Source organism: Neolamprologus brichardi, chromosome 7 (assembly GCF_056152115.1).
Source record: "Neolamprologus brichardi isolate AB-2024 chromosome 7, ASM5615211v1, whole genome shotgun sequence".
NCBI lineage: Eukaryota > Metazoa > Chordata > Actinopteri > Cichliformes > Cichlidae > Neolamprologus > Neolamprologus brichardi.
In genome coordinates this window covers 64,854,836-64,909,541 of record NC_142110.1, presented here as the reverse complement: position 1 = coordinate 64,909,541, position 54,706 = coordinate 64,854,836, and the positions used below count along the sequence as shown (strand labels likewise).

The 54,706-nt window shown below is 40.4% G+C and overlaps 3 protein-coding genes across 3 annotated transcripts; all 3 read right to left on the bottom strand.

Annotated features, from left to right (window-relative positions):
• Window positions 1–23,241: 23,241 nt before the first annotated feature.
• LOC148102307 (C-C motif chemokine 5-like) lies at window positions 23,242–26,731 on the bottom strand. The gene is made up of 3 exons (XM_087842732.1): window positions 26,568–26,731; window positions 23,632–23,749; window positions 23,242–23,383 (listed from the first exon to the last, which is right to left on the bottom strand). The coding sequence occupies exons 1-3, from the start codon at window positions 26,632–26,634 to the stop codon at window positions 23,242–23,244; spliced, it is 327 nt and encodes a 108-aa protein (XP_087698858.1). The 5' UTR covers window positions 26,635–26,731.
• Window positions 26,732–39,055: 12,324 nt separating this feature from the next.
• On the bottom strand, window positions 39,056–41,064 carry LOC148102306 (C-C motif chemokine 4-like). The gene is made up of 3 exons (XM_087842731.1): window positions 40,983–41,064; window positions 39,344–39,461; window positions 39,056–39,182 (listed from the first exon to the last, which is right to left on the bottom strand). The coding sequence occupies exons 1-3, from the start codon at window positions 41,062–41,064 to the stop codon at window positions 39,056–39,058; spliced, it is 327 nt and encodes a 108-aa protein (XP_087698857.1).
• Window positions 41,065–44,974: 3,910 nt separating this feature from the next.
• LOC148102305 (C-C motif chemokine 4-like) lies at window positions 44,975–49,787 on the bottom strand. The gene is made up of 4 exons (XM_087844549.1): window positions 49,714–49,787; window positions 48,466–48,645; window positions 45,731–45,851; window positions 44,975–45,319 (listed from the first exon to the last, which is right to left on the bottom strand). Exons 2-4 carry the CDS (start codon window positions 48,533–48,535, stop codon window positions 45,241–45,243), a joined length of 270 nt encoding a protein of 89 aa, XP_087700675.1. The 5' UTR covers window positions 48,536–48,645; window positions 49,714–49,787; the 3' UTR covers window positions 44,975–45,240.
• Window positions 49,788–54,706: the final 4,919 nt, after the last annotated feature.

Genomic DNA, 54,706 nt, shown 5'->3' with positions numbered 1-54,706 from the left:
GTCGTTGTGTGCCTGCATGTGTTTGTGTGTTACAAAAGGCCACAATCATACCAACCTTTAACCAAGGAACTGCAATAAAAGGTTTAAAATGCTGAGGTTGTGGCCAGCTGGACGCCCACCTTGAGTCTGATTCTGCCTGCTGAAGAACCTCCTGTCTTCAGTCTTCATCCCCATACAAGCAAGCTGCTTCATCCATCAACTGAACCTGGATTACCTTCCTCAACTGCTCACACTCCAGTGTTAACACTTACTTGGATTTCAAACGCTGTTTTCCTTTGGACAAGGATTTAACAGTCTCCTCTCTCTGGTGGATCTTTTCCTCCCTGACCTGTGGATCCATTACAGTTATTTAACTAGTGACTTCCCTCTGGATTAGAACAGCTGGGAAGGCCAGTTGAGTGCATCCTACATGAATAGGATGAGGGACCTATGGAATCTTCAATACCCAACATCTGCACTGATGGCGAAACAGCTAGTAGCTCAGTTTTTCAACATTCGGAAGAAGGGACTGCTCTCAAAGCTAGGGATTGACGAGGCGCAACACACATGCTACAGCAAGGGGGAGCCAGGACGACAGGTCAGAGGGGAGATATCATCACCCCCACACACGGAGCAATACTGGAAGAGCATATGTAGGAGAAGGACGCAACCCATAACGGCAATGCTCATTGTCTAGTGGATCTACGAGACTACAGCAACCTCCTTAAAAGGGGCCAGTAGTCATCACAGTGGCAGATATCCAAGAAAGCAGGACCCTAAGAGCCTTCATCAGGGTCATGGGGATGTGGCGTACCCCCCCACCCCCACCCCCCCCCCCAGGTGGGATCATTAACAAGATTGTCTACGGATACTGACTACGACTACCATCAATCGTCAATCGACAGCACACATCCACGAAGACATCAGGAAGATGGCCTCAACTTACTGCGTGGTCATTGAATACCTCAGCAGAAACCCAAGAAAATGGGGGAAGAGGAGGAACCATCATGGAAGGACAGGCCCCTGCACGGTATGTACCACCGACAGATAGCTGAGGTGGCTGATATTCAGAAATCCTCCCAGTGGCTGGACAAAGCTGGACTGAAAGACAGCACAGAGGTACTAGTCATGGCAGATAGTGGCTGGGGTCTATCACACCAGATAAGACCCCAGGTGCAGGCTGTGTAAAGATGCCCCAGAGACAATCCAGCACATCAGCAGGGTGCAAGATGCTAGCAAGCAAGACATACATGGAACGCCATAACCAAGTGGCCGGCATAGTGTATAGGAACATCCGAATGGCCTCAGGAGAATGACAGATGTAGTGACGTAGGGACAGATGTAGCGATACCGAATGACAGCAACATCAGGAAAAAGGAACACAAGAAGCTGGAGAAGTGCCAAGGGCTCAGAGAAGAGCTCGAGAAGATGTGGAAGGTGAAGGTAACGGTGGTCCCAGTGGTAATCGGGGCACTAGGTGTGGTGACTCCCAAGCTAGGTGAGTGGCTCCAGCAGATCCCGGGAACAACATCAGAGATCTCTGTCCAGAAGAGAGCAGTCCTGGGAACAGCTAAGATACTGCGGAGGATCTGCAGCTCCCAGGCCTCTGGTAGAGGAACCGAGCATGAAGAATGGGGGAGTTTTAAATATATATGTATATAGCACACTTTTTTTTGTTTCTGATCAATATAATATTGAAGTTGGTAAAATTATTATTTAACACAACTGAAGATTATTTCTGTGTTATCTACCTAACAAGCTTACTAATATTGCTGTGATGTTATTTGGATGGTAGCGATCATATTTATAATATATTTATCATAAACGTGGTAATAAACACAGACACACATTTATCCAGTTTAATGAAGATATTGGTTATATAGACAGTATATCTGAAGCCATTTGCAATTTGAATTATGAAATAATTAAAAAAAAAATAGTGTCATTTTCCTCGTGTCTGGAGCAGGAAGCAGGCTAACAGACTTACAATCAGCACTGCAGGAGTAAACACTGAGCAGCAGTCCCACTGTGAAGCTGAGACTCGTCATGTTTACTTCACTGTAGATCTGATTATGTCTGAGGTGATCTATCCTCATCACCCACAGCTTAAAGCTCTGTATGTTCTTATCTGCAGGGTTAACTGTGAGAAAACTGCAGCACAGACCAAACTTTGCTTGTAAGCTTCGATAACAGGAAGATTCAGGGACTCACCACAGCTCTGATCCTCTGATAAAACAAGCTGAAACAAACCGCTCAGTGTTCGGTGACGTCTTTGCTCTGCAGACGTTGAGATCAAGTCAAGCTGCAAATATCCAGATTTACTAATGTTTTAATACATATTATTCAGTCCTCATGTTTCCCCTGTTAAATCTCTCCTCTCATTACATATTTGTCACCGGTGCTCCTCCTTAATCATCAATTACATTCCTATATACACTCACTGGCCTCTTTATTAGGTACACCTGTTCAAAATCTCGTTATCTCAAATATTTAATCAGCCAGTCACATGGCAACATGTCAACACTGCAATGCATTCAAGCACAAATGTGCAGCAGATACAGCTGCAGCAAGTGTGTGATGCTGTCATGTCAACATGGACCAAAATCTGAGGAAAGTTTTCAGCACTTTGTTTAATCTATGACACCAAGAATTAGGGCAGCTCTCAAGGAACAAGGGTGTTCCAAGCGGTACCTAATAAAGTGGCCCATATGATTCAGTTTTCATGTAAAATATTCAAACACCTCCCCAGTTTAAAACAGAGTACCATTATAAGTGAAAAAACTAAACAAACTCTCTTTTACACGTTTTTGTCCCGACAGACAGCGTTGCACCATCAAGGTTTAGTAAATAGGAATTAACACATTAAAGAGCAAACTTCAAGTTTCACATCAAAAACACATCAAAGTAATATTCAGCTCACGTCAGTTTTATTTATGCAACACAAATTCACAGCAACCACAAGTTTTTGCACATGTGACTCTGATCAGCAGTTATTCTGGGAGCGTTTGGCTTTAAATACAAAGGCTGCTGGCTCTCCGATGTGCTTGACCTACATCAAAACTGTAAAAATGCATAACAAAGGTACCGCGCCACACATGCATTACACCTGCATGACCTGCTCAGTCATGGAAACTCGACCCCACTCTCATTGCCCACTCCTCAGTCTGTCTGTCTGTGTTGATCCTGCAGAAAAGATTAAGATTTAAAGGATCATTTAAAGAAGAAAAACCATCTCAGTCAGAGATGTCAGATCAGCTCACATAAGGCTCCAACTCTTTTCTTTTTTTTAATAATAATCACAGCTGTTGCTAAAAATTGTGAGTGCCTAAAAATAATCCACAGGCAGCTGGTAGTGGAAGCGAATCAGAGCAGCTCAGCCACAAAACGGTGTGACCACGTAATATCACGGAGTCAGCACTGAGCTGCGTAATCCAGAGAGGTCGCCAACGTTCAGTCGCTACAGACTTCCGAACTTCTTGTGACCTTAAGATTATTTCAAGAACAGTGTGTAGAGAGCTTGATTGATGAGTTTCCATGTTGACCGTGCAATTTCAATGCAGAGCATCAGATGCAGTGGTGTAAAGCATGACAGCACTGGACTCTAGAGCATTATGATGTGGGGTTGTTTTTCATCCACTGTGCTCGGCCTCTTAGTTCCAGTGAAAGGAACTCGCAATGCTTCAGCACACCAAATATTGTGAATGGGATGTCACTCAAGTTCATATGTGGTGGCAGAAAAGTAAATACTTTTAGCAATATAGTGTATTTTCTGTAAAGCAGTGGTTCTCAAACTGTGGTACGCATACTACTGGTGATACACGGGCTCCCTCTAGTGGTACGCGGGAAGTCTCCCCCCAAAATTTTTAAGATTAAATAATATACCATGTTCTGATTGAGAGATTTCTAAACAATTAAACAGTTCTGCTATCACTTCTGACATGAATGTCAATAATGATGTTTTTAGGGTTACTGAAGTTGGGCTACCTGGTATATAATGATGTGCTACATGGCTATGTATGGTTAGCATAATATAAACACATTAGCACAGTGAAGCTGGAGGATGAACACTCCTTTTCGCATGTCGGGATGATATAAACAGACTAAACTTCAGTCAGAACAACTGAGATAATCAAGGTTAGTCATTAATACACTGCTGCATGGGCTGGGCTGTACATCATATGGTTTTAAAAACTGAGCTTTAAAATGAATAATGGTAATAAACCCCAAGAGATACCGACGGTGATCACTGCCTTGTTTCAGGGGCTTGTTCAGATTAAATAAAACAAGATACAGAAGCATTAAAACATGTTAAAAACACAACAGCCTTAATATACACAGATTAGTTTGGACCCCGGAAGCAGGATTCATCAGGTCATCATTCAAAGATTGGATATCCCACCTGCTGTGAATGTTTTAATGCAGTACATTTGTTACACTTAAATCTGATTTTATTGTCACTTGTCACATCCTGTTTATGACAGTTAAAATAAATAACATTCATATAAGAAATAAGATTGTCTTGTGTAAACTGTATATGGTGTTAAATACGCCCATACTACTGCACTTTAATGTCGGTCATAATGGTGGTACTTTAAGAGCCATATATTTTATGAGGTGGTACTAACTGTGAAAAGTTTGAGAACTGTAAAGGTACTTAACCATAACATCATATCCTCCTACCACTCCTCAGAGGAGAGCGTGCTCTGCTACTGCCTGTGTGTTTGATACGCAGAAGCCAAAACCTTTATATATTACTCTTGTCTGTTGTTTATTCTTTCTTTCTTTCTTTCTTTCTTTCAAAAGTCTTTTTTATTAGACAAAGGTTCCAATACAATGTATACAATAACACAAAATGCTTGAGAATATTCCAAAATTTCAATCGTGTTCCCACCCTAACCCTTAAAACAACAAATAATTGGCAGCCTGCTGCCCAACTAAACCAAAAGAAAAAAGAAAAAAAAAACCTGAAAAAAAACCCCCAAAAAACAAACAAAAGCATGGACTACTCAGTAACAGTAGTCGTGGGCCTTTCAAAGAAGTCCAGAAAGGGGGACCACAGTTTATAATATCTATAGTATATCTAATTTTTTCTAAATCCATACAAGACATTATATCTTTTAGCCATTGTGTGTGTGAGTTTAATGTTCTGAGTCTGGAGTTGGACAGATTCAGATTCTGGACCGCACCAAACATAGCACAGAGTGGCTCTGGTTCAATTTGATGCTGCAGGACTTCAGACATGGTATGGAAAACAGATTTCCAAAAGGTGGACAAAGAAGGGCAGGACCAGTACATATGAAACAGGAGCACCCCCACACCTTATACAGGCTGGGTCCACCCCTGGGTATATGTGTGCCAGTCTATCCCTGGACCAATGCCCCTGATGAACTATCTTAAATTGGATAAGTGTATGTCGAGCACACATTGATATATTGTGAACCTGGCCAAGGATAGAGTCCCACAGTTCATCCGTAATATGAAAGGTAAGGTCCTTTTCACATTTAGATTTGATAGCAGCTACTGAAGAGCCTTGTAAATTGTAAATTGAGCTGTACAAGGCTGATATTATGCCCCTTGAGGTTGGGTTGACCATTAAAAAATCATCTACTGGATTGTGTGGAGGCATTTGGGGGAATTCTGCTGTCACACTCTGCACGTGGTGTCTGGCCTGTAAGAACCGAAAAAACTGAGCTGCAGCTATGCCAAATTTGGTGGATATTTGAGAGAAACTTACAAATTGTCCATTTTCATATAAGTCTGCAAAGGATTTTAGGCCCTTTCTATGTCAGATATGAAAAGCATTATCTGCCATTGGGGGAACAAATAGGTGGTTTGCTGCAACTGGGCTTTGAAGTGAGAAAGCCCGGAGACCCAGACTCTTCCTAAACTGAGACCAGATTCTAAGAGATTGCTGGACAACTCTATTGTTACTGGGTAGAGGCAATGCCAAAGGGAGTGGTGAACCTAAAGTCGCAGGTAGAGAAATTTTCCCACTTGAATATGACTCCATGGCAACCAAAACTGGTGGTGACGGTTCGAGATGGTAGTGTCTCCAATACAACAAACACCTGATATTGGCGGCCCAATAATAGTACTGGAAATTAGGGAGGCTTAAACCTCCAACCGGCTTGGGCCTTTGAAGAATAGATTTCTTCAATTTGGGAGGTTTACCATTCCAAATAAATGAAGTGATTAGTGAGTCTAGAGATTTAAAAAGTGATTTTGGAATCAGGATAGGGAGGCATTGAAAAACATAAGAATTTTGGAAGTAGCATCATTTTCACTGAGTTAATCCTACCTATTAAAGATAAGGATAATGGGGACCATCTGGACAGCATGTGCTTACACTGTTCCAGCGGGGGGAGGAGATTCTTCTTAAACACACTATTATAAACCGTCCGTTTTTGTCTGACACAACATTAGATGGAACAAATGGGATGTTCTGATCGATAAGAATAGCTGTACCCCTGGCCTTTGCTTTAAAATTAGAGTGAAACATCTGTCCTGACCAACATTTCGCCAAGTGTGAGTGATCCGAATCCTGCAAGTGAGTCTCTTGCAAAAAAACTACCCCGGGCTTAAATTGCTTCAGGCGTGATAAGACTCTCTTTTGCTTTATTGGGTGGTTCAACCCCCTCACATTCCAGCTAACAAAGGTAAGATTACCGCTCATCAAGGAAGTCCCACATTTTTATGTGCAGAGTTGCCCAAGGAGGGAAGGGAGGGGACAAAAAAACAACAACAAAAAAACATGACAACCAACCCCACCCCAGAAAAAAAAAGCAATACAATAACATATCACTGTGTAAAATAAAATCTAAAACAATACCACCCACCAATATCACCCAGCAGGTTGCATTAAAAAGCAACCACGTAAGCCCCTGCTTTCTTCCCATATTAGTCAAGAACTCCCCGTACCACTAGCATCATACCTGCACCCTTGAACAGTAGCCCCTAAACTCGAGCCAGGGTCTCAGTTTTCAGGCCACGAAGAAGAGAAAGAAGAAAGAACAAAAAACAAATCAACCAAACAACAAACCAGTTTTACCTTAAAATGAACAGCAAAGAATATATTGCTACGCCAACAGCGCGGCTGTATAATGTCAGTCACAACGACAGTTTATTCTTGCTGTCCTACTATTTATATTGTACTTGTGCACAATTTTGTTGTACGTGTACAATGACAATAAAAGGCTGTTCTATTCTATTTTCTAGGCCTAAGATATAGAAACTACTGCTATTCTGTTTGGCAAACTAAGCTAGTTATATATGAGCTACCTGAGTGTCTGCCTCTCTGAGAGGACTGTCAGTGGGATCTGTGTTACGTGTCTGGGTGTTTCTGTCAGAAAGAAAGGGGAGAAACAAGTTTGTTTGAATTATCATTAAAGTTTATGATAGTTGGTAAGTAGCTTGCTTGCTATCAGCTTGTATGAGTAAGTTTGTCTGATTTCAATTCACTTCAATTTTATCTATACAGCGCCAAATCACAGCACCAGTCGCCTCAAGGTGCTTTTTTTTTTCTGCTGTGTTATTTGGATGGTCGGCTCACAAGGTGGTGTAAACTGCTGGACATTTTCTTGACACACTTTGGGCCTCTTAGCACCAACTGAGCATCATCTAAACACCACAGCCTATCGTGCCCATCCCTTTATGACCTTGACTGCTTTCAGCAGGATAAAGCTCAAATGATCTTAAACTGGTTTCTGGGACATGAAAGTTTGTTCACTGCACTCAAATGGCCTCCACAGTCATCACATCTCAGTTCAATAGAGCATCTTTGAGATGTGGTGGAGCAGGAAATATATATCATGGATGTGCAGCTGATAAATCTGCAGCGATGTATGTGATGCTGCCGCATCAACATGGACCGAAGAATAAGAGGAATGCTTAAAGCACCGTGTTGAATCTGAGGCACAGACAGTCAGCAGTGAGTGTATATTTCAGTATTCATGGAAAATATTTAGAAACCTCACCAGTTTAGAACAAAGGGACATTTGACATTTGAAAAACAAAATAAAGTCTCATCAGGTATGTAGCCCTAATTCACAGCAACGGTTACCTCAAGGAAGAAACACATGTGGCTCTTTCAACCAAATAAATATAGATGCACATGAATATTTAAGTGAACAATAGTTATTTCAACAGCAAGGCTGCTAGCTCTGCTGTGTGTTTGATCTTCTAAAACCTTTTTTTTTAAATTTTACTTCATTTTGTTTTACCTTTTTTTTTACTCTTTCTAAATCTGTTAGGCTTTATGTTTTCAAACTTTATCAAAGTTCTCTTGTTTTAATTTGATTCATTTGCATAAATACAGGTTGGACTCAAGTTTGTCTTTAAAGTAGCCCTGTTACTATATTAAATGCTATAAAAGATTTTAATTTACAGCTGTTAGCAAAGTCAACACCTGTACATAGTTCTACATTCACCATAGACTAGTCTGTACCTACCAGCCTGTCGCACCTTCACTATGAGCTATGTGCAGATCTGGTGGGGACAAGAAACTGCTCAAACTTGCAAACTCTTAACATTAAAGGGAAAACACAACAATCAGATGATAGCTTGTGAGGAATACTTGGCAACAGTGAAGGAAGAGAGCTCCAGCAGCATGAGCTCAGAGGCAACATCAGAGTGAGAATAAATAGAAGCGAGGAAACAGGAGAGCTCTCAAAAACAAGCGAGAGCCTTTAAGAGGGAGCATGAAAACATGAAAACACTGCAGGTAAAGAATGAAAAGGTTCAAACTCCAACAACGATTCTGGTTTGTAAAGTAGCTTCATGGAGAACCTGAAGCATTTCTGCCTGTGGCGTTCAGCAGGATCACAGTAATTTCATGATGTCATAATCGTGGCATTTGATACGTTCTGTTATCGTCTGTTATTGCTTTGATCCTAGGTCCTGGTAAGCAGGAATTTGATCCTCACATTTTGTCTCATTTGTCAACATTGTCAAAGCACCGTCATTCATCTTAACTCACTGACGTTTCTTCACATCGTCTGCTGAAGAGCTGCAGACTGTACGGATGCAGATAACCCTCGCAGCCACTAGGGGGACCTCTAGCTACAAGCTCAGTCTCAGTTGGAGAGAATTAAAATCACCTCATTTGTGTAGATTTGTGTGTTTAGTGTTATGAAATTAAATGTTTAAAAACTAAATATAGGACATAAAGACAATTAAACTCTGGCGACAGGGAAGCTTGTGTTTGTAGGCTGTGCCGAAACAGCTGGAAACAGTTGAAACATTATTCTGGATCAAAGTCACAGATTTGACTGAATGCTTCACTGTGGAGGATAACACATCACTTTGGCAAATATTAGAGTCTGTATCAAAAAGACAGTAAATCACAGACTTACACAAATGCCGGTGTTAAGCAAAGGCTGTAGGTTTTGCTGACGGAGAGGATGTGTGACTTTGGGATCCTGTTTTCAAAGAACTTCTAACAGCAAACTAAACAAGCTGTGTCTGTATGTGGAGACATCCAACACATCACAAACACTTTCATATGTTTTAAATAATTAAAGCTAACGAGGCAACAGAAACACAGTTTAGTTTTTCCAGACAGAGACACTAAGGGAAAAATACACTTAAATCTGATTTTATAATCAAGGGTGCCCAAAATATGCCTACATTTTGCTTTGCATGTGTGAAAATTACTTTAAAGTTTTTTGTTTTTTACTTACTTTGCTATTCAAATTCTGTTTTATTGTATTTGTGTCAGTGTTGATGGTATACTTGCACATAAACCACTACACTGGACACTGATGTGTCACTTCATACCCTGCCATGTTTTAAAAAATGAAAAAAGTACATGTTTAAAAAAATGCACATACAAGTTCAGATACAAGATTTTTTTCATGCCTAAAGATAAATAAAAATACTTAAGAAAAAAAATGCTGATTGAGGTTGTCATATTTCATGGATGAAAGGGTTAATACAGAGCACTGCATTTCCTGCTGTGGGGACACAGGAGGGAAAATACATGAAATTGAAAGTATTTCTTGATTTGATTGGTTGTTTTATTCACTTAATTAGAGGAAAAATGCAGAGTTTGGCGGTTACAGTAGAATTTCCCTCCAGTCTGGAGCAGAGAGTAGGCTGACAGACTTACACGAGGCATCACAGCAGCAAACAGCACGAGCAGCAGTCCCACTGTGAGGCTGCGAGTCCTCATGTTGTCTGTAGACCTGATGATGCGGATGCTTCAGAAGATGTCTGAGGTGATCTGTCTGATTACCTCACTTTAAGTCTGCTCACATGTTCTTATCTGCACATTCAAAGTGGAAAAGTGTTCAAAAACCCAGTAGGTGGTTAGGTGAGTGGGTACTGCTGCAACACGAGACAACAGGAAGCTCAAGGGACTCGACATCGCTGGGAATATCTGACAAAACGAGCTCAAACAAACCGCCCAGCGTTCCACAAACTCTTTACTCTGCATGCACGCACTGGTTTTACATCACAAACCCTCAAAGTAGGTCAGACTGGAAATATCAAGCACAGGCAAGTTTAGAGCTTTTTAGGGGCCGTCAAGCACCTAAAAAGCTCATGATAGCACCCTTAAAGGGGTGATAACAGTGTAATTTAGTATTATAAGTATATATGTTATATTTTGCCAACTCTTCTACTGGAGACAGGACAGGATAAAAACAGGCTTTCATGAAGGTTTTTGAAACACACTTTACCTGAAACAAAATGCTGTTAAGGCTGGATCATTTGAGATTATCAGCTAATTTTACCTTTCAGAGCTGTTAGTCTGCTGGCAGCCAAGGAGCTGATCTACTTTATTATTTTAGTTTGTTAAACATTTCAGTTGATATTCTGCTCAAATTGGGCTTCGTTGTTTGTTTACAGCACAACTGCAGATCCTGGTGAGAGCAACTCCTGTCATGTGAACAGCAGCAGCTGGTGCTGTGCCAAAAAGTGATTTCGGATGGTTCAATGAGTTTATTTGGTTTGTTTGTGTGTTTTACATCTGATATTTTTACTTATATCAGTAAATAGACTGTAGAGAACAGGATTTATAAAGGGGTTATGTATAAAATAAAGAAATGACCTGTTTTTGTAGTATCTTTATGACTTTAGATTATAATCGATCCAGTCCATTTTGGTCACTTAAAGTACGTTTATGGAACTGCAATGATATATTTCTTAAACTTTCTGTGTCCCTCTTGAGTAGATCTCTCTTGAAAACACATTTTAATGTCAATGAAACTTGACCCAAATAAATAAAGACTATAAAAAAGTCCAGTTGTAGTCTAGTTTGTGTTAGGGAAGTTGTTTCTGACTCAAAATGATTTCATATCATTCATGAGAAATATTTTTGACTTAGATTGTTATCAAGCCATTTATAGAAGTTTAAATTCCCCTAATATTTGATGGCAAATGCTAGAAAACGCTTTTTGGCACGACCCCGGTATTACATTTGTACGCGCCAGGTTAGCAGATCACACGCAGGGCTTGCACCCCGCGAGTCCTCGGGATTAACTTCCTCATGAAGTCAACTCTGGCTTAAAGTCAGAAGCAAGAAAAAAAAATCCATCTTACAAATTGTCAGTGTCTCCGCTGGTTTACATGTTAATGAGTACAAATAACAGGCAGCTCAAACTTAAGAACACCGTGAGCGCATCGTAATTCGACATCCGTTCACATGGTCTGAAGAGCTGTTTCTTCCTCCATGCGGACAAGGATGCAGATAACCCCCAAAACCACTAGGGGGACCGCGAGCTGCATGCTCAGTCATTTCTGGAACATGACTGGATTTCATGTAGGTTACACAGAAAACTCAAAGCACTGAAAACAGAAAATAAACAAGAAAACACAGAAAATAAAGAAACAGGAGTCATTGTTTCAGTGCGTGTGACAGAGCTGTAACAAATGTGCTGAAGGAAATGGAATTACACACAGACAGGTCGATTAAAACCAGCACTGAAACCTGAACAGATGAAAATACGTTTGCAGTGGGCTGAAGCTGATGGTGAGTGATGATGAAACACATATATAAGAAAATAAGCTAATTTCCCAGATTATTTATGATTTGGGAGACACGTCAGGTAAAAGTTCAGAAGACATAACAGTCATTACCTCACAGCTGTACACTGACATTTTTCTCATTCCACTCATAGACAAGCCAGCATCACAGTGCTCTCTGTGAACCTGATCTGAAGACCCTGCAGTCCCCTGCAGAGATGCAGGCGATTGTGGCTCAAGAGTTGGGAGTTGGGAGTTCGCCTTGCAATCGAAAGGTTGCCAGTTCGAGCCCCGGCTCCGACAGTCTCGGTTGTTGTGTCCTTGGGCAAGACACTTCACCCGTTGCCTCCTGGTGGTGGTCAGAGGGCCCGGTGGCGCCAGTGTCCGGCAGCCTCACCTCTGTCAGTGCGTCCCAGGGTGGCTGTGGCTACAATGTAGCTGCCATCACCAATGTGTGCGTGGATGACTGGTTGTGTAAAGCGCTTTGGGGTCCTTAGGGACTAGTAAAGTGCTATACAAATACAAGCCATTTACCAGTCGTGGTCAGAAGTTTTACAGACACTCATCACAGGCATGAATATCATGGTAATTTTGGACTTTAATGATTTCTATGAACTGGTCTTTTCCTTTGCTGGAATGATTGTACATCGTATTATCTTGAATGACTTAAAAACAAGATTTGGGTGCAGTCCAAACGCCACTAATATTCGATCCTCTCCAAGATGCACCTCGACCACACATTTTTATTACCCATCAACAAGCTTCTGGTACAATTATGGCCAAATATATGACCACTTTTTGTCAGAAATGATAGAGTTCATTTAAATTGTTTGGTTTCTTATGGTTAAAAGCTGGGCCCATGCTCATCTTTAAAGCGTAGACTAGAAAGTTTCAGTAGGGTTGAACTCAGGCTGTTCTAGAAGATTAATGTAAACCTGCTTTGTCTATTTCAGTACAGGTTTCAACCATCGAGCCATTCATGTTAGGTGAGGTGGAAGAGATGGTCCTCCTTCTTTGTTAGTCCATCCACTTTGTGCAATGTATCAGTATCACTGGTAGCAAAACAGCCCCACAACGTGATGCTAGCACCACCATGTGTGACAGATGACCCAGTGCTCTTTGGTTAGAAAGCCTCACCTTTATTCCTGCAAATATACCGTCATTGTAGCCAAACAGCTCTTTGTTCTGAGTATTGGTGAATCTACTGAGTGCTGTTTTCTATCATGTAATCAACCATAATCAGTTAATAATAGGCCTTGTGTAGTTGAAAGACGCTGAAGAACCTTCAGCACCACTAATAAAAGATTTAAGTGGATGTATGTTAATATTTGAAGGTGTAAAATCACTAGATGGCGGGTCGACTGGACCAGTGCAGACATGCTGCAGGACCGGATGCGCTGCCTACACCGGCTAAATACTCAGACCAGCCTCTCTGGCACTAACACATTCTGATGCTCGCTTTGAACTTCAACACTTCGTCTTAATCACGTCTACATACAATGAACTGCTGCAAAAAGTACATTTAACATCCAAAATAATCATGATAAAAGGTAAGATAAATTATTATTATTATTATTAACTTTAGAGCAGCTCAGGGAAGTTTTCCCTTTTCAGATAATGGGTTTGTAAAATGTCTTCTTAGTCCCATAGTGCACATTCACCTTCACCTGTACAAACTCTACTGACAAAACTTTTATAACCAGCATTCGGATCAATTTCAAAAATTAGGTCATTAAAACACACTTTTACATTCACAGTCAGAGTCGTTTAGTTTTATGAAATGCAACTTTAATGAAGAATAAAGCAGAGCGATACAGAGTGATGTATAAATGCTTCAGATATGCTGTAGCTGCATAACAATGAAGACAGTGAAAAAAATTAAAATGATGAAAAATGATTTACTACTTGTTATATATACAGCTGGATCCAAAAGTATGAGAACATCTCTAATTGGTGCACAATTTTCATCTGAATCTGGAAATAATCTGAAAGTCTGAGGAATCAAAACCATTTAAAACTGTTTTTAACTCTGCGTTAGAGATTAGTGCCAGGAAAATGAGTGTGTAAGGAGATAAATAGCAGAGGAAGTGAAACCACAGTGGATCAAACCTGCAAGGAGACTTTAAGTCTGGAGGTGGTTTTGTATTTCTGTGGTTCTTAAGCACTTTCACTTTGCTGTAATATCATTTACAGATGATCAAGGAGGGAAGAAATGTCATGAAGTGCCACAGTCGAGCTCACGGAGTGCTTTAGCATGACCCGTTGTTTCACAAGTGTTAAGTATGTTTGATTTCATTCACCTGTGGCAACAAGACTGAAAACACCTTAATTCAAATTTGTCCATATACTAAATACTGAAATTAATTTATCTGAGGTTTAAAATTTTACCCAAATAGTTAAACTGAATTTGTGATTTGCAAACATTTGAAAACATAGAAAAAATAAATTCATTCTCTCTTCATTAAACGTTACAGTATTTAAGCGAGTAAGTTATGCAGAGCTTTGAAACTGCAGCATTGGCTCGAGTCTACAAAGCAGTTTTATGCAGCCGATGATTTCTGGCTTGTGACATTTATTGGAGCCATGGCAGATTTTTGATGCATTTATTCTGCTCTTTTGACAAATTCTCTCACTGCCCAATCCTCGTCCTGCTTCACACAGAAAAGCCTTTTGGGTGTCTCGATCCTGCAGAAAAATCAGTATCATTATTTTGCTCTCATATTTACACATTTTACTGTCAATAGCAGAGGTACAGTTTTGATGTGGATGATCATACATCACTTACTTGGCAAACATTAGTGATCGAATCAAAGAGACAGTGAAAGACAAACTTACACAAATGCTGGTTTGGGGCATTGACTGTGAGTTTTGTTGATGGAGACGATGTTCGCCTTTGGGATCCGTTTGTCAAAGAATTCAAAACAGCAAGAGTCAGGTCCATTCATTGCCTTAGCTGTAACAGGGAAACAGGGATTACTCAGTGCTGCGTCTGCTTCTAATGACTTCTCCAACATGTAAAATAAAAAACCTGCAATTTCTCGTGTTATAATAACATGTTGAAAAATATTCCTATCCTGTAAAAACTGGGAAAAATCCAACACGAGTGCAAAACAGAACACATAAATAAGAAAGCCTGAGTAAGAAAAATATTTTAAACACTTAATAATTGTTATTAATAAGTTTTAATTGTTGTTAATTATGAATCTGACAGAGTAAGAAAAGTAAGTGTTCAAAGTTTATTTATTAACAGGTGGTCACAAAGCGCTGTACACAAACGGCTAAAATAAACAAGAACATTAGTAGCTTAAATAGACAATACAAAAGATTAAATAAAATACGGTAAGGTTAATAGGTAGTTTTAAAATAAAATAAAAACAAACAACAACAAAAATCATGTTTAAACAGAAAAGTTTTTAACCACAGAGTAGTTGTGGTGGTTGTTCCACTGTTCTTGGTGCCACAGACTGAAACGCTCTGTCTGCTCTAGTCTTTAGTCCCGTACAGCAGCGGTCCCCAACCCCCGGACCTCGGACCGGTACCGGTCCGTGAGTCGTTTGGTACCGGGCCGCGAGAGTTGAGGCTCAGGTGTGAAGTGTATGGTTTTCAGGTTTTTATCGGTTTTCAGCGTTATTTTGTTATCGTTTTTATCGTTTACTCAGTTTTCCTTGGTCTTTTCACGTGTGTTATGAATAAATCTTCTTTTTTTACGGTACCGGTACTAGTTTTATTTTGTTGTATTTATCCGTGACACCTTAAAGGCCGGTCCGTGAAAATATTGTCGGGCATAAACCGGTCCGTGGCGCAAAAAAGGTTGGAGACCGCTGCCGTACGGGGAACAACCACCAAGCTCTGAATCTGGGAATGGAGACAACGAGCAGTAGTGTATTTTAAGCCGAGATAAATCATCTGGGGTCTGGGCATTTACTGCTCTGTATGTTAAAACAAGAATTTTAAATTGAATTAAAGAATATATTGGGAGCAAATGTAAAGAATATAAAATAGGAGTGATGTGAGCTTGCTTGCTATGTGTGAGAAGACTGGTCGCAGCATTTTGTATAGCTTGCAGGAGAGAAAGAGATGATTTGTCCAAGCTGGTAAACAGGACATTACAATAATCTAAACGTGATGACACAAATGCATGAAGAATTTTTTCTAGTTCAGCTGAGAAGACCATATGTCGCAATTTAGAGATGTTCATTAAAAGAAACATGAACGAGACAAAGATTTTACATGCGAGTCAAGGCCCAGAGAAGAATCAAATATTACTCCAAATATTTGACTTAGCAGTTGGACAGAAAGAAGGAAGAACCTGATTGATTTTAGCATATAGTTCAGGAGGAGCTATGATCATGGTCTCAGGCTTGTTGGTGTTTAAAACAAGTTAATTGCTAGATAGCCAATCAGTAACCTGAGTTAAGCAGTGGACTAGGGCGGACAACCTATCCAGCTGATGAGGTTTAAAAGACATATATATCTAAATGTCATCGGCATAGAAATGATAAGAAATGTCACTAAAAGATTGATTAATGCCAGTTAAAGGAAGAACTTAGAAAGAAAATAATAATGGACCCAAAACTGAACCCTGTGGAACCCCACATGTTAGGGAGGCAATGTTAGAGGAGAACCTGTCTGTTCTAACAGAGAAGGTCCTAAAAGATAAGTACACAGCAAATTCAAAAGTGTTAAATGTTTTGGTGTTAGTAGTCTTAGAGTTAATTTTACTCTAAGTAGAGTCACATTCTTTTAATGTAACTCTGAGGTGTAAAATGATAGTAGTTAAAATCGAGTGTTAAAAATGAGTGTTTCTATTTCAAATCTGGAGGTGTTACAATGGAAATATTAATTCTTGACCTCTTAACTCTGAACTCCTACAGGGGCTATGACACCAATAGAGTAAATTCACAGACTCCGCCCCCAGCACGGCTCCAATCGAAGCTGAAGTGAAGCCGTTTCACAACATTTTGCTCTACATATTTGAATTGTTTGCCACGCTTGGTAAGTCATGTTTTTTTTTTTGTTTTGTTTTTTTTTGTCTGTCCCATTTGGTTCTTTAGCCGTCAGAATTGTTGTCTGAAGACCAACAAGGATACCCAATGGATTTATTTTGCCAAATGGATCATCATGGCATTGCCGTATTGGTCCATTTGATCGACCTTTGTTTTTATTATTTATTTTATTTTATTTTCAGTTGTTACAGACGGGACAGACATGAGTGAGGGATAGGAAAGGGAGAAAGAAAGAGGAAGGAAAAGAAAAACAGAAGGGGAGAGGGACAGTGAGAAAGGGGGGAAAAAAATATCTCCGGGATCACCTGTTGAGAGAAAAAGAATAGAAAACAAGCAAAAAAAACAAAAAAACAAAACAAAGCAACATACTATACACAACACCATCGCATTAATCTAGCTAAGTGTAAACAGCAGTAAATACTAAATATTGAATGTTGTTGTGCAGCACGCAGGACAGACAGTGCACAATGTGCTTTGAAGTAGCAGCCAAGAAAGGTGTGATTTAAGTTTACAAACAGTGAACACCTGTGTGCACACCTGTGTGGGTCGGCGCGCTTGTATTCAAATGGTTTCCCCATGTAATGGTCTGCAAGAGGATGTAGAGAGCCATAGCCCTGTCCCCCAGGGCATGAAGCAGGCATGGAGGAGATCCAGGCCCCAGACATCCAGAGGTCCCAGAGTGCAAGAGCCCAAGGAGGACCACCGGAGGGGCATCCGTGCCACCTTCATGGGAAGGGCTGAGGATACCCAGACGAGGGGTCACCCAGTAGCCACCGGGCAGAAGCTAGAGGGGGCTGCACCGGCGTGCCCGTCATGTTTTCAAAGATTGTTTCAATTATTGTTATTAGCTTTTACTTCTGTGGCTCTTTGGAGTTGAGACAAAGCTGTGTGAAAGGCATTAGCCATGTTGCTCGCTGATAGCATAATATTCTTGTTTTAGCTAGCTGAAAGGTATTGTTTGCGGGCAAATACCACAGCCTTGAAAAAAAGCTTGCATGTGAATTTTCAGTCAAATTTCTTGGTCAAATACACTTAAAACAATGTCTATAATGTGAAATGTTGATTATAATGGTGCTACTTGAAGCCTGAAAACGATCTCCCATAAAAAACGAGCAAACAGCAGTAGCAGACGTCCCGAGTCCCGACTGAGTTCTACGTTAGCATTTAGATCCCTCCAGAGTTTTGTGCACACGGTTTAGGTAAAAATGAAAAAGGTTGAGGTTTTACATTTAGTTCAGTATTACCTGTTGTCTGTGTCCTTGTCTTTTGGGAAAATACTTTACACAAGTAATGGCTCAAAAAGGATTCCTTTTTTTTTTACTGTGCTGCAATTGATTTGTGCCATTAATTAGTGTCAACTAATTTTTATTCAATCTCCACATAGGATATGCTTGTGAAGATGGAATATGGGGGAGAGCAGAAGTGCGTTGAAGTTCCACAAAGTGATGAATGAAGGACATGCATATTGTATTTTGTATTTATTGAAATAAGTGATGAGAATGCTGTTATTTGCATTTACCAGCTCACCTATGTCAGACCTTTTGATAAACGAAATTCTAATGAAAGTGAGAACATGTACACTGTTACATCTTTCAGAAAATGTTTTGAAATTGTGGTGCACAGTTCAGAATAAATGTTTTTCAAAACCATTGCGTCTTTTTAGTAAATGTTTATTTCCAAAAGAAATTTCTAGAAGTTCAGAACAGTAAAATTCCCGCTTTTTAGAATTAATTAGAAGATAACTCTTACGTAGTTAAACTAAAATACTCTTTGAGAGTTAATATATAAACTCTTAACACCAAGTGTTAAATTATCAACTCCAGAGAGATTTGGTGTTTAACACTAAATCAGAGTTAACGTACCAACTCTCCAAAAAGAGTTAAATTAACACTCTCTGGTGTGGACCCATATAGACACTTTAAAAGTGTTGAAATCAAATCTGACAGTGTTAATTTGGACATGCTGGATTTGCTGTGTAGGAAGAAACCAGTCTAAGGCAAAGCCAGATACACCAGCCAAAACCTCATATCGAAGGCTGCACTGAGATCAAGCAAAATGATCACAGACTTATTCCCCACATCAGAAGCCATTAAAAGATCATTATAGACCCTCCAGGATTGCCGTCTCAGTGAAGCGCTGCCTCTGAAAGCCAAACTGAAAACGGCCAAGAATCTGTAATCTGCAGGCTGATGATTACAAGTAGAGTTGGCATCAAGATTCTGTTTCTTCAGTAGAGGAGTTACCGTGTTTAAAGTAGGATGGAACATGACTTTGTCTCAATAGCTGTAATTGGAGAAAAAGAAATACATGACCCAGGGCACTGAGGCCATCTACATAAGGGGAGTCAATCACCTTATTAACAAAGTAATTGAGAAAAGTTTACATTAGAAAGTAGCACAGCATTCTGAGTTGGAAACACTGATAGTCTCAAATAATACTCTTAGTAAAAGTATTGGGGTAAAATATAATTAATAAAATTCATGAAATAGTGACTTTTTAAAAATACTTTTATTTGCTCAGGCTGTCTTTAATAATGAGAACGTGATAATAATAATAATAATAATAATAATAATAATAATAATAATAATAATAATAATAATAATAATAATAATAATAATATCCAATCATAAGCCATTATTTTGTGCCACTATTCTCAAATTAGGTTGCAGGAAGACGAAGCAAAGAAGCCCAGACCTGTTTCTCAAGCCGATCTTTACCCCTCAAGCTCGGGTCTTCTACCAAACACCTGAGATCTTAAGGGTCCTGTGCAGTATCTTTGCTGTTCCTAGGACTAGGCTCTTCTGGACAGAGATCTCTGATTATCACTGGGACCCTCCACATCTTCTCAAGCTCCTTTGTTAGCCCTTGGTATTTTCTCGAGCATATAGTCATTTGATCATTTCCATTTTTCCATTTTGGTTTTAATCACGAAAACACAGAAAATTTAGCGCTCACAGTAGAATAAAGTAAGCTAGAAGACTTACAGGCATCACTGTGGTGAACAGTGAACAGCACGAGCAGAAGTCCCACTGTCAGGCTGAGAGTCTTCATGTTGACTTCACTGTAGACCTGATGATCCTGATGTTTCAGAAGGAGTCTGAAGTGATCCGTCCGAACACCCCGCTTTAAGTCACAGTCTCATCTGCACATCGAAACCAATTCTAAGAAAAGTGGAAAAACAATCAACAGCCCCAGGGTGGTTAATAGATTGGGTTTTTCTGCAACATGAGATAGCAGGAAGTTTCAGAATATCAATCTGATTATCTGATAAAACAAGCTGAAAAAAACCAATGAGTGTTCTACAAAGTCCTTACAATGCATGCAGCATCTTTATCTCATGTCTCAAACAACGCAGATTAATAGGTCAGGCTGTAAATACTACAGTATAATTTGATGATAAATTCAATTAACAGGGATCTTTTTGTGGTTACATGTCTTCCATCTTATGGTTTTAGAAATTGTCGAGCAAAGACTAACGGCCTCGGCAAGTTGCTTGAAGAGGTATACCAGATAGACAGAAGGCAACTGAACTCTACTGAACCATCCAAGCTATACTATCAGTGGCAGGGGGACAATGTGAGAACAGCCCCACCAAGGCAGTACACTGCGCAATACTGGATGTGGTGTACAACACTAGAAGCCAACTTCAAGCCAGTGGCACAACTTACCATAAAGTGTGGGCTGTACCAAGGAGATGGCCTGTGAACACTGCTGTCCTGCATACATTTGAACCCCCCTCAGTGCAGCCATTAAAAAGACTGGCTATGGATACCGACTACAGAATGGAGCAATCATCAGCCACCTCCTCTGCATGGATGACATCATGCTGTATGCCAGGAGTGAACAAGACATTGATTCACTGATCCCACCACGAGGATCTACAGCAGGGGTCGGGGAACTCCAGGCCTCAAGGGCCGGTGTCCTGCAGGTTTTAGACATGTCCTTGATCCAACACAGCTGATTTAAATGGCTAAATTACCTACTTAACATGTCTTGAAATTTCCAGAGGCCTAATTATTTGACTCAGGTGTGTTGACCCAAGGTTAAAAGCTGCAGGACACCGGCCCTTGAGGCCTGGAGTTCCGCACCCCTGATCAGAGCAACGACATCGGAATGTCAGTCGGACTGGAGAGGTGTAGTCGGAGGGTAATGAAGAGAGGGAAGGTAGTCAGAACTGAGGTGATTGTACTACCAGACGGTAGCATTACAGACATCGAGGACAGCTACAGATACCTAGGAATCCCACAGGCAAATGGGAACTAAGACGAGGCCACTTAGAAAGCTGCACCTAAGAAGTCCTGAGGAGTCAGCTGAATGGAAAGAACAAGATCCAGGCAACCAACACCTACACCTGAGTTTTTAATACATGGGAGAATGGATCTAGGATTTGATGTTGTTTACATCAAATCCTGAACCTACCATCTGAATGTTGCAGCTAAACCTACCGTCTGAATGTTGCAGCTAAAATCTAAACACCTCACACCAAGCAACACATCAAATCGTCTATTGTCTCGTTTTGGTGAGTCAGAACAAATTTCAGTCTATTGTTAATTTTTGTAACTGATTAAGTTACAAAACTTACATTAAGCGGTTTTGCAGTGGTTTTTTGAATAACTGTTTGATTTCTATCAGCTCAAATCAGTCTATTTTCCTCTGGCCTTCACAAAGTATCTTCTCCCGGTAAACCGCCGCTCACTGGATATTTCCTCTTTATCAGACCATTCTCTGTAAACCCTGGAGACCCTAAAGTGTGGGAAAATTCAAGTAAATCAGCCATTTATGAAATATTCAGATCAGCTCGACTGACACCAACAACCACACCACATTCAAAGTCACTTAAATCTCCTTTGGCTGATTAGATATGAGTTGAACAGCAGATATGGTGCAAAATGTAGTTTGATTGGTTTTGGTCATATACAATCACAAGGAAGTCATTTTTAAATGCTTTTGAACAGAAATGTTTGATACTACAGATCATTTTACCTCAATTGCAAGAAATGGAAAGGTCACTGACTGTTTGACTGAAAAATTTATGTTAAAAGTTCAAATATGTTAGTAGAAACAGAGGATCGTCAATGTCTACAAAGTAACTGACATCATGCTTTTCCTTTAAAATGCCCCACCTCTTTATGGGAACTTTTGCAACCAGCATACTTATGAATTCCAAAACAAAGGCCACAGCATGAAAACACTTCTACATTCACTGTCAGATGGAGTCGTTGAGCTTTGTGAAATGAAACTTTAATGAAGAATAAAGCAAAATAATAAAGAAAGACATACAATCTTTTTAGATATACTGTAGCAGCATAAGAATAACACAGTGAAGACAAATTATCACATGATTTGATACATGTTATACGTAGCTAGATCCAAAAGCCTGAGAACACATTTAATGTGTGCAAAACTTTCATCTGAACCTGAAAATAATCTCAGAGTCTGAGGAATCAAGAATATTTGAAATTGTTTTTAACAATCACTCTCAGAGATTAGAGCCAGGAAAACAAGGGCCTTTGTAAGGAGAGGGAGAGATACCACAGTGGATCAGACCGTGAGAGTTTAAGTCTGCTGGTGTTTCCAGACCCAGAGCTGAACACCTGATGTGAGTCAACTGCACCCTGACTGAGGGCAAGCAGTGATCCATTCTTCAGAGATGTGCTCCAACAGTGATGTAGATCTTTGTGGAGAAGAATTCACACTGCAGCAGGATATTGAAGCCAAACACATCTCAAAGCTTTGGAGATCTGAAAGAAAGCCTAAGAGTGCTGACTAACATCAACTTTGCTCATCAAATGAGGCTCTTTGAGACACTTTCACATCAACCTGGGTCAACATGGCTTAATGGGAGGTAGGCGGTGTAGAATACTATATGGACAAAAGTACGGGGTCACCTACACATTACACCTACAGGCCATGAAAACCCAGAACACAGTTTTAGTTCCAGAAGAGGAACTCTGGAGTTACTTAGTCACCAAAACATTGGAGACTTTTTGCACTCACTAACCCTGCCATCTAACTTTATGTCGTCTGGCACTTCATGTGGTTCTTCAATGCTCCCATCTTACAGTAAGACCACCTTCAGATGATTATGGGATATTAATGAGGGAAGACACTTTATCAACTGAGTTTTACAGGCTGGATTAACATAATACCCAAATTATGAAGTTGATATTGTGATAATGTAAAAAAAAAAAAATTGAAATCAGCATAAAATAAATGTTCTCTATATTCTGCAGCTGTAATTAAGCAGGTAAAGAATAAAGGGGTTAAAATTCCAGCAACAGTTTACAAAGCAACTTCATGGAGTGACAGCATTTTGTGATTTTTGAAGTGTTAATTGTAGCATTGGTTCAATTTTCGCTCTCTCTTCTTTGACAAATTGTTCCATTGCCCACTTCACAGTCTGCTTCACACAGAAAAGCCTTCTGGGTGTCTCGATCCTGCAGAAAAATCAGCATCATTATTTTGCTCTCATATTTACACATTTTACTCTTAATAGGAGAGATCATACATTACTTATACATTACTTCATGGCAAACATTAGTGATCGAATCAAAGAGACAGTGAAAGATTCAATTCAATTCAATTCAATTCAATTCAATTTCTTTATTGTCCCACAAGGGGAAATTAGTTTAGCAGCAGGATAAAAATAAACAGAACAATACTATATATATATAGACAAACTTACACAAATGCTGGTGTGGAGCATTGTCTGTGAGTTTTCACGATGGAGACGATGTTCGCCTTTGGGATCCGTTTGTCAAAGAAGTGAAAACAGCAAAGGTCAGGTGAATTCACTGCCTTAGCTGTAACAGAAAAACAGGGATTACTCAGTGCTGCGTCTACTTCTAATGACTTTTCCAACATACCAGATATAAATAAGGTTCATGCTCATCAGGCAACAAAAATACAGTCTTTAAGTCTGACGTCATTAGCTGCTTCTGGGTCCAAACTCTCCACTTCAAACGAACACTGTGGCACCACTGAGAGTTACAAACTGTCTAAATTCTTTCATCTGTAATAAAATCATCAGCGTCGCTGCTTTACCAGGTGTAACAATTAAGTTTAACATCCAGGCATCCATGAAAACAGGATTTATAAAGTTTAATGGAGTTCAAAGTTAGCAGGGAGTTAGCTCGATAGTTTCCATCCAAATATAATATACTATGTTCTGACTGAGGGATTTCTGAATAAATTAAAACGTACAGCTCTGCTATCACTGAATGAAGACAGAAAACTGAACAGCAGCGACGTTTGTAGGGTTACTGAAGTTGGATTACCTGGTATATAATGTTGTGCTACGTGATTGCTAGCGACACAGCTATGTTAGCATAACAAAACTATGTTAGCACAGTGAAGCTGGAGGATGGAGGATGTTCAAAGAGAAGATATAAAACAAAGTTCTAAGCTAATCGACCTTAGTGTTCTCCTTTTTAAAAAATAAGGTTTGCTGGTATATAATGATGTGCTACGTGATCGCTAGCTACACAGCTACAGTTAGCATAATATAAAGACAAACACAGTGAAGCTGGAGGATGAACGCTAACTTTTTTCCCACTGATGAAAGTTAACGTGAGGGTTCCTGATGATTAGGGACAAATGCAATTGCATGGCAGGATGCTTCAAATGGACCAAACTTTAGCCAGGAGAACAACAGAGATATTCCATGCACAATACAAGGTTAGTTATTAATATGCTGCTGCGTGGGCTGGGTTGTAGTTACATTGTGTGGTTTTAAAAATTGAGCTTTAAAAAGAATAGTGGTCATAAAAACCAAGAGAGGCCGACAGTGATCACTGACTGTTTTCAGGGCCTTGTTCAGATTAAATAGAACAAAATATAAAGGATAAAAAAATGTTAAAAACACAACACAGAGTATTTTGGACCTAGAAGCAGGGTTCATGCAGTGTTGCCAACTCCTCAGTAAGGAAAATCACTATTAGCTGTCCTAAAAGTCTCTATAAGTTGCTAAATGATGTCATGGCCTCATTTGCATAATTAGTCATGCTTATGTAATTGTAACCACGCTGTAGGAGAAAGAAATAACATAGTGGAAAAGACATAAAGTGAGTAAAAAACACCCTAAATGCATTTAGAATATATTTAAAACTACAAGTTAAATTTCTTTTAGCATTTATTGTTTTTTTATTGTCACAATTCCAACCCTCCTCCTTTATCTTGCTTGGGACTGGGAAAAGTGACCCAAAATAGGCACTCTGGCGGAGACTGGCCCTTTATATAACTACTGTATAAATTATCCATATATCTCACTGATCTCAACTGCACTACTGTAAATGCTGCATAGACAATCATACTGTACAATATAATAATTAGTTTTACAACTGTTTATTAATACTCCAATTGTATATCTACAATCTATATAGTTTTCACATTTTTAACCATGTATAACCTGTTATATAGCCTGTACATAGCTTGTAAGAGTTGGGAGTTCGCCTTGTAATCGGAAGGTTGCCGGTTCGAGCCCCGGCTCCGACAGTCTTGGTCGTTGTGTACTTGGGCAAGACACTTCACCCGTTGCCTACTGGTGGTGGTCAGAGGGCCTGGTGGCGCCAGTGTCCGGCAGCCTCGCCTCTGTCAGTGCGCCCCAGGGTGGCTGTGGTTACATTGTAGCTTGCCATCACCAGTGTGTGAATGGGTGGATGACTGGTTGTATAAAGCGCTTTGGGGTCCTTAGGGACTAGTAAAGCGCTATATAAATACAGGCCATTTGTTCACTCACTACAGCTATAGCCTGAACATACTTACTCTTATAGTATATTCATAACATACCTTCATACCCTGTACATTGTAACATACCTATAATAGATCCATATACTGTAATATCTATATTATTGCTAAAGCACTTTTTGGATGGATGCAAACTGCATTTCGTTGCCTTGTACTTGTGACATGTGAAATGACAAGTTTCAAAAGTTAAAGACAAAGTTTAATTCTAATTCTAAAACTCGCTAAATATAGTGACAAAGTCACTAAGTTGGCAACACTGGGTTCATGCGTCATCACTGCAAAAACTATTTTAAAAAATCTTGTTCATCCTATTGGTCCAATTGAGCTAGTTAACTAGCTAAAAAGCATGATTTGTAAATATACAAATACATTATTTATTGATTTTAATTAGTCAAAGTCTAAAAAGTCGAAACTCCTGCTACTCTGCTTTCTTTGCCACACTAGGCTAGCTAGCGTTTAGCGTCAGTGTTATGTAATTTCTTTATTCATATATATATATATATATCTGTGTGTGTGTGTGTGTGTGTGTATGTGTGGGGTTTTTTTTAATGTATAAACAAGACCTTTTTTCAGTGGATCTGGCTATACACTGATTAAATTTACTTTAGGGTAAGGCCAATACTACCTGTACATATACAGACAGTGAAAAAATATACTATGATTATTTTTTAAGGCACGGTAAGATGCTGGAAAATTTTATCCGCTTTTTTAATAAAAAAAAAAATAACTAAATGTTTGTGCAAAAATTGCACAGATAGATGACAAAATAACCAACATATAATTTCTCATGGCAAGATAACAAGAAGAAGAAGAAGAATTACTCATATTTTGTGTGTGAAAACGAGAATACCTGGGAAAAATCTAACACAGACTTACAGGCATCGCTGGGGTAAACTGCAAACACCACGAGCAGCAGTCCCGCCGTCAGGCTGAGAGTCTTCATGTTGACTGCACTGTAGACCTGATGATAGTGATGTTTCAGAAGATGTCTGAAGTGGCCTCCTGAGCTTTAAGTTGCTTTCTCATCTGCATATTCAGTGCAGTTCTAAGGAAAGTGGAAAAATGATCAACAACCCTGAAGGTGGTTAATAGATTGGGTTCTTCTGCAACATAAGACAACAGGAAGTTTCAAAGACTCAATATCACTCTGATTATCTGATAAAACAAGCTCAAACAAACCACTTCATCTTCTACAAAGTCTGTACGATGCATGCACTGCATGCATACTTGTATCTCAACTGAGAGTAGTAGGTCAAGCTGCAAATATTAAGCTATAATTAGATGGTAAATTCAATTAACAGAGATCTTTTCATGGTTCATTCATTCCTTTTTTCCCCCCATTAAACCTCTTCTGTCATTTCATAATTTTCCTCAGTACTCCTTAATCATCAATTTCTGCACAACTGTCCTTCATTCAGGCTGCAGTGAAGGCTGCAGCAGATTCACGAGACAACACGTAAGACATCTGCTCATCCCTGATGTATATCAGTTTATGTTACACAAATTATTTTCTGCAAACAAAATATGTATTATGGATGTGTTATGTTTACATGTTCCATATTTGTCTAAATGCTAGCTGCAGAAACATTTCAAGCTGCATTGGAGGCACAGTTATAACCGACCGGAGCCAGAGGAGAAGAAAACACTTTTCTCAGAAAAGTGGCTCCAGGATGTGCCGTGGCTTGAAGCTAACAAGAAGCGCACTGAATAGTCTTGCTAGATTTGCTGCTCGCATCCACATCTAGGAGACAAATCAGGTGCATTTTTCAAAGGCTCAAAGAATTTTAACCATCCTTTATTTGGACAGCATGAAAAGAGCAAGGAGCACATGAACATGGCGCAAGTCATGCTAATAAACAAGCTATCCGGCAAGACGAGCAAAATGAAGAACAGCAGCAAACTCTGTTTAATATTTTTCTCCTCGCCTTCCATAAAGCTAAACACACACGTCCCATGTCTTCATATTCTGAGGATATTCCTTTATAGAAGTGGCTAGGAGTAAATGTCGGATATGCATATTATTCACGTGAAGGGGCACACGGATCGTTCACGCCATCAGTGGGGAATTACGAGCCAAATTGTAGTCTATCGAATTTTGGGGGCTGTTTTTTGATGGATCTGAGGAAATCACGAAAACTGAGCAGGAAATTCTTTACACTGTGTCTGTGTCCACCAACGGAGAGTTTACCTCGGACTTTCTTGGACTGATTGAACTGGCCATAACAGATGGACTTGTGAGACTTTTCCAGGACACAGGCTTGGTCAATAACATTGGTCACTGTGTGCACAGACTGCTGCTAATGTGGGTATGTACAATGGCATTGTGCCAAAACTTGGAGATTCTCCTGTACACATTCTGTGAAGAATTTCTTAAAATAAGCTGATCGCAACATTTTCTACTGTGAGACATTTAATCACTGTGCGGTCAAGCTGCTCCAGTTTTATTTGCAAAAAGGTGGAGGAAAAAATAATACTGCTCTGAAGAAGCTGTGTGAAGAAAATGGGATCCCCAATTAAGCGACACAGCTATGCTAGCATAACATAAACACAGTGAAGCTGGAGGATGAACGCTAACTTTTTTTCACTTGATAAAAATCAACGTGGGGGTTCCCGATAGTTAAGGACAAATGCAATCACATGGCAGGATGCTGTAAACGGACCAAACTTCAGTCAGGAGAACAACTGAGATAAACCATCTACAAGGTTAGTCATTAATATACAGCAACAGAATGGGAATAGAGCAGCTGCGAGAAGAAAAGAGAGAAAAATATCTGATTCTGTTTCATAGATCTTTTTTTTTGGGGGGGGGGGGGGGGGGTTAAATGTAAGCATGTAGTACACTTTTTGAAAATATTTCTAATAAGAAAAAGAGTCAAAAATTTAATTGGACTTGTATTTATAATTGATCCACCTCATTTTGTGTAGCTTTCTGGATGTTGTACTTATTGGGCTGTATGCTTATGTCTTGTATAGGCTATACAGTACATATTATGATGATGAATTTTTCATGCAACTGAAATGCTTAATTATTTGAGCTACTGCCAATAAGAATGTTAGACAATTTTAATATGAAACATGTATACTTATGTCTTGGTTCACTGAGGACTCACACACAGAAGACACAGTGGGGTTCATTTCACGCTCACCAGGTGTATTTACAGACAGTGCAGGGAACTGTGCTATATACAAGTGTCACAGGGGTCCCGGCTCCAGGGAATCCAAGGTGGGGAGGACGGAGGGAAACACTCTTCCTCGCCGACTCACGACCAGTGTTGGGAAGGTGTTATGTTACTGCTTAGTTAATTTCATGTTTTAAATGTGCCACCCTGTGGCCCCTTTAAGTCGATATTTTGTGACAGTAGAAGAAGAGTTAGACAGGAAGTTCATGTTTTCTTGCTGTGCTGTTTCAAGATGGCCGCTCCACATTCATGTCCTTCCTTTGGGTGTTTGTTAAAGCATTGTCTGTAAGTATTTAATGGTAAAAAGCAATGAGACACTCCAAGTGTTGTCTTTATGTGTGATGGATCACAGTTAGCACGTTTTCAATGCGCTATTCATATGTAAATGAAATCGCCAGTTCATATGCTAATTAGCGGGGCTAGTCGCCATGCTAGCTTCTCAAATGCATTGTTAGGTCATTGGCACATGTTGTTGTTAACAGTACAGATGAGTAATGTACATTTCCACATATGCTTTATTGTTACAGTTTCACAAAATGAAAGAACCAGTAAAGATCTCATCTATTGTCTGGAGTTCCTGGGTTCATGTTTAGCTGTTTGGAAAGCTAGTCAGACTTCTAGCGAGACCAATTACAGTGAAAAGACAGCACCATGGCAAGCACCATAGCTACAGAACTCTACTCATAACGAACTGTACAATACCCTATCCACTGGCTACAAAGAGTTTACCCCTCTTGTTCAGACACCATATAAATCCAATTGTGCTCATAGTGAACATGCCCCGAGCCAACCAATTTACAACCTTGCCAAATATCTAGCCCACAGCCAGCTCATTACTACAGGCCTTACCAGCTTTGATGACCAACCCATGAATTACTGGCATGGAAATCATCTTTCAAAACCGCAATTGCAGGGTTAGACCTTTCACCAGGAGAAGAGCTGGATTTGCTCGTGCGCTACCTTGGTAAAGATTCAGCTAAACAGGCCAAACGAATGAGAGCTGTCGATATCAGATGCCCTGAAGTTGGTTTAGCTATGACTTGGGACAGACTTGAAGAAGTATATGGCTCCCCAGAAGCTGTAGAGCAAGCTCTCTTTCAAAAAGTCGACAGCTTCCCTAAAGTCACACTTAAAGAGCCGACCTAATGTTAGAGCTAGAGGCAGCTAAGCTGGATGGTTACTTACCTGGCTTGTCCTACTTAGACACATCAAGAGGGATCCAAGCGATAGTCGAGAAATTGCTGTACAATCTACAAGAAAGGTGGATGAATATTGGTTCAAAGTACAAGCGCGATTATGGCGTCAGCTTTCCCCCCTTTACTGTGTTTGTCAACTTCATTCGCACTGAAGCCAGAACACGAACTGACCCTAGCTTTAGCGCTCACAGCCCTAACCAACCCATAACAACAGAACGAAAACACATGCATGAAAGGTTCCCCAAAGGGCCCATATCTGTTTACAAAACTCAAGGACAGGACAAGGCAGATGCAGAAAAACCCAAATATGCTGTGAATCCAAATAAACAGTGCCCGATTCACAACAAGCCTCATCCTCTGAAAAGGTGCAGAGGGTCCAGAGAGAAACCCTTGGAAGAGCGCAAACAGATTCTCAAAAAATTAAACGTCTGCTTTCGCTGCTGCTCATCCACTGACCATTTAGCCAAGAACTGTGAATCCGAAATCACTCGCACTGAGAGTGACAGCAAAAATCCAATTTCTGCCCTCCACCCAGGTCCAGCACCACGGGAGTCTAAATCGCCCCGTTCCCCACAGCAAGGCGGGGAGAGTGACAAAGCAGACACCCAATAAGTCACGTCTCGGTGTGTGGAGAAGGAGTGAGCGCTAGAGAATGTTCAAAAATCACACTAGTGAATGTATATCCTGCTGGACACAGAGAGCAAACAAAGAAAATGTATGCAATCTTGGACGATCAGAGCAATCGATCGCTGGCACGTTCCCAGTTCTTTGATGTTTTTCAGATCCAAGGAGAGAGTCGCCCGTACATGTTAAAGACGTGTGCCGGACTCACAGGAGTATCAGGAAGAAGTGCTTCTGGCTTTATAGTAGAGTCAGTGAATGGAAAGGCAAGTCTTCCTCTGCCAACACTCCTCGAATGTAACGACATTCCAGATAAGCGCTCTGATTCACATTCACAAAAGCTCCTTAGCGTAGTCACAGCCCCTCAAGCCTTCATGTGTCAGGATGTAATGTGGACAGCATTGGTCAGCAGGTTTTCACACGCACAGCGGATGATCACAGACTTGCACCATCAGTTGAGGATATGCAGTTTCTCCAAATAATGGACTCGGAGTTCTGTCAGGGCAGTGACAATAGCTGGGTTGGTCCTCTGCCTTTCCGATCGCCACGACAACCTGAACAACAGACAACTGGCCTACAATCGCCTTATGTCACTCCGGCGCACTCTTGAAAAACGACCTGAAATGAAAACACACTTTCTGGAGTTTATGGAGAACATGCTTACCAGAGGACATGCTGAAGTGGCACCAGCTCTCAGTCAGAACCAGGAATGCTGGTACCTCCCTTTGTTTGGAGTTTACCATCCGCAGAAACCTGCCAAAATTAGGGTGGTGTTTGACATAAGCGCCCCATATGAAGGAGTCTCTCTCAACTACGTGTTGCTAACAGGCCCCGACCTCAACAACAGTCTTGCTGGGGTGCTCATAAGATTCAGAAAGGAGCAGGTGGCCATAATGGCGGACATTGGACACATGTTCCACTGTTTTGTTGTCAAAGAGAGCCACAGAGACTTTCTCCGCTTCTTGTGGTACAAAGATAACGACATGTCATCTGAAGTTATAGAGTATCGCATGCGGGTGCACATTTTTGGGAACAGTCCCTCCCCCTCCGTCGCCATATATGGGTTGAAGAAAGCAGCAGCGACTGGTGAGCTAGATTTTGGGAGTGAGGTGCGGACATTCATTGAGCGAGATTTCTACGTCGATGATGCTCTCAAGTCATTTTCTACTGAAGAAACGGTTATACAAGTTCTCCAACAAGCTCAACAGGCTCTTGCTTCCTCAAATCTCAGACTACACAAAGTCATCTCCAACCGACCTACAGTCCTAGAGGCTTTTCCACCAGAACACAGGGCAAAAAATATTGGAAACTTGGACCTGTGCGCTCAAGACTCGCCAGTGCAACGCACTTTAGGGCTGCTGTGGAATGTTAACACGGACACTTTCACATTCAAAGTTGACAACGAGCAAAAGGCCTTCACACGTAGAGGTGTCCTCTCTACTGTCAATAGTCTCTACGACCCCCTAGGGCCGGGGTCCCCAATCCCAGTCCACGAGGGCCGGTGTCCCTGCAGGTTTTAGATGTGTCCTTGATCCATCACAGCTGATTTAAATGGATAGATTACCTTCTAAACATGTCTTGAAGTTCTCCAGAGGCCTGGTAATGAACTAATCATGTGATTCAGGTGTGTTGACCCAGGGTGAGATCTAAAACCTACAGGGACACTGGCCCTTGTGGACTGGGATTGGGGACCCCTGTCCTAGGGTTTCTCGCTCCAATCATAATTCAAGGCAGACTGATTCTCAGAGAACTTACCAGCTTGACGGATGACTGGGATGCAGCACTCCCAGACAACATGAAAGCAGAGTGGAGCAATTGGAAGGACTCACTTTGAGATTTAGAAGATCTCCAAATACCACGCCTCTACACTTCTCTCTCTACATCTGGCGCCCAAACCCAAAAACTTTGTGTATTCGCTGATGCATCCATGAAAGCCATTGCAGCTGTTGCTTACATCAAACTGTCTACTTCAAACAAAACAGAAATCAGCTTTGTGTTTGGGAAAACAAAGCTAGCTCCTCAAGCCGGCCTCACATTTCCAAGGCTAGAGTTATGTGCCGCAGTGCTTGCAGTTGAAGTTGCAGAGCTGATAGTAGCAGACATAGATATCACGTTTGACGACATTGAGTACTACACTGTCAGTAAAGTTGTACTAGGCTACATCCACAATCAGTCACGAAGATTTTATGTGTACGTGCATAACAGGGTCCAATCGACACGCTCCAACCAGTGGAAGCACGTTCCATCCGAACTCAACCCAGCAGATTATGGGTCCCGCTCTGTTGCAGCAGCACAACTGAGCAGCACAACATGCTTTAAAGGGCCGGCCTTTCTCCTCAAACCATCTGCACAGTCGCAATCTCCAGTCACGTTTGACCTTGTAGATCCCGCCCTTGATACGGAAATACGTCCGCTGGTGACAACAAATCTGACACAAGCCAAAAAGTCAACAGTAAGTTCATCTCATTTTGAGAAGTTTTCCAACTACAGTCCTCTCCTCAGAGCAGTTGCCCTCTTGATCCACATTGCTCGCTCCTTTGGTCAATCCAACCAAGCATCCAGCTGTCGTGGTTGGCATCTCTGTCAACCCACAGTGGAAGAATTGGAAAATGCGATTGTTTGCATCATAAAGAGTGTTCAGAGTGAGTGCTACAAAGAGGAAATAAAGTGTATTCAGGAAGGAATCACGATTTCCCCTTCAAGCAGTCTCTGGAAACTGCATCCTATTCTAGATGGCAATGGACTCTTAAGAGTTGGGGGCCGAATCATACAATCTGAACTGGGCATCGACACCACTCACCCTCTCATCATCCCTGCCCGACACCACTTGGGAACGCTCTTAATACGGCACTATCGCGAGACTGTGAAACACCAAGGAAGACATTTCACAGAAGGTGCAACCCCTGCAGGGTTCTGGATGGTAGGGGCCAAAAGGGCTATCAGCACAGTGCTTTTTAAGTGTGTCACATGCAAGAAATTGAGAGGAAAAGCGGAATGTCAGCAAATGGGAAACTTACCATCTGAACGAATGCAAGTTGCACCCCCCTTCACATATGTGGGTGTAGACGTGTTCAGGCCATGGGACATTATAACCCGGAGCACAAGAGGAGGAAAAGCTAGCTCTAAAAGGTGGCAGTCCATATCGAGTTGATCGAATCAATGAGCACAGACAGTTCCATAAATGCTTTAAGGCGGATTTTTGCAATCAGAGGCCCGGCAACCCATCTCCCGTTTCTGCTCGGTGACAGCTCGTACTTTTCCTTTTTCTCCCTCCCTCGCGCACCGACACATAACGGGTATGGCAGTCCATTCTCCCTGCAGCAGGGCGATGCCTGGAACGCTCTGCCTATTGCCTTCATAGAAAACATTTCTTCACGTCATTATAAGACGCGAGATTGAGACGCATTTGAACCTCTTAATACGTGTTTTGTTTTGGTTTCCACCGGTGTGGAATTACCAAAAATAGAGAGGGCATAGCCGAACATATGAAACAGGAAAAGACCGCCGTGTAATCCCTTTATTTCAACAAAGTAACTGTATTCTGAATACCACCCTTTTAAACAGTAACTGGAACGGAATACAGTTACTCACATTTTGTATTTTAAATACGTAACGGCGGTACATGTATTCCGTTACTCCCCAACACTGTCCATGACTAGGGATCTTCACCAGGAAATCAGGGACGGGTCCACGGGATCTAAACACAGAGTGAATACGTTAGAACGAAGGCACAGATATAGCCTTCGGAGTCTAATACTATGAGAGCGGAGATACACTGACATGAGTCACGTAACAATCCAGCGATGAATGGCTGCCATCCCTCTGCTTAAATGCTGGTAGCATCAGTGAGAATCAGGTGTTTCCACTTCACGGGTGAGTGGGCCGAGGGCATGGACCCGCAACAATTTCCGCCCCGGAGAGAGAGAGAGACAACAATGCAGCTGATCAGCTACCTGCTGATCCACCAACACTAGTAGTTTACAAAAGCAACTTCAAGTGTGCACCTTTGGGATCCATTTGTCAAAGAAGTGAAACGAGCAGAGGGCAGGTGATTTCACTGCGTTAGCTGCAACAGAAAAACAGGGATTACTCAGTGCTGTGTCTGCTTCTAATGACTTCTCCCACATATCAGATATAATTAAGGTTAATGCTCATCAGGCAACAAACACAATTTGTTATATCTTAATAAAAGATTAAGTTTGAAGGCTCTTATTTTATGTCTTGGAGCAAGATTATTAAGCAAAGACATAAAAGATAGAGATACATAGAAAATAGAAAAACAAAAAATCTGTCTCAATGAAGGACATGCCGGACATGTGACCACACTTTTTCCGCAAGGATTCAGAGTAAGAAAATTACAGTGAAGAACTTCCAGCCAACTTGAGATCAGCATTGGTCTTCATGACCATGAACTTATATGAGTTTGATGTCCTCGCTCTGTCTCACTCTGTGTCTGAATGGAGCGAAAGACTGAAATTCAAAAACTGATCTAACACAAGTACAAGTAGCAGACTTACAGGCATCGCTGTGGTAAACGGTGAACAGCACGAGCAGCAGTCCCACTGTCGGGCTGAGAGTCTTCATGTTGACTGCACTGTAGACCTGATGATGCTAATGTTTGAATGATGACTGATTTTGTCTGAATTCGTCAGTCCGTTCACCCCGCTTTAAGTCGCTTTCTCATCTGCATATTCAGTGCAGTTCTAAGGAAAGTGGAAAAATGATCAAGAACTCTGAAGGTGGTAAATAGATTGGGGTTTCTTGCAACATGAGACAACAGGAAGTTTCAAAGGCTCAATATCACTCTGATTATCTGATAAAACAAGCTCAAACAAACCACTTCATCTTCTACAAAGTCTGTACGATGCATGCACTGCATGCATATTTGTATCTCAACTCAGAGTAGTAGGTCAAGCTGCAAATATTAAGCTATAATTAGATGGCAAATTCATTAACAGGGATCTTTTCATGGTTAATTAATTTTCTCCATAAACCTCTTCTGTCATTTCAGAATTTTCAGTACTCCTTAATTATCAATTTCTGCACGACTTTCCTTCATTCACGTAAGACATCTGCTCATGCCTGATGTATATCAGTTCAGGTTACACAAATCATTTTCTGCACACAAAATGTTAAAAATGCATTTGTGTTTTGATACTCACTTTTGCACACAATAACATCTGTTTTGGATGTTTTATGTTGCATATTTGTCTGAATGCTAGCTGCAGAAACATTTCCAAGCTGCACTGGAGGCACAGTTATAAATGATCCCACCTCATGGCAGTGACTAAAAGTAGCAAAAAAAAGCACTCTATTTAAAGTTAGAGAAAGACTGTGGCTTTGATTAAATGTAAACACATTCACTGTTCATGCTGGGTACTTTTCTTTGGGTTTTTTTTTTTATTTACAACAGACCACAACCATGCTGACCTTTAACCAGGAAACTGCAATAGAAGATCTAAAATGCTAACGTTGTCTGATTTTGGGCGTTTCTTCATGGTAAAAATGTTATGAGTGCTCCTTTGTTTTGAATTTCTTTTTCACTCCTCCAAGTCGATTATTGCGCAGAGTTTTAGATTTGGTATAATTTTCTTTTTTGTGTGTGAATTTAGACATATGCAAATTCAAAAGTGAAGGCCCCACAGCCACGTGATCTGAGGTTTCCTAAGACATATCAAGCAGGGTGCTCCCAGAATGGTACAAAATACACCCTTGGTTGGAATATTCCCAGAGTAGAGACTCTTGTTACTGTGTATTTACTTCAGCTGTGGGATATCGTCATTGGGAGAAAGCAATGTTTAAAGTCAGTGGGTTCTGTTAAACTCTGATGACTGTAATGGATGGCCCTTGCCATCGCCAGAAAAAGGGGCTTGAAAGAGTGGTCACAGTCTGCTGACTCAAATAAAAGGGGCATTTCCCTAGAAATGTTCAATGTGGAAAGCAATCATGACCCTGTGCTTGTCAGGTCCCAGCATCCTCGTGTCGCAATATCATGGACAGATTGCTGTTTTTTGTGTGTACTAGAAGAGATCTCTTCAGAGACCAACAGAGAGCTGTAGGAGCAAGAGGCATTCTGGTTCAGATGGGTCTGAATTTTGTTGTTATCAGAAATGCTTCAGTCCAAAACTGTTGACCTGTCTAAGGCTATAAATCTAGTTGAATTGCTTAAGGAGACAGTGGTTCATTACTCTACTGAATCCTTCTTTGATGACCTGTCGGCTGATATTGTGGGAAAAGGAAAGCAAGAAAACTTAATGATTCTCTTGTCTCACTTCTTGCCTTGGACCGCATGCAGACCCACACAGCAAACGATGTTCAGAATCAAAAATTTTTATCCAGTTATAGATAGTATGATGGAAGAAATGGAAAAACACTTTTCTATCCTGAGCTGTAATATTATGAAAGGTGTTCAGGCTTGAGGCGACTGTTGTTGTGATTTGGTGCTGTAAAAATAAAATTGCATTGAATTCACTAGTGAACCCTGTTGGTGAAAAACAGAAAACACCAGCATTTTTAGACCATGTTCACATAAGGCTTCTTCTATGCATGATGGAGCTTTAACCTGCATTTGCGGATGCCACAGTGAGTTATGTTCATGGTCTATAATTTGTGGAAGTATTCTTGAGCACGAGCACTAAATTCCATGAGAGAATGCATCCATGATGTTAATCTCCTGTTCCATCACATCTTGAAGGTGCTCTATTAGATTGAGATCTGGTGACTGTGGAGGCCATTCGAGTTGAAGAAACCAGTTGGGGAGATTTCACCTTTCTGACATGAGGCATTATTCTGCTGGAAGCTGCAATCAGAAGATGGGTACACTGTGGTCGCAATTAAGGGGCCCAAAGTTTGACAAGAAAATATACCATAATATACCATATCACCAAAAGTCTAGCCACATAGCAAAATTGTTATGGCCCGGATCTGGCCCACACAATGTGCTTACACATTGCCCACATACCGCAAAGGATGACGGCCCTTTGGTGGCCCAGGTCTGGTTTGCCAGAGGTGGCCCACACATGGGCCAGCACAAGGCCAGTTGCAGACACACTGCTGGCCCTGTGCTGGCCCAAGATGTCAGCCTAATGTGTACCTTAATCAAGCCATGTAATAACAACATGTGCCGGAACATGATAGTGCAAAAGTAACTCAGTGAATGGACTGATTCTTATATAGTGCTTTTCTACTCTGCCAGATTACTCAAAGTGCTCTATACAACAATCCACATTCACACACTTCCTAACTACATTCATACACATTCACTGTCTTGACATGCAGACTGGAGAATCCAGGGAACGAACCACTAACCTTCTGATCAATAGGTGACCTGCTCTACCTCCTGAGCCACAGCCACCCAGTGGTAAACATGAGTAAACCCTCACTAGGGTTTTAGATAAAGTGTACACTCACAAACCTGTCAAACCTGCATTTGAAATGTTGGCTACCATAGCAGTATACTATTGCAACATGGCCTTTGAACTTCCTAACTAAAATAGGAAAATAGGAACATAAACAATGCCATAATTGCCAGACCTGGCCAACATCTGGTTGACATACACTGTGCCATGACACCAGTCAGTCAGAAGTGCTAGCTCAATGCCGGATCCAGGCCAGACCTGTTTTCTATGAGCCTGGATCACATAAACCAAACCATAATCGGGCCAGATGTGGCATGCCATCACATAAACAGTGCATCTACGCCAGGTCTGGACCACATCTGGATGACATACCACTTACCATGCCAGAAGTCAGCCAGCAGTGCCAGCTTGACACCAGATCCGGGCCAGACCTGTCTGTTATGTGGGAATATGTTGAATTCAGGTGTTCCAGTCACATCCGATGAACTCCAAAACATAGGCATGAAAATACTTTTACATTCACTGACAGATGAAGTCGATGAGTTTTGTGAAATGAAACTTTAATGAAGAATAAATCAAAACAACACAATGTGATAGAAAAATGATTTCAATTGCATAGTGAAAGAAAATTATAAAATAATTCAATACATGTTTTTACATATTGTTGCATTATAAACTTTCCTCATCAGATGAAGCTCTTTAAGACATTGTCATATCAAGCTGGGTCAACATGACACAACTCAGTCGTTCACAAGTGTTTGTACAGACAGCATGGCATTTTGGTGGATTTGATACACCTGTGGCAACAAGACTGAAAATACCTGAATTCAGAGATTTAGATGTGCCCCAATACTTTTGTCCATATACTAAATACTGAAATTTATTTATCGGAGATTTAACATAAGCCGCAAATTATTAGGCTGATATTGTGATAATGCAAAAAAATAAAAAGTTTATGAAGCAACTTCATGGAGTGACTGATGCATTTCAGCTTGTAGCATTCATCAAAGTCATGAAAGATGTTTGAGCTGTTGACTATGGCGTTGGTTTAGATGTTCCTCTATTTGTTTGACAAATTGTTCCTTTGCCCACTCTGCAGTCTGTTTCACACAGAAAAGCCCTCTGGGTGTCTTGACCCTGTAGAAAAGTCAGTATCATTATTTTGCTCTCATATTCACACATTTTACAGTTAATAGCAGAGTTACGGCTTCAATCTCAACGATTATACATTGCTTATACATGACTTACTTGGCAAATATTAGTGATCGTATCAAAGAGACAGTGAAAGACAAACTTACACAAATGCTGGTGTGGAGCATTGTCTGTGAGTTTTCACGATGGAGACGATGTTCGCCTTTGGGATCCGTTTGTCAAAGAAGCGAAAACAACAAAAGTCGGGTGAATTCACTGCCTTAGCTGTAACAGAAAAACAGGAATTACTCAGTGCTGCGTCTGCTTCTCCAACATACCAGATATAATTAAGGTTAATGCAACAAAATACAATTTGTTACATCTTAATACAGTTTGAAGGCTCCTATTTAAGTTAAAAAAATAAATATGTCTCAGTGAAGTACATGCCGAACATGTGACCACACTTGTTTACACGAGGATTCAATCTGACTTTTAATTACAGTAAAGAATTTAACCCTCTGGGGTCGCCGGACGCGCCGGCGCGTCAAAATCACATGACCAATTTAAGACGACACAGCTACAAGATGCAGAGTCTCCATTTCAACTTGGGTCGAAAGTGCGGACTTCAAACTATATACCAGTTTTTGAATTGTGTCGATGGGCCATGTAAAACCAGAGTTATGATAAAAAATACACGCGATGTTTTTTTCTGAACAAAACAGTGGTGTTTACAGCAGGAAGAACGGTAAAAACGGCGTTTTCTACAGACAGCGCTAGCAAACACTCTCCGCTTGCAAGTGAAAAAAGAAAAAGCACCCCTTCCCTACCATGTCAGCCAATCAAAAAAAATGATAAGGCAACATGTGACATTTGGTTGTTTAGGGAGAAGGGGAAGTTTTTAGGAGTCACACCTGTGACGGAAAGCGGGCGAGCGAAAGACAGAGAGAGTGAGTTTTCATATGTCAGACATTAGTGACGTTTAGCGTGTTTGGAGGCTATAGTTAGTTTGTTGTGTAGTTATTGTTTTGTATTATGTGTCAGTTATACTGCTGAATTTCATATTTTCTCCAAAAAAAGCCGTCAAAAGCAGATTCCAGTGTAAACGCTGTTCCCGCATGGAAAACTGGACTGATACACCGACCTGTTGTCAGACCTGCAGGGTTTAGGCCTGCGGTGTTCTCCTCTGTCTTATACTGAACACAAACTACATTTTTTGGACTGGCACAAATAATTTGTGTGCCTTCTTATTTGATGCAGCACACCTGATTGTTCTGTAAATAGATTTAAATTGTTATATAAAAACCGCCTGAGGCCTTGGCTGCATTTTTAGGTAAATAGTACCATATAACTTTGTTGTTTGCAAAACTTGTGCATAATTTTTAGAAATGTACAATTTCTATTTGCATTTCAAGTTATGAAAATGATTTGTTAAACACGTTTGTGGGTTTTACAGTAAAAAATATAACTTTTTTCTACTCTGATTTTGAATTTTTTGTCTGAATTTAGATTGACTGTGCTAATATAGTATACCAAAATGAAAAAATAACTCAAATTTCAGATATTTGAGGTTGTGCTGAAAGTAATGATACCAAACAAGGCAAGAAAAACATATTTTAAAGGTGAAATATAGAGGTAAAATCAAAAGTAGTCAAAAACGGCCAATTATACCCTGGACCCCAGAGGGTTATGATCAACAGTGGTCTTCATGACCATGAACTTATATGAGTTTGATGTCCTCGCTCTGTCTCACTCTGTGTCTGAATGAAGAGAAAGACAGAAATTCAAAAACTGATCTAACACAAGTACAAGAAGCAGACTTACAGGCATCGCTGTGGTAAACGGTGAACAGCACGAGCAGCAGTCCCACTGTCAGGCTGAGAGTCTTCATGCTGACTTCACTGTAGACCTGATGATCCTGATGTTTCAGAAGATGTCTGAATGATCGGTCCGATCACCCTGCTTTAAGTCACGTTCTCATCTGCATATTCAAACCATTTCTTAGAAACTGGAAAAATGATCAACAACCCCAAAGGTGGTTAATAGATTGGGGTTTTTTCTGTACCATGAGACAACAGGAAGTTTCAGGGACTCAATATATCTGATAAAACGCTCAAACAAACCACTCGGTGCTCTACCAATAAATACATGCACTGATAATGCATGCTTAGTCCCAGTCTTCACTTTCTGCACAACTTTTCTTTACTCAGGCTGCAGTGAAGGTCGGCAGTAGAATCGCAAGACAACATTTGAGACATTCGCTGATATCTGATGCATTTGTATATTGATACTCAGTTTTTCCACACAATAATATGTAGTATGGATCTATTATGTTTACATGTTGTATATTTGTCTGAATGCTAGGTGCACCATATTTCCAGGCTATAGCCATTTGTCAATATACATTGACAGCAATCAGCAAGGCAGCACTTAAGATGTATTCAGCGCCAGTTCGTCAGCTACCTAACTGTGGTAAGCAGGCCTCCACAGCTTTACACTTCTAACCTGCAAAGTAAGCTTCAAATTCAGAAAACATCTTCTCGCTGCCACATTTCCACGCTGTGTCATTGCTTATCTCTCTGTTTATAATAAAGCTTGTGAAAAACCCTCCACCTGTCTCTTGATTCAGTCCCCACCCACATACTGGCCTCTGGGCCCCGTTGACAATAATGAGTGTTGGTTTGTTTTCAGTTTCTCTCTTTCCCCCAGCTTGATCATTGGGTGGAGATTGGATATCTGATTCTTCAGCCAAACACATCGATTATCATCTACTTCATCAACAGCAGTGTGGTAATATCTGCTATGCGCGTCTCTGCATAATATTCTGTAACAGGCCTCTTAGTTCTAGACATTACCCTGTGTTCTTGCTCTTACGTGCTCTCCTTGTTTCTAGTGGTTCTTCTGCTGACTGAAGAGCCTCCTGTTCTTAGTCCTTATCAGCATACAAGCAAGCTGTTTTTAAGGGGATACTACAGATTGTTTTACCTTAACATTAAAAAATAGAAAGGTCGTTTATTGTTTCACTGAAATAATAATGTTAAAAGTCAATGTAAATTAGTAGAAATACCTTCATGTACCTTCATGTCAGAAACTCCCCACTACATATCCACACTGTGTCATTGCTAATCTCTCTGTATGTATTTTTTTTTTTCTTATTATTATTTATTATTAAGCTTGTGATCAAGCTTCCGCCAGTGTCTGGATCCCTCCCACGTACCTTTCTGACATGAGGCGTTATTCTGCTGGAAGCTGCAATCAGAAGATGGGTACACTGTGGTCGTAATTAAGGGGCCCAAAGTTCGACAAGAAAATATACCATAATATACCATATCATCAAAAGTCTACCCACATAGCAAAATTGCTATGGCCCGGATCTGGCCCACACAATGTGCTTACACATTGCCCACATACCGCAAAGGATGACGGCCCTTTGGTGGCCCAGATCTGGTTTGCCAGAGGTGGCCCACACATGGGCCAGCACAAGGCCAGTTGCAGACACACTGCTGGCCCTGTGCTGGCCCAAGATGTCAGCCAAATGTGTACCTTAATCAAGCCATGTAATAACAACTGTACATTGTAACAACAATGTACCTTCATGTCAGAAACTCCCCACTACATATCCACACTGTGTCATTGCTTATCTCTCTGTATGTATTATTATTATTATTTTTCTTATTATTTATTATTAAGCTTGTGATCAACCTTCCGCCAGTGTCTGGATCCCTCCCACGTACCCGGCGCCCGTTGACAATAATGAGTGCTGGTTTGTTTTCAGTTTCTCTCTCTCTCTCCCAAGTTGGTCATTGGGCGGAGATTGGATTCCTCGTTCTTGATTATCATCTACATCATTAATGTCAGTGTAATAAGACCTGCTGTGCTCGTCTCTTGCCTCCAAAGAGGAGTGTAACAGTCCAAACCGAGTTCTCCGAGAGGCTACCTTGTGTTCTTGCTCTTACGTCTCCTTGTTTCTAGTGGTCCTTCTGCCGACTGAAGAGCCTCCTATCTCCAGTCCTCATCACCATGCATGCAGCTACACTCATCAAACCAATCTGAATTACCTTCCTCAAATTCCCCATTGGCCTGCTCACCCTCCAGTGGTAACATTTACGTGGATTTCAAACAGCATTCTGTTCCTCTGGAAACCTCCAAAAATCTTGGGATGCTTTGTAAAATGTAAATAAAAATGAAATGCAATGATCTTTAAATCTCATACACACATACTGTTATTGTCCTCTGGGCACCCTCATTAACCTGCTCTCTCTTCTCTGAGTTATTCTTAGTGCCAGTTGGTTGTATTAAACCCTGCCAGCAGTGTAGTTTATCTTCCATACCCTTACTCTATTAGCAGCAGCCTGAACTATTGAATAGCAGGCTATATATATGGTCACTTACTGTTTAACATCTGAAATTGTGAAATGATAAAAGCTAACAAAACTACATAGAAAGTTTTGTTAGTCTGCAGAATAACTAAAGCAATTTTCTTTTTAAAAAGTGTTTTTCTTTAGGGAAACTTAAAGTAATATCCACCCCTCCTCCTCCACATGGAAAGTTTTGTTTATGACTGACTTGAGCAGCACTCGTTGTGCTTTTGCTGTGGTTATTTGAGTTACTGTTTCCATCCTGTCACCTCAAAGCAGCCTGACCATTTTCCTCTGTTTGTCACATGGGCCTGAAGGCCAGTACTCCTAATCTGGTTACCCCCTAAAAAGCACATCTTCATGAAGTCTTAAAGTAATCCACTCCTTCTCTCACATGGAAAATTCAAAATTTATGAATATGAAAATATTTCTTTACACTTTAATTTTAAACTTTCGATAACTATTGATGACTTCCAGTTTTCACATTGCATTTGTTTACTTAAACGTCTGTGCAGATTCACATTCAACTTCAGAGCAGCTCAGATAATTTTCCCACGTTCAGATAATGAGTTTGTGAAAGTTCTCCCTATGACACATTTTCCACTTTGACCTTCAACTACATTAACAAACTTTTATAACATTCTGATGAATTCCATTAATTAGGCCACAGCATAAAAGAACACATTCACTGTCAGATGGAGTCGTTGATTTGTGTGAAACAAAACTTTATTGAAGAATGAAGCAAAACAGTACAGAGTGAGATACAAATGCTTTGGATATACTGTATCTGTATCACAATGGCAAAGTGAAAACAAATCTGAACCTGGAAATAACCTCAAAGTCTGCAGAATCAAAAATATTTCAAATTAACGACAGCTCAGTTAGAGATAAGCAGCAGGAAAATAAAGTGGAATATAAGGAGGTGTTTCCTGCTCTACGGGTGGTAACCTGAACTGAAATCAACTGAGGACAAGTGGCACTGCATTCTTGAGAAATGCACTTCCACTGTGATTTGGATGTTTGTAGGAAAGTAAGTTACAGAGCAGAATGTTAATGAGCCTAAAACACACCTCAGAGCTTTGAAGAACATCTCCAAGACCAAAGAAAGCCTAGCAGTGCTCTTTGGGACATTGTCACATCAAGCTGGGACAACATGCTGTAAGTGAATGTAGGCAGTGTGGACAAAAGTTTGGGCCACCTACACGCTACACCCACAGGCCATGGAAACACATGATACTGAGTCAGCAGTGCACTGGATACCTTTTTAAAGCCCTCTGTCTCTGCACTCACCAACCCCACCATGTAACTTTATCTAATCTGCCACTGAATGCTTTCACTTTCAGATGACTGTGGTATTTCAAAGACAGAAGTCTCACAGTCTTCAAAGCGACTGATTCTTTCACAAATGTTTGTAAAGACTGCCAATTGTAAAGATGTGTTTGATTTCATATACCTGTGGCAACAAAACAGAAAACCTCAGAAAAATAATCTTTAACATTTCATTCAAATTCTAAAATTGATATCTTTATTTTGAATTAAATCAATGCATAATAAATGTATCTTGTCTTCAGAAATGCTGACAGTAATTAAGCAGGCACATTATGGAGAGGTCAAAACTCCAGCAATACATCTGGATTAAAAAGCAAATTCATGGAGTAATTGATGCAGTTCGGCTTATTGCACTGTAGATTCTCCATCTCTTAATTGTGTTATTTGCTTTGGACAAATGCTTTCAGTGCCCAAGTCTCATTCTGTCTCACGCAGAAATCTCCTCTGGGTGTCTTGATCCTGCAGAAAAATCTGTATCATTATTTTGCTCCCGTATTAACTTTTAAATGGTAAATGGACTGGTTCTTGTACAGCGCTTTTCTACTCAAAGCACTTTACACAACTTGTGCATTCACCCAATCACCCAAACACATTTTTCTAAGTGCTTTCTAACTAACATGCACACCCACATTCACACTCCGATGGATGCATCAGAGAGCAATTTGGGGTTAGTATCTTGCCCAAGGATATTTGGCATGCAGACTGCAGGAAAGCCAGCAATCGACCCACCGACCTTGCGATCAGTAGATGACCTGCTCTACCGCCTGAGCTACAGCCACCCCACGCATTACAGCTTCTATGTGGAGGATAATACATTATTTTGACAAATATTTGTGACTGTGTTAAAGAGACTGTGAAAGAGAAACTTACACAAATGCTGGTGTCGTGCATTTGCTGTGAGTTTTTTTGATGGATTTGATCTGCTTTGTTGGGATCTTTCTCTCGTAGAATTTAAAACAGCAAAGGTCAGGTGTTGGTTTCACTCCATGAGCTGTAAGAGGAAAATCAGAGATTTGTCAGTACTGATGTCCAACACATCACAAATACTTTTTCATGTTTTTAGTAATTAAGGTCAACGCTCAGCAGGCACCGCAGTGATGTTTATTATATCCAAATAAAACATACACTTTGAAGGATCATATTTTATGTCTTAGAGCAAGATTATTAACTCGATTTCACAGTTAAAATGTAATGAAGAAAAACCATCACAATGAGGGATGTCCAACAAGATGCCAGAATGTAAGGATCTAGTTTTCCTTTTCTCATTCCTTTATAGTGCAGACAGCGGAGATGTCTATCTGCACAGTATGTACCACCGGCAGATAGTGGAGGTGGCTGACATCCAGAAATCCTACCAGAGGCTGGACAAAGCTGGACTGAAAGACAGCACAGAGGCACTAATCATGGTCGGGGTCTATCACACCAGGCAAGACCCCAGGTGCAGGCTATGTAAAGATGTCCTCAGACAATCCAGCACATAACAGCAGGGTGCAAGATGCTAGCAGGCAGGGCATACATGGAACGCCATAACCAAGTGGCCGGCATAGTGTGCAGGAACATCTGTGCCGAGTACAGCCTGGAAGTCCTGAGGTCAAAATGGGAGACGCCCCCAAGGGTGGTGGAGAATGACCGAGCTAAGATCCTGTGGGACTTCCAACCGGACATAGTGGTGGTAGACAAACAGAAGACGACGGCCGTAGCGATCGATGTAGCGGTTCCGAATGACAGCAACATCAGAGAGATGGAACACAAGAAGCTCAAGAAAATCCAAGGGCTCAGAGAAGAGCTGGAGAAGATGTGGAGGGTGAAGGTAACAGTGGTCCCCGTGGTAATCAACAGGTGCAGTGACTCCCAAACTAGGCAAGTGGCTCCAGCAGATCCCAGGAACAACATCGGAGATCTCTGTCCAGAAGAGCGCAGTCCTAGGAACAGCTAAGATACTGCGCAGGACCCTCAAGCTCCCAGGCCTCTGGTAGAGGACCCGAGCTTGAAGGATAAACCGCCCACAGGGGCGAGAGGGGAATATATATATATTTAAAGATTTTCTCAAGCTATTTGGATCAGAAGAAAGTAAAATACTGTAGTTCTGTGTTTTTTATATCAATTGTGATAGATACAAAAAGCACAGGTAATGGATGGATTCAAATGGATGTCATTACATAAACAGAATGATATATTTAGAGGCGTTATAAGAATATGCTGCTTGAGAGCAACACTGTTTTGCTTGAAACATAAATCAGTTTGAGAGCCTCAGTAAAGCTGTTACTCCATCTTTGGACAAAGAGAAAAATGCGATTTGATCAGTCACAAACCAAGGAAGTTCAAACCAGCGCTAAACTAGGCTGGCTAGCTTTTAGCGGCAATATTGTGTTACCTTTTGATTTGAACTTTATGTTTTTCTTTTACATTCAAGGAGATGAGCAGAAACTGGTTATGTTTATTTTAGCGAAGTAATTACACCAAATGACAAAATAAAATAAGTAAGATTTGTAGAAAAAAGTGCTGGAAAATCAAATCAGCGTTATAAAGTTAGAGGGATAGCTAACTGGATGCTTTTGAGCCTCACAAGATAACAAATACTGCAGAAATAAAAAAAAGTTTTATTGAAATTTAACTTTAAGATTAGCTGTTAAAAATTATTCGTACTTTGCACGTACATGTGAAAACAAGATTGAAAGTCCATTGATTTATTGTTGTAATTATCATTGTTATTAATCTCATTCGGTTAAATAATAATCTGTGAAATTCAGCAGTTATCTCTTTTAATTTAGTTCAGGCTTCTTTAATAATGCTTATGTCCATTAACTTTCCACTGTTGTCCGTGTTGTAGACAACGGGTCACCAATCTGACACTGGGCTGGTTCTCAAATACATTTTTAAATCCTGTCATTATTTGAAATTTTCCTTTATGTCATAATATAATGTCAGTTTTTTGTATTTGTTTGTTTGTCTGTTCGGTTTAAGCACTACAATACAGAAAAATACAGAATCTAGTGCTCAGAGTAGAATTTTCCTTTTGTCTGGAGAGGACAGACGTACGTCCAACATCATAGCGCTTTGATTTTTTCTTTTTTCAGTCTGTTCCTTTGTTTTCAATGCTTTTCCTGCTGTGCAGATCATCTATATTATTTTGTAGTTTTTTGTAGATCAACTGTGATGATAAGTCTAAAATGCACATGAAATGACCGTAGATGGCCTGAATGTAGAAGAACAGATATGTTGCTGAAACTGCAATCAATATTGTTCAGCATGTACTGTGAACATAGATGAGTTTGATGGCCTAGCTGCTGCACTTGTGTTTGTACAAAAAGACAAATGCACAGAAAAATTCAGCTGTTTCAAACAAAATATGTGTTCTTCATCCTTTTCATCGAGCTGAGATAATTATCTGTGTTAGGAAGATGGTGTCTTAAATGTAAAATTTAGTGTTTAATTTAAAGAGGCATCAAAGTACATGCCTTTTAATTAGCCAGAGGCTAAATTTAGGAAAATGATACTTTTGCAATCATTTTCAAAGAAAAAAAAAACAAAAAGAAAAAATGCAGAATTGAATTCTCACAGTAGAGTTTCCCACCAGTCAAGAAAAAGTAGGCTAACAGACTTACGTGTGGCATCGCCGTAGTAAATGATGAACAGCACGAGCAGCAGTCCCACCGTCAGGCTGAGAGTCTTCATGTTGATTTCACTGTAGACCTGATGATCCTGATGTTTCAGAAGATGTCTGAAGCGATCAGTCCGATCACCCCGCTTTAAGTCGCTTTCTCATCTGCATATTCAATGCACTTCTAAAGAAAGTGGAAAAACAATCAACAACCCCAAAGTTGGTTAATAGAGTGGGTTTTTCTGTACCATGAGATAACAGGAAGTTTCAGGGACTCATTATCAGTTTGATTATCTGATAACACAAACTCAAACAAAACGCCCATTGTTCTACAAAGTTCTTACATTGCATGCATTGTCTTTATATCACAAAGTTAGTAGGTCAAGTTGCAAATGTCAAGATGTAGTTTGATGATAAACTCTTCTTTTTGTGGTTCGTTCATTCATCCTGTTTCCTTGATTAAACGTTTCCTGTCATTTCATAATTCTCACCAATAGTCCCAAATCATCACTTTCTAAAAACCTTCGCTTTATCCAGGCTGCAGTGAAGGTCTGTGTGAGAATAAACAGGCAGCAGGTAGTTATTCAAACCATCAGTACTGAGTTACCGAACATTTGTATGTTACTGATCAGATTTTCATACAGTAACATGTCTGATGAGTGTACATTCGCATGTTTCTGGACGTCTGGAGCGCCACATTTCCGAGCTATATTGGAGTCACCGTTACACCAGAGTCCCACCAACAGGTAAAAGCAATCAAAGCACTGTAGTTAAAGTTAAAGAAGGACAGCAGTTTTAATGTTCATGTTGTGTATATATATATATATATATATATTGGCAGTGTTGGGAAGGTTACTTTTAAAATGTATTCCATTACAGAATACAAAATACATGCCCCAAAATGTATTCTGTAACGTATTCCGTTACATTACTCAATGAGAGTAACGTATTCTGAATACTTTGGATTACTTAATATATTATCATGCTGTTTACAACTACATGAATGTACTATTGCTGTGATTTATTACTGTTACTGAAGGTCCGCGGCTCCGAACCGTAGTAAAGGGACCTCTGGCTAATACGGTGGGTTCTGTGTCGGCTCGTAGCCGAAAACTAGCTTTACTTTGTTGTCTGGGTCAACTTTGCTAGTGAGAGACAGAGAGAGGCATTGAAAGGCTGCTCCAACGGAACTTATTGTTTTTGGAGGAAAACACGAACACGGTGTACAGTCGAGTCTTAATAGCTTACTTACAACTGGGCTCGTCAGGCACTCTTCTTGGCTGCAGTGGTTATTATTATATTTACATGCTTCCAGCTCCCGTTTTTGCTCGATGACAGCTCGTATTTTTCCTTTTTCTCCCTCCCTCGCTCACAGACACATAACGGGTATGGCAGTCCATTCTCCCTGCAGCACGGACTACACTGCCCATGATGCTACATTCTTTAGAGCTATACCTGTAGCATTCTGCCTATTAGCTTAGCACAACAACAACAACAACAACAACAAAAAGGCCTCTCTCACCCAGGAAACACAGAGAGAGAGACCGTCACCCTGTAACCATGGCAACCGTAACGCTGCCGCCTGGAACAGCAGAACGTAGCTGTCAAACAAAACCCAAACAGGCCTGACCCGCCACAATATGAAACAGGAAAATACCGCCTTGTAATCCATTTATTTCAACAAAGTAACTGTATTCTAAATACCACCTTTTTAAACGGTAACTGTAACGGAATACAGTTACTCATATTTTGTATTTTAAATACGTAACGGCGGTACATGTATTCCGTTACTCCCCAACACTGTATATTGGTATGAGACCAGACCCTATCATGCCAAACCTTAACCAAGAAACCACAACAAAAGATTTAAGATGCTAAAGTCAGCCACACACCCACTGACTCTGGTTCTTGAGGTTTCTTCATATTGAGGACTTCTCTCTAAGGTGAAGGTGACATCTGGCTGTTCTTTGAACAAATAGACAAATCTCCCTAACTTTACTTTCTTTTTTAGATACATTCAGTTCTCAGACTTCAAAACCCCCCAAAAAACTACTTTCAATATTAAAAGCAGGATATCAGCAGTTACTTCTCCCAGGTCCAGCCAAGAAAGCCATATCTCATCTTTACAGTGCGTTGAATCAAACGGATGTGTTGGATTTAATGAGCTTCCATGCTGTAGCACAGGTGTGGAAAAATAAACTTGCTGTAGACATCACTGAAGAAGAGTAGGATGTGATTTGGGATCATACAAAAAAATATCAGTGTGTAACTGTACTGCGTAACCCTGCTGAAATGTAAAATTCTGCACCGTGTGAAACTCTCACCACATAAAACACAAATGAATCATCAGCTTCCACCTCTGTTTGAACTGCAAGGCCTCAGCAGGAACTTCTACACACCGTGTTTGGTCATGTCTGAAAAATTCAGTCCTGCTGGACATTTTGCAGGATAAAGATACTGAGACTGTATTTGAAAACTGAGCCTTTATCGCTGCTTTTTTGACTTCCAAGTTGGCACAATGTTCCTGACACCAACCTAAATACACTTTATGAGAGTTTTGAAAATGCTGCACAAACACAACACGTCTTAAATAACAAACCTCCCAGTAAAACAACCTGGCAGCAAATTCTTATGGAATGTTTTCCTCTGGAATGTTTCGGCTGCTTTCTTCGCTCCTCAAGGGAACAGTTTGTGAGAATTTGGCCTCCATATGTTTGTTTTGCTACCTCTTCAGTCACTTCGGCGACTGGGTTTCAGGTCTCATTGATGACGGAAAATATTTGGTGTCTGTTTACAACATCTGTCACCGCCTGATGCAGGCCTGTGCTGTGCACCATTAGATTAATATTTACTTGCTTATTTTTATTTCTCTCCTACCACCTTCATATTTTCATGTAGTAACATGCTGTGTTGTGCTGAGCCGTTTGTTTTACCAAAAGAATGAATCAAAAAACAAAGCTGTTTTTTTTTTCACCACTGTTGCATACTAACTATGGGGTTGTTGGTCTCCTGGCATGAGTACACAAAATATTGAGAAAGAATAACGTGAAGTTTCAGGGCCTCAGTATCACTTTGATTATCTAATAAAACAAGCTCAAACAAACCACTCCAGGTGGGCCTTACATTGCATGCATTGCGTGCATCTTTATATCTTTATGTCAATCCTGGGGTCCATTCTTCGTACCTCGCTTACTACATCCAAGATCAAATCATCGCGCCAACTTTGAGCTCGCTATTCCGGTTCTCCGAACACACCTGTTGTTGACGATTAGTACAGCTGGATGAAGTAATGTGAGATCACTGGGTGGCTTAAAAGGGGCTACGCATCGATAGTAGAAACATTGATCGGCAACCCTTTGATTGGTCGGCGAAAATGTCGAAGGAGCGCGCTCAGTATTTTTCGGTAGCACCTGCACATTTATACTGTGAACCCCCTTTCGATTGACAAAATCCCCTTCATTGGGGCCTGGGGGGGCCTTGATCGCAATGTGTGTGCAGTCTATGGTACCAATCACATTAGGGAAGCCTGCGGACAATCGAGCTATAGTTACAGACATAGGTCATGATTGCATCAAATTCATTATCGAATTTAATGTACCTGCAATAGAAAAAAAGCCCTGTTTGACAACCTGTGGTCTTAAGTGGCTTGGAAAAACCACAAACACACCCAGGAAATGCTTGAGTGCCAGGTATACTTTGCGAATGGAACGGCAGACAGCACTTTTGCCAATGTTCTCTGCGTCTCCAACAGCGTACAGAAACGTGCCACTCGCAAAGAAACGCAAGGCAATGCACACAGTTTGTGCAGTTGTTAATGCCCGACTACGGTGAGTGGAACTCTTAACATAGGGATCCAACAAGTTGGTTAAGTAAATAATACCCTCACGGGAAAATCGATATCTCTCTATGAGCACACTGTTGCGCTGAGCTAAAGGATCCTGTCTATCCCGCAATATTCGCTGAATTCTGAAAACTCTCCTTATCAATCTTGCACCTTCCGCAATGGGTTGCTCGCGTACAAACGGACAGGACATGGCTGCGACAGACTTCCCAAATCCACCTTCGCTTTTATAGCCGTGGTCTCTCATCTTGATTACACGAAGTAATTTACTATTACTACTCTAAAATATGAATTACATCTGAAATAATCAAATACATGAAACAGAATGATTAATAGTACATTTCCCTTTTTTTAGGAAATGACCTGTATGTATCTGTATGAAATCAATAAAAGAATCAAATACTGCATTATCTTTAGTTACATTGATAATATTTATTTATGGAAAAACAGTGGAAAAATATCGCTGTTGCTTTCGTATAAATGAAGCGTACATACCTGAGTGGCCGCGATCTAATCCTGTTTACATAAAGTAAGCCTGCTCCCAAGCAGGTTTACGCTTACGGATCTGTTGCTATGACAGCAAGTCCCGGATGAGCTTCGGAGAACTGAACAATCCAAGATCACGCGAAATTGTCAACAATCAAATCCAGCTAACTTACTTAGCGAGGTACGAAGTACGGACCCCAGAGCTTGTTTTTTGTCCATAAATTTAACAGATGAGAGGAAGAGGCAGAGTTCTTTGTGAAAAGTAAAAAAGGACGGCTTTGTTTTCAGAAAACGACATTTGTGAATGAAGAATTTCCCCATAATAATTATTACATTTAAAACATTTTCAAGCTTCTTTTCTTTTCTTAGAGAACCAAAGATAATATCATTTTTAGAAAATTCAAGTAAGTTTGGAATCTTTGGAAAGAGCCAGTAGTGCACATCGTTCCACAGGGCTTTACAGAATATACAATCATAAAATAAATGTTCTGTTGATTCAATATCCCCATCACAAAAAGAGCAAGAATTATTATCAATAGCAAAGCGACATCTGAGAAATTCTTTGGAAGGGTAAATACCAGAAAGGATTGTGTAGTGGACCTCCTTAGCTTTGGGAGGAATGGGAAGTTTTAGGTAATTTTTTCTGATCTCTTTCTTTTGATCACCGGAGAACAGATGTGAGATGGAATTTGGATTGGATCTATAAGGGAAAAAAACATTAGTAAATAATTCCCTAATTTGGGAGTTTTTTAGACTGTTAGCTGTTAGATGTTATGCCCATTTACCAAGAGTTCAGGGAGGTCAGGGGATCTATAGTCAGGGTTTTGAAAAAGATTATATGCTGTACATAGAATGTTTTGAGGGATAGCCTTAGTAATTTTTTGAAATTCTTTGTTATTTATTTGCAGATTATAATTGGTGGTGAAATCTTCTAATAAAATTTTACCTCTATCATTTAACAAATGCATCACTGACCAGATGCCCTTATCGTACCATTTTTTTTATAAAGATTGATTTGTTTCCAACGTTTATGTAGCGACAGTTCCATAGGAGAGTGTTGTGTGGGCTGTAGTTATGCTTGTATATTAATTTCCAGTATAATAAAACTTGCTGGTGAAAGGAAGAGAGCTTTATGGGGAGTTTTTTTTATGTCAAAATCACATTGAAGTAAAAGATTAATTCCGCCTGGATCTGAGAATATTTTGCTTGGAATGTGAAACCAAAGGCTATTTTGACTTCTTAAAAATGACCTAAGCCAATTTATTTTTAGGGTGCCATTTAAGCTGTCAAATTCAATAGCTTGCAAATCTCCATCTTCAAAATGTTTGACTAAATTACCTTGCCTAATATAGTGGGTTTTGCGTTTCCATATAAAATCAAAGTTTAGCTGGACTACCGGGACATTTAAACAATGGACTATCTGTATCTGCAACAAATTTTTGCTTTTCTCCTCAACAGAGAGCGTTCCCCGATTGAACAACAGCGCCGTAAAATAAGAAGAATGGTGCCTAATGACAGAGTTAATAATACAGACTTTGTAATATGTCACGTGAAGATTCAGCAGCCAGATGAAGTGTTTACTGGCAATTGACAGTGATAGCGGACATCATCATCACTATTCCAACAATCCTCTCCACACAGATAAGCATAAACACACTCGATTATCACTAAATCAAATTTAACACACGTTTGTAATGACGCTAATTCAGTTTACAATAGGGTTCATTCGCTCAGGCAGCAGGTGGCGGTATCCTCGGACACTGGGGAGTAAACTGCCATTAAACATACAGAAGAAGAAGAAAACCCCTGCACATGCGCAGTACGGATCGGGAGCCCCGATCTGTCACTATCTTTTTATTTTTTTGTTTTTGTCTACATTATATTAAATGTTTCATTATCGGAAACATTTTAAGAGATA

Bases quoted from the DNA above. Each gene is read 5' to 3' on its own strand.
- LOC148102305 (XM_087844549.1), bottom strand. From the start codon at position 48,535: ATGAAGACTCTCAGCCTGACGGTGGGACTGCTGCTCGTGCTGTTCATC. The intron at 45,852-48,465 runs GTAAGTCTGTTA...TTCCTCTTACAG, and splicing joins TTACTACGGCGATGCCACAC to CTCATGGAGTGAAACCAACA. The intron at 45,320-45,730 runs GTAAGTTTCTCT...ATTTTTCTGCAG, and splicing joins TGCACGACACCAGCATTTGT to GATCAAGACACCCAGAGGAG.
- LOC148102306 (XM_087842731.1), bottom strand. From the start codon at position 41,064: ATGAAGACTCTCAGCCTGACAGTGGGACTGCTGCTCGTGCTGTTCACC. The intron at 39,462-40,982 runs GTACTTGTGTTA...TTTCTGTTACAG, and splicing joins TGCCTGTAAGTCTGCTTCTT to CTAAGGCAGTGAATTCACCC. The intron at 39,183-39,343 runs GTAAGTTTGTCT...ACTTTTCTACAG, and splicing joins TGCTCCACACCAGCATTTGT to GGTCAAGACACCCAGAGGGC.
- LOC148102307 (XM_087842732.1), bottom strand. From the start codon at position 26,634: ATGAAGACTCTCAGCCTGACGGCGGGACTGCTGCTCGTGGTGTTTGCA. The intron at 23,750-26,567 runs GTAAGTCTGTGT...TTTCTGTTACAG, and splicing joins AGTTTACCCCAGCGATGCCT to CTAAGGCAGTGAATTCACCT. The intron at 23,384-23,631 runs GTAAGTTTGTCT...ATTTTTCTGCAG, and splicing joins TGCTCCACACCAGCATTTGT to GATCGAGACACCCAGAAGGC.